Source organism: Orcinus orca, chromosome 9, assembly GCF_937001465.1.
Source record: "Orcinus orca chromosome 9, mOrcOrc1.1, whole genome shotgun sequence".
NCBI classification, from domain to species: Eukaryota; Metazoa; Chordata; class Mammalia; order Artiodactyla; family Delphinidae; genus Orcinus; species Orcinus orca.
The window spans coordinates 1763622-1835710 of NC_064567.1; positions in this window are offsets into that span (position 1 = coordinate 1763622).

Here is a 72089-nt window from a genome sequence, read left to right on the forward strand (position 1 = left end):
TGTTCCTTGAAAGTTTGATAAAAGTCACTTATAAAACCACTGGAGTATGGCATTCTTTTTGTGGGAAAAGCTGTTGATTTAATTTCATTAATTATTATAGAATGATTTAGGCTTTGCTTTATTTCTTGAGTCAGTTTGTTATATTTTTCAAGGAATTAAAAACTTTGTTCTAAGTTTTCAATTTTATAGGCATAAAGTTGTTCTTAACATTATCTTTATAATTCCTGAAGTGTCTCTCGTGATGTCCCTTTTTTCACTCCTGATATTGGCTATTTGTTCATCTTCTCTAAATCCTTGCTCAGGTCAGAAACTTATCAACTTCACTAATTACTTCAAAAAGCAAATTTTGGCCTTTGATCTTTTTTTTTTTTTTGCGGTACGCAGGCCTCTCACTGTTGTGGCCTCTCCCGTTGCGGAGCACAGGCTCTGGACGCGCAGGCTCAGAGGCCATGGCTCAGGGGCCCAGCCGCTCCGCGGCATGTGGGATCTTCCCAGACCGGGGCACGAACCCGTGTCCCCTGCATCGGCAGGCGGACTCTCAACCACTGCGCCACCAGGGAAGCCCTGATCTTCTTTATTGAATGTTTGTTTTTATGGCATTAATTTCAGCCCTTTATTATTTCTTTCTCTATGTTACCTCATTTATTTTCAGCTTTCTTCTTTTCTAACATATACATTTAAGGCTAAAGATTTTCCACTAATTACTGCTTTAGCTGAAGCCTACAAACTTGATACATAATATTTTCTTCATGAGTTTTTACTGCTACCTTTACCCCTAAGCTACTGAAACCTCTATACATGAATATTCTATATCTTATCTATTATCAGCCTGGGATACAAGGGAGAAGGTAGAATGTGTAATTTGTGTGCACGTGAGTCCTTTGATGGAGCATATGGCACTGAGGCAGAGATGTTTTGTGGTTAGAAAGGAAGCTGGTAACTGTCCCGATTTTGCCTGAATGAAGGAGTAAGGTGAGGTATTGAACCCCACGTATCCGGTCGGTGTGTATAATCTTTTTGAAACTGCTGCAGAATTATCTATAAGAAGTATAATGCTAGATACAATCAATTTAACACATATTTATGAAATGTTGTCTATGTCAGGCACCACTTCCTTGAGCATTTTAAATTTTAGGGTACGAGGAAGAAAATATGTAGGCAGATAATGTTAGTAAAGCGTAGTAATGATTATGATAAAGGGATATAACGTGATTTGTGAGAACCCTGCTCAGTCCGAGGACATGTGCATTTGAGGAGGTCTGACACAGGAAAGATTTCCTGGGGCGATGCCTGAGCTGAACTTCGAACCTTATTTGGGCCACTGATTCAGAGCATACAGCACAGTTGGGAGGATGTCACCCCAGCCCTACAAGGCTACCATTCCACTAGGCAGCTGCTTCAGAAGAACGGAGAAGGGGGTAGGAGCAGTGAATTTCATGGACAGGAGCCGACTGCCACACGGTATTTGCCATCAGATGAGTTCCCTGGTCAGAAGCAGTGTTACATGGAATATCTGTTGATGAAAACAGTATTGCCTAATTCCATGGATGGCAATTTTGGCAAAAGCATTGTGGGGAGGGAAAGCAAATCTCTGTCTAGAGTACCTGTCTATTCCAGAGAGAAGACAGACCTACCTCTCCCATGATGGAAATGCTATCAGCCCGCTGTCAGGGGTCATCTGGTTTCCCTGGGGTCTGGTACCTCCCAAGGACTCAGCAATGGCCTCTGCTGCTGGCAATGTGGGACTCAGGGTGGCCACAGCCACAGCAGCCTCTGTGAGTGGACGTCCACGCTGCTGAGCCCAAGAATAACCTTCATTCTTGGTGCTGTAGCCCCTCTGTTCAAAAGTCCATGTGACACGGCCGTGGCGACTGGGAGAGAGGCTGTCAGACATTCACGAAGCCCATCCAGTCCTTCTCTGATGAAGCTGCCGTTTGCTAAGCCTTCCCACGAGACACAGATACACTCACACTCTGTGTCCATTGGAGAGGTCTCTCCACGTGTTTCCTCACACCTTGTTGTCACCTTTCCAAGTGTATTCCTTCCAAATCTTTGACCATCCAGCCAAATGGATAGCCACTGCTCGGGAAAGCTCTGGCCATATTTCCTTCCGGGCAGAATGAACAACGAGATGCTTTACCTGAAGTTCTGCCTGCTAGGAGGATTTCCCTTGACCACTTCAGAGCAGCCTGTATGGGGCTGTAGGGCTCCAGCTGCCCAGTTTTGGGTGGTACCAGCCTATCGTACACGACCGTTCACACAAGAGGCCTGAGCTTTTCATTCCTAACTCAGCTGGTCACTGCATACTCTTCCCGAGGCCTCGGGTGTGGGATGAGATCCTGTAGCGCAGGTGCCGGGGGAGCTCAGCCACTTGCTCATGCAGCATACTTGTGCCCTCAGAATCTGCGTGGGTCTGATCTAACGCTTGTCTCTTCATCTTGATGATGGAGAGCTGCTATACAGGCCCGATTTTATGACAACATCCAGTTCGTGACGAAGAGGAAGAAAAAGAAAGGAGAAATGGAGAAAGGTAGAATTAAGAAGCTTGAAGGTTTTTCTTTACTATATCTTAATCAGACATTTGAGGATCCTATCGATAAGTTAAAACCAACAGATGATCTTGAAAGCAAGCAATACACTATGTTTCCTGTCATTGAGTCCTGAAGATTTTACCTCAGATTTAAAAATCTCATCTATCCCTTGCCTTCCAACTTTCTCTCTGTCTTTACCAGGACCACTGCTGTGCAAAAAAGGTCAGTTCCTCTTTAAAGCAGTCGGACGATCTATCTAAAACGCAGACTTGGCCATGACACTCCCCACGTGAAGGATTTAATGTGGCAAAAATATTGAACATTTGCAATAAACCGGATAAAATACTCTGATCACGCCAGCGGCGACACCGCTGAATAAGCAACAGGCTCCCCTTTTCTGTGAACCTGAATCCCCGGCTCCTTCACCACCCGGCAGCCTTGGACGTGGTCGGCTGCGGCCCTGTCTCTGGACCCACCTCCGCTGCTCTGCTCCCCACCTCGCTGGGCTCCTGGGCAGCGCTGCTAACTCCGAAAAGGCTGGGCCGCTCAGGTTCTGCCTTCCCGCCTCACGCCCTCTGACCCCTGCAGGGCAGGACCCCAGGTTGGGCCTCCACTCGGTCCCACCGGGGCCTCCACGCCCACCTACCAACGTGCATCCACCTTTGCCTCCGCACCCGCTGCCGGCGCCGTGCTGTCCTGCGGGGGACGCGGGGCGAGCGCTGACCTCATGCAAGCTGAGGTCGACCCGCCCCACCCCCGCTCCTGCCCCCAGCCTTCCTGTTCGAACTTTTGGAGGAACCTTTTGAAAATGCAAGTGTCATCTTGTCATGTTTGTGATTACACTCGTTGCCCTGAGGATGAAGGGCCAGGCCTGCTCTCAAGCCACCTGCCCAGGGCCCCTCCTGCTTTCTTGCGCTCTCGGATGTGGTCGTCCCGGCCCTCAGCACCTTGAACGCAGCAAAGTCCCGTCCAGGGCAGGTCCCTGCACGCACTGTTCTCTTTCCTCCGCCAGCCTGGCCGAGCATCAGTCACATGTCGCTTCCCCGGGACAGTCCTTCATCCCTCCAGGGTGGCCGCACCCCGGTAGTGGTCGTCAGCGGCACCCGGGGGACGCCGAGTTGAAGACTCGGGTGTCGTGCACCCACTGGTGCCCCAGCCCCGCGCTGGTGTGCGGGTGCGCCATGCACACCTGCACACACCTGCGCCCCACATCTGCCTGTGCTCGGCGCACGAGGAGCTCCCAGCGTTTGCTCAGAGTGGGTTAATCCTGGGTTGCTCTAGGGCTCTAAAGACAAGGTGCAAGTGTGAGGCAGACGTTCGCTCCGAGTTCAAATGATTACCTGTGACTGCTAACGGGTAGGTTAAACGAGGGGAGATTACACCCGTGTGCGGGCCTCCTCCTGGGCCACCAGCCACAAGCCACCCGGAACCGCGGAAAAAAGCGGAACCGGCGACTTCACCGCCGCAGCCGCGGACGTGTGGGGACGTGTGGGACGTGACGTGACGTGGCGTGACGTGACGTGCGTGGCGTGACGTGGCGTGGCGTGACTGCGTGACGTGGCGTGGCGTGACTGCGTGACGTGGCGTGGCGTGACGTGCGTGACGTCCGCGGGCAGCGGCGGAGGCGGGGGCGTGGGCTTGGGGCCGGTCCCTGCAGTGCAAGGCGCTGTTCGTCTGTCGCCTGCCGGGTTCACGAGGCTGATTTCAGCCCCCCTCCTCGGTCTCCTCTTTGCTAAACGTCTCCGTCGTTCTCCGTGGCTGGTCCAAGTCCTCCTTCGAGTGACTTTCTCCTCCGAACGTTTTCGGAAGTCACCGCATATGACCGTTCATTTAAGATGTATTGTACTTTGAAAAATAACCTTAGTTTCAGAGGTCAGTATTTCGAATTGATTCTGACAGCCTTCTGCTTCCTTAAGTCCATCCGGCGGAGAAGAAGACTGTCCCTCAGGTGAGATGAATGACATCAGTGACAAACACGACAGGTGTTATTTAGCGTTTCCCAAGAGCGGCCCTCGGGGGCGGGGGCGGCGGTGGCGGGGGGCGGCTGTGGCGGGGGGGCGGCCGAGGGGCCTCTGGGAAGCCCTCCCCTCTCCCCTCCCCCGCCGCCCACACCGGGGGCTGGTTTGGGCTCAGGCTCTGCTTCTCCACTCGTGAGGGTGGCAGGGGCGGGGTGGCGTGGGGGACACTCTTGGGATGACATGTCATTGCAGATAATGGAGCTCAGATTATAGTCACGTACACGCACGAGTAGTTGGCCAACAGGCAGCTCTGGTGGCTCTACAAAGTAGTCTGACCTCAGTATCCTTCTGTGTTTGCACTTTGCCGGAGGGATTTACATTCTCAAGGTCACGATCATTGGCTAGAACAGCGTCTGAAGCTCCAGACGTCGTAGTAAAACCTATAGAGGAAGGAAAGGAAGAAGGAAAAAGGAGACCCCTTTCCAGCTGCGTGAGGCCCCTCAGAGCTCGTCCCATCATGCACCTTCGGCCAGAATGTAGTCCCTGGTTTCCAGGGAGGGTGGAAGATGCAGTCCTTCGTTCCTGGGAGCAGAGTGCCCAGCAGAAATCAGGCTCTGTTAGCAGAGGAGATGATGGGCCGTGGGAGGGCGACCTGCTCTCCTAGCCACAGGCACCGTGATTGGACCTGCCTTTTTTGTGTTGCGGTGATCAGATCAAGGCTGCGGTTCCACAGTTGAAGGTGGCGGTGGGGAGGACGAGGGTAGAAGCAGCTGTGGCGTTTCACTGCCTTCAAGTCATCTGTTCCCAAGCAGCTTAGGAAACAAGGCATCTTCACGTCCAACCCAATTTACACGGTTGTACACTGAGGGTGGGGGCCAACGGCCAAGGATACGTGAAGTTCCACGTGGCCCAGTCACTCTTTCCCATATTCACCACCTCAGGTCCTCGTGGGGACTGATGGTGGTGGTGAGGGCCAGACTTGGTGTCCCTGGGTACCCTGCCCAAGGGTCATCACATCATTCCCCATTGTCCCTTTATTTTCAGTAATTGAGAAAAACCTCCTCTTGCTGTGTGGACCAGGTAGTTCAGAGACCAGCCTTCTGCTATTGATTTCAATTGGAGACACTAGCTCCTCCTGGTTTTTGCAAGTACTTTTGCTCAATAATTGGGTGCATAAAAAGACTGGAAACCTTGGAAAGGGTGAATTAACTTTTTGATAGACAGGCTCCTTTTTTTGCCCATTTTGAATTGGGGTTTTTGTTTGTTGTTGAGTTTTAGGGATTCTTTGTGTATTCTGGATATCAGTCCTTCATGAGACATATGATTTGCAAGTATTTTCTCCCGTCCCGTGGGCTGCTTTTCAACCCTGCTAGTAGTCTCCTCTGAGACACAGGAGTAACATGTGTTACCTTGAAGATTTAAACAAGTAGGAGCCTTTCTTGGAAATAAAGTTCGTTTGTAAAGTAGGATTTCCTCATTGGCTGGCTTCATGATGCATTCACAAATGAAGCTCAGACTTATAAACCCCGTAATCCACAAATTAGCAATAATGATGGGTAACACTGGGGAAATATTACTCACTACGCAGTGAAAAACACCAACAAAATTTACTTCCATCTTCAGTAATAAGGATAATGTTGGCATAGATTTGTTTTTCTTAATGTTTCCTGGTTTAATGGTGCCATTGTACTCTGGAATCTAGTTAAAATGAGTCACCCCTTCAGAGACCAAGGGAACTCGTCTTTGCTCTGCAATGTCCCTTTCACCACTTCCTGGTGGGGTCAGTTGGGGATTCACTCCAAACAGGAGTTCTGCAGAGTCATGGGACAATTTGAGTCTATAACAGAGCTTCATCTTTTAATTACAGAAATGTTAAAGAAATAGTTGCTCAGGTAACAAAGATTGGCATTTCAGCTGCTATTTTCTGGAGCTATTAACTCAGAGACACCATTACTTAAATGTAATTTTTATTATTACAATTAAAGACTGATTTGATTTTATGAGATCATGCCTTTTTATTTTATGGAAGCTTTATAGTTAAATTCAATTCAAAAGATTACTCTGTATTTAAAGCAAAAGATTAGCAAGTACAGTATTAAAATTATACTATACTTCTTTTGCAAATCTGATACTAAAACTTCCACGCAGCTGATTACTTTGGTAGAATCAAATGTTTCCTGATATAACTACATAATAGCTAAAGAAAAACAACTTGGTATATTGTGATGTGAAATTCCAACAACTGCTGGCTTATTCAGTATGTCAAGTCTAATTAAGTTTATTGTCAGTTTTCTACAGAACATAAAAGGTGCTTTCCTTTCAGCTGATTCTCAGAGGAAGGAATTTCTTTGGATCAAAGTGAGCTTTCGTTGGTATTTTATTGTTTGCGCCGTGCAAAGTTGTAAAAATGGCGACCAGCACTCAAAATGCCAGCTTCTGGTCGTAACGTTTCACAAAGGGAAGAAGTTTAGGGGCTGAGGGAGGCGTGTGTGTACAGCTGAGATGCACACAGACATCACGTGGCTGCGAAGCCTAGCTTAAGACTTTGGAAGTTTCCCTGTGATTTTTGAAGGCTTTGTTTCTGATGGAGGAAAAGAATGCAAGAGTATTTGCACTAAATAGATGAAGCTGCTAGTAAACATGTCCCCTTTACATTAACTGATGTGGGGACACAGAAAGTGCTTTGTTGCTGTCAGCGGGATTTGTCTTAAGTCACAGGGACAGACAGTGAAGGAAAGCCCAAAGGACTTAATTCTAAAGAAGGAGAGGCATCACAGGGACCCTGTCCCAGAGGCTGGGACAAACAAGTGAAGTGCGGACCCTCTTCAAATCCCTAAATTGGAAAATCTGTGAAACGAGTCGAGACAGAATTAGAGTCTTCCTCCCATTTACTTTGGCTAAAAGCCTGCTCTTCTTTCTCTTACTTGCGTTTCTTGGGAGGGAAACCTGGTTTTTCCAAGATCGAATTAGCATAGGAGCAAATATTACTCGGGAACGGGAGTCCTTTTCAAGGTCTGAGCACTTGTGATAAATAAGTTCTGCTTGGTGAGTGGCTAACGGCACATCCCTGCGGCCCTAGCGCCCCCAGCGCCCCGTGGCAATGGTTATAATCTCATTGTCAGCACCGTCGGACAGAGAGAGCTTGTCCAGCTCATGGACTGGGTCCAATGGGGGCCTGATGGGGGGTCTGATGGGGGCTGACGGGGGTCTGATGGGGGTCCAATGGGGGGGCTGATGGCACCTCTGAAAGAGGCCGTCCCTTTTTTTAAAAAAATTCTATTTAATTTTTGCATTAACTTTTAACTATACATCTTTGCATTATTATTATTATTTTTTTTTTTTTTTTGCTGTACGCGGGCCTCTCACTGTTGTGGCCTCTCCCGCTGCGGAGCACAGGCTCCGGACGCGCAGGCTCTGCAGCCATGGCTCATGGGCCCAGCCGCTCCGCGGCATGTGGGATCTTCCCGGACCGGGGCACGAACCCGTGTCCCCTGCATCGGCAGGTGGACTCTCATCCACTGTGCCACCAGGGGAGCCCTCTCCTTCGTATTTCTGGTTTCTGGACACTTAGCTCATTAATTTTTAATTTTATTTTCATCCATGCCCATAAGGCTAAATATTTTTCTTCAGGTACCACGGGAACCGTTTCCCTAAGATATCGATATGTATTACATTGATCTTCATTTGGTTCTAAATCTGTCATTTCTTTTCAAGTGACACCTGTTGGCCCAGATGTATTTCCGTCCTATCTCATTCAGCCGTGTGAGTGCAGCACTGCAGAGATTAAATGTTGGATTTAACTGTCGGGTCTTAAAAACTCTATAGCTGTACTGCCTGGGTTCAGATACCAGCTGTTTTATTTATTAGCTCTTTGACAGTGGGAAAATTACATAATTCCTCCGTGACGGAGTTTCCTAAACTGGTCTATGTGTTTGGTGTGTGTGAATGTATGTGTATGTGTGTGTGATTTCCGTCTGCCCTGGTTAGGAACTGTCCATCCAGACTGTTTGCGTCTGGAGGCACAACGCAGGCGCAGAGGCTCCGGCCTGAGTGTGAAGGGGATCGCTCTGCTTGGATTTCCGGCTTCCTGCAGGCATTAACCCTGTACCTTCTTGTGCTGTTTCCACCAGTCCTGGCCCCCAAATCCCTGCAAGTAGGCCACAGTATTCAACCTCATCAGGGCACGATTTTTCTTTTTTTAAGTAAATGACATCCCTTCAACCAGCCTGGAGCAAATGAGTCTCGATTTAAAAAAGAATACTTCCTATGGTTCATTTAATCTGTACTTTCCGCAGGGAAGCATCCTCCTCCTCTTCTGCACCCAGGTGTGACTTGCCACCTCCTTTGTGTCATTGCCAACAGGCACGTCATCTTTTTTTTTTAAGTAAATTAATTTATTTACTTATTTATTTTTGGCTGCATTGGGTCTTCGTTGCTGCGCTTGGGCTTTCTCTAGCTGCAGCGAGCAGGGGCTACTCTTTGTTGCGGTGCGCAAGCTTCTTATTGAGTGGCTTCTCTTTTCGCAGAGCACGGGCTCTAGGCGCAGGGCTCAGTAGTTGTGGCACACTGGCTCAGTAGTTGTGGCTCGCGGGCTCTAGAGCGCAGGCTCAGTAGTTGTGGTGCATGGGCTTAGTTGCTCCGCGGCATGTGGGATCTTCCCGGACCAGGGTTCGAACACGTGTCCCCTGCACTGGTGGGCAGATTCTTTTTTAATTAATTAATTAATTAATTTAACACCTTTATTGGAGTATCATTGCTTTACAATGGTGTGTTAGTTTCTGCTTTATAACAAAGTGAATCAGTTGTATATATACATATGTTCCCATATCTCTTCCCTCTTGCATCTCCCTCCCTCCCACCCTCCCTATCCCACCCCTCTAGGTGGTCACAAAGCACAGAGCTGATCTCCCTGTGCTATGTGGCTGCTTCCCACTAGCTACCTATTTTACATTTGGTAGTGTATATATGTCCATGGCAGGTGGATTCTTAACCACTGCGCCACCAAGGAAGTCCCAGCACGTTGTCTTATTCGAGGAGGTTGACAGCTGGAAGTTGAAGCTGGTGGCCATTTCCCCCCTTGCTGGGCAGTGCAGGGTTATCCTGTTTATGGGCTTTGTCTACTGTAACTTTTCACATGTGTAATTTGTCTAATAGTCTAATAATTCCAGTGCCCACATCCAGGGACCCTTTTCATGCCATCCCTCTGCTTTCTTTCATATGTTGATTAAAAAAAAATCCATCAAGGACCAGCCAATTTTTGTGGCATAATTAAGTTCTTAAGGTATCTCAGGGATTCTTTGGGAAGAAATGGATAACTATGTAGAATATATCTGCGAAGGTATTGAACAGTCTCAAGAAAAGTGTTATTGGGGCACCTGAAGTTATTGAAATTCTCTTCTGTTTTGTTGAATTTCATAAAATGCTTAAATTATAAAAACGAAGCAAGTATCTTGCACTTTTGGCCGACTGCCTGGAATTGTTTTAAATTGGATCTTATAAATATTCCATAAAGTCCTATGTAATGGGACTGCTTTTTCCTGGCAGTCAGCCTTTGTGGATGGCATCTTAAACATTTATGCCATTTTTGCAAAACTTGACAAAAACATCTTAGGCATTAGTAGTTTTATTAATAAATTACTCAGCACTAAAACTATGTATTGTTTAAGAAAATTATTGGAACCAGTTACTCTGCTGTTTCACTTTTGTCACTTGGCAAGCCGATAGCCTACAAAATATCAATTTAGCTCTGCACCTCAAAGGGGGGGTTGAAAAAATACCCAGTGCAACAGTGCAGTGTTATCTTCCCATTAAGGAGAGGCAACCAATAAAACAAGGTCATTGGTTTCATTTGAAGAGCTCATTACATCCTGACAGTCCTATTTGAGCATTTGGAATTAGATAGCCCTCCGAGGCAGGTTCCAATCGGGACTAACCTCACAACACCAAAGTAGGGTGCATTAGTGCTGTGAATTGGTTGATTTACAATGTTGTGTTAGTTTCAGGAGTGCAGCGCAGTGATTCAGTTAATATGTGTATATATTCTTTCTATATGTATGTATTCTTTTTCAGATTCTTTTCCCTTATAAGTTATTACAAAATATTCCCTGTGCTATACAGTAGGTCCTTGTTGGTTATCTGTTTTATATGTAGCAGTGTGTGTGTTAATCCCAAACTCCTAATTTATCCCTCCCCCTCCCCTTTCCCCTTTGGTAAAACCATAAGTTTGTTTTCTGTGTCTGTGAGTTTCTTTCTTAAGCTCTTTTTAAAAGTAGTGGCAGCCGCATAGCACAGGGAGATCAGCTCGGTGCTTTGTGACCGCCTGGAGGGTGGGAGGGAGGGAGACGCAAGAGGGAAGAGATATGGGGATATATGTATATGTATAGCTGATTCACTTTGTTATAAAGCAGAAACTAACACACCATTGTAAAGCAATTATACTCCAATAAAGGTGTAAAAAAATAAATAAATAAAAATAGTGGTAGAAATCACATCCTCAAATTGCAGAATATTCTATATTTTAATACATTGGAAGATGTCAAACCATTAGGACATCGATTTATGCTTCCAGATTAACTTCTTCTGGGAAGGCTTTAAACTGAAGACTGTCCTCCACTGGGAGGCATCTCTTATAACTCTGTAACTCTATCATTAATTCTAAAAGTTCATCTCTTAAGTGATCTCTTTTTCTTCTTTTTTAAAAAAATTCAGGCTTGTGATACCTATTCACATCAAATTCTGTAGAAGATTGTGCTACCCAAGCCTGTGTAAATACGTTTGTACTGTGTACTGGCTCCATGAAATGTGGGGCAAACTTTGGGGTGTTGATTTGGACATGACCTAGGGAGAGTCTGTCCACCCGTGGTGTAATACCAAGTGGGTCGGCGTCTTGGAGTCATGCTCTTGCATTTTAGGTTAGTGTAGTATGTGTTGTAAGTCTGGGCCTTCTTCTCTTATTTTTATAGTTTCCTGCTCATCTTCCTTCAAACTTCTGGATCAGTTTGATTGAAGAGTAGCCTGCAACTGCAACGTACAAAATGTTAAAAACCTGCTGCTTTTTCAGATGTGTTGGGTGCTGTGCAAGCAAAACAAAATACAGGAGTAAACTGAGGCAGAGCCTGCAAAACTGGCTAATGTAACAGTAACACCGATGTCACATCTCATCAGAATTCATTATTATGTTCATTGATTTACTGTATGATAGGACATGAATATGTTTGTGTGTTATAAAAGTCCAATATACTATCGCAGTTATTCGTTTTGTTTATTGAGGTTCCGTGTACATTTTTTTTTTTCCAGAAGGGGGGTGGCAAGAGCATGATGTGAGCTGAGAGAGATTTGAATTGAATTTTGGCCCTGAAAAGTACTAGACTTAGGACAAGGGCCAAATTCCCTAACCTCTCTGAGACCCAGTTTCTCTGTGGATCAAATATGGATGGTACCTACTTCACAGGTCTGTCATGAGGAGTCCGTGAAGTAACGCATGTACCATCGAGTATAGTGCAGAGTTCAGTGACAGATGCTACACAGGACTCTTGGTCCTGTGGTGATGTGATAATAGGAGTCTTGGCTTTAAACCAGTAAGACCAAGAGTCAAGAATTCAGGATAAATGAGTGGAGAACTTTGAAAGTTGTCTCCTTGTCAAGAAACATGGTGCTTATGAAAACCTAAGTAAGTTTAAATGTGGTGTGGAATGGGCTGTTTTTATGTTCATTGTGTTTACAGTTGATAAACAAGAATTAGCATTTGGCTTTCAAATTATAAAACAGTGTTAACGAAGGCAGTGGGAACTTATCGTACTGTATTTTGTGGTGTCTGTGTGCAGACGCACATACAGTCTGGAGCTGCACAGTAGAGTTGTGTACATTTAGTAATTATTGTTTTATTTTCATCAATTTAGAATTCAAGAATTGTGAATTTGGAAAGAATATTAGAGATTATTTAGAGTATGTGAGCTCACTTTAATGATGATTCAAATGAGGCTAGAGGTGTGAAGAAACTGGTGTAGACTAATTATCAGCTAATCATCAGGAGATTAGCCTGGGAGCCTGCATTTCCTGATGCTTGGGCCGGTGCCTGTGCCACCATCTTTGCCTGGTGACCGCTCCAGGCTGGGCTGTTGGGATGGTCTGGTTCCAAACATCCAGCTCCATCTTCAGACTGGGTGTTAAATAGCACGCCAGGTTGTGAATGTCATTAACTTTGGAAAGGTTAGGCTCCCCAACGTAGGATTACTTTGAAGACTTTCGTTCACAGGGCGTACAGTTCTCTGTTAGACAGTGATTAGATCGTGATTTTCTGGCTTTAATTGATGGCCTATGATCCAAATGTTATACAATCCCATTTTCTATCCTCTCTTAGCACATCAATTATACTTACCTCTAAACTTTTCTCTAGTGGTTGCCGGACAGTTTGCCACATACATTTGCCACTAATCTAAGTTCACTTTCAGGTAACACTACACTGCTTAAGGAGGGGGGGCAGGTAGCTTTTAAATTAACTAAGTGTCCTGATACCCTGATGCCTCCTGCCCAGCCCTTATAACACTGCATTCCTCCATATACTGCCGTCACCTGATACATTGTTACTGTGATGACTTTGAACAAAACTTATCTGTGACATCAATTAAGAATAAGAAAAAAATGATTTTACTTTCCTTCATTTATCCCTTCTCTGATGCTCTGCCTTTCTGTAAGTAGACCCTGACTTCTGCAGTGTTCCTCAGGTGAGAACGGAAGGCCAGAGAGGGCTGGGTGGGGCTCACCCTCCCCCAGGTGGGATACGGTTTTCCCCTGCAGAGTAGGCCTTTGTATCGGCCAGCGCTCTGGGTGTCGTTACGTGATGATTCATTCCTTTCCCCTTCTCTCTGCCAGAAACAGAGGAGGATTTTTCTTGGATCGTCACCTGAGAATCTGGGGCTGTCCCTGGAGGTACAACCCATGACAGTGTGGGGTCCCCCCGGGACTGTGGCCCCAGGAATCTCTCCAGTGAGTCCACCTGTAGCCCCGGCATCGACACCACCATTTCCATGTCTGCACCAGTTAACAGCTGCAGCGCTTGTGCTCCAGGTAGGTTGATCTTGCTGTGATTTCCTTGACTCTTCTGTCTCCAGTTTTCTGGGCAGTGGTTTTGCCCTGTGACTCAATTTTCTGATAGATCCAAGAAAGGTAACTGATTTTCCGTTTGCTCAACTTTTTTCTTGCTGTCAGGACAGGAGGGGCAGCTTCTAAGCTCTTTACTCATTGGAGTAATAACTGACTGAGTGGTGAGGAATTGTTTTAAAGTCCTTTATCTTTGTCTCTTGTCTCATCCATTTAAATACTTTTTCTGTTAAAATATCTTACAGACATTTAAAACCAGGAAGTTTGTGTAGGATATTCCAAATATTACCATTTTTAAATGAATTTTTTTTTGCAAAAAGGGGGTTAATGTTATTTTTCTATAGAACACCACCAAATCATTCCTATTCTGGGGATATCACTTAAGAATGTAATTCTGCACAGTAAGGCTTTATGCACAAAGATGCATATATTGCAGCAATATGTGTGCAGTGTCTATGAAGTTACTATCTAAAGCATTTGTCATTTATCTTCGCTAAATCTGCCCTATATTATTTGTCTTGTCTACCCAGCTAGATGTGTACACTCCTTGGGGACAGGGGTGCTGTGTTATATTCCTCCAAATGCGCCTTCCCCACCCTTGAACCTTGGCACACTTGTGTTTTTCAGTCAACAGAGGTTAGCGTGCTGGGCACTGGGCAGTGATATGATGAGCAAAAGGAAGTGGCTCTTACCCCGTGGGGTCTGGGTTACGGTGCAGGAGACGGAGCTCACCGGGAACTGTGCAGGTGCTTTTAGTTGAGCTGAGATAAGCCCTTGAAGGAAAACACTGTTTGTGACTTCGTACGGCACAGAGTGACTTACGTGGCGTAGGTGCGCAGGGTCTGTTGGTTTATGCCGAGTAAGCTGTGTCTGAGGACGTGTTTACTTGTGGAGGAAGCACGAAGTTCACATTTGTCTATGAAGCAGGTGACAGTTTTCAGAAACAAAGCTCCCATCTCCTTCCCAGAGGGCATTGTGGTCAGTGCACGAGACCCTGATGTCCCCGACACACCGCTGCAGAATTTGACTTCCACTTTGTAAACTCCATCAGAAGCACGCCGTGGGCTCAGTGTGGTTTCTGTTAGCGTTTTAGGGGCTGTGTGCTTGGGTTCCATTTATGCTTCCAAAAAACCACCCTCACGGTAAGTCATCCCTGGGCAGCAGAAGCAGGCGCTCGGCCGGGGCGGTATCGAGCGTGGTCATGACTCCATGGTTTGCGCCTGTGACTCTTGTCATTTGTGTTTCACTGCAACTGTTCCAGATTGAAGAAACAGGGATCTGCAGGTTTCGAAAAGTCAAAAGAAAAATCACGACGTTTTACTTCGTTGTATTTCTGATTTTCGGAATTGTGCATAAAAATTAATGTAACCATTGCACATTTTGACTGTTAACCTTTTCAGTTTCTTACATCAGTGACCAGACTTGCTAAAAGAGAAGTTTATGAAAGCTGGGGGGCCTGAGTTAGGCAGGTGGCTTCTTGATGCAGAGGCGGTGGTGGGGAAGACTGCTTGGATGCCGAATGTGTCTGTGTTGCAGAATCTCTCCAGGCCGGGGTCCCCGCTCTGGCCCCCATGGTGCGTGGGCTTCCCTGTCACAGTGCTCACACGGGGAGTAGCTGTGACCACTTACCCTGTAACTTACTCGTTGGATTGAAACCTCTTAAAGGGGGAATCACATCTTCCTTGTGTACTGTTGTATCTCAGCACAATACCGGTGGCTTAGCAGGTCTCTAGAAATATTTGTTGAACAAATCAAATAGTGTTTAACAGCTATTACATGCCTACTATATGTTCAATAGTGAGAATAATGAAAAATAAACTCTAGGTTAACCATTTCATTGGTGGAGATAAAATAAAATACATAAAATAGTGATGTACCAATACGGGTCTATACTTAGTTAAATACCAACTATGTGAAGTGACAGTAAGTTCAACAAGATTTCGGAGAAGAAGGTGTTTAATGTGCGTCCTTGTGGTCAAAGTCAGTTTCGTGGAAAAGGAACTTGGAGACCGTCGACGGTGAAGAGGTGAAATCAAGATGACATGGCCGGCGTGTATGTAGCGGGGGTGTTTGAGCTGTAACCTTAGATGAGGGGGTCTTTCGGGATATTTCTTGGAGTGATGGAGCTACAGAATCAAAGTAGTACCTTTAGGAAGGTTGCTCCGTTATCCGTACCTACGTGGAGGGACCTGTTGGGAAGCAGTGAGAGGCTGGGGGTGACCGGAACAGAGGGACGCAGGGATGGAAGAGGCTCGTTGAGGTGGAGCAGGAATCTCAGACTGACGTGACGGGGGCTTCTCGGGCGCCAGCAGGTCCCGGGGCTCCTGAGGAAACAGGGAGGCTGGGAAGGAGTGGTGGCCGGAGACCCACATCGGGGCTGGAACGCGCCGACGCCGACGTGGAGTCACGAAGGGGCAAAAGCGGACTAGTTCAGTGTGACGTGTGGGAAGCGGGGAGGATTTCCTGACAGGAGGGTGGGAGGGCGATCAGGTTAAATCCTGCGGAGACCTGTCAGGAGGGAAGAGTGCAACGTGGGGTGGAATTCTGCAGGAGGAAACATCGCTCACCTCAAAGAGCCGGGGGTGTCCGGTGAGAGGCGGGGGCGGAGTGCAGCCTCCGAAGGGGTGAGGCCAGACGCCCTTCCTTGTCACGCCCACGGGAGAGCCCTGTGGACTACGCAGACCTTGAATTTCAGGAAACACAGACCGAAAAGGGAAAAAAAGCGTGAGTAGGCGCCATCAGTGTCTACATGGCCCCTCGATGTTTCTTACCTGAAGGAGCGGCGTGGGGGCGGCCCTCCCTGCCTCGACTTGTGCCTGGACTTCCTGAGCGGTGGGAAGAAAGAAGTCAGAAGCGAATCGGGCCTGAGCTGCTGGGCGGGACCAGGAGTGGCGCCTCCCCGTGGTCCTCCCAGGAGGGAGCCTCCTTCGTCCTCCGTGTCCTCCGTCCTCCCCCCGCCTCTCCCACCCTCCTTTTCCTGCTCACCTTCACTGTTTCCTCACTGTTGGTTGACTTGACACTTGAACCTAATTTTTATGTGACAGCCATGTCTTCGGAGGATAGAAGAGACGGCGAGAAAGGCTTTTAAACGTATGGCAAATGTACGAAACTTCTGGAATCCAAAGTTAAAGAAAGCCAGTATATGTGATATTTGTAGGGGTAGGAAAATGAGCATATAAAGTAATTGGGAAGAAGTGACGAGGAACAGAAAGAAAAAAGTGACAACAAAGTGAGGCGTATGGAAGCCGTCAGTCTGAACAAATGCGTGAATCTTTTTCTCTGCCAAACGGGCACGAGCACCGGCAGCTGGTCACGTTCTGCTGGTGGAACTCGTTCTGCGCTCGCTTCATGTGCGAGGACAGATCCATGGTGAAAACTTACGTTTGGCTCCTCGTGGAGGACAGGTATAGTCAGCCCCAGGCTTCCTGTGTAACCAATTTCAATAGAGAGAGGCTTGTGAGGGCGGGCTGCTGTTCTCCGCGGAGCGCACACGGAAGAATGTTTTCAGCATCCTGAAATTCTGAGAAACCTAGCGGCAGTGCAGTAAGTGGGGCCCTCGCCTCTTCAGCCATTTGCGAGATTGCCGCCTCGATCACAGACGGGTTTTCTTCTTCGCTTTTTTTAAATCTGAGGTTTTGTTTGTTTCTGTTTTTCTTCATGTTCCTCTGGTTGTGTTGGCTTTTTGTGTATGTGTGTGTGTGTTCCAAATTGCCATGAACTGAACCCTAGTGAAAAGACTTACGGCCCTATTTGGTAAAAGAGAAACAAACAAACCCCCAAAATAAAAAACAAAAACAAACAATTGAACAACTCCTGTTTTTTAATGCTCTGCAATTTTAGCGCCATTTCCTTTTACAAGACGTAAGTAGTCACGTGAAACTTTTGGCAACGACAAGGCTGATCATTACAGCCACGTTGAGTAGCGATTTTATTAATTATTTTTTTTGAAAAGAATTAACAGTATTTATTATTATTATTTTTTCTTTTTTAAAAACATCTTTATTGGAATACAATTGCTTTAAAGTGTTGTGTTAGTTTCTGCTGTATAACAAAGTGAATCAGCTATATGTGTTCATATATCCCCGTATCCCCTCCCTCTTGCGTCTCCCTCCCACCCTCCCTATCCCACCCCTCTAGGTGGTCACAAAGCACCGAGCTGATCTCCCTGTGCTATGCGGCTGCTTCCCACTAGCTATCTACCTTACGTTTGGTAGTGTATATATGTCCATGCCTCTCTCACTTCGTCCCAGCTTACCCTTCCCCCTCCCTGTGTCCTCAAGTCCATTCTCTATGTCTGCGTCTTTATTCCAGTCCTGCCCCTGGGTTCGTGAGAACCATTTTTTTTTTTTTTAGATTCCATGTATATGTGTTAGCACACGGTACTTGTTTTTCTCTTTCTGACTTCACTCTGTATGACAGACTCTAGGTCCATCCACCTCACTACAAATAAATCAATTTCGTTTTCTTTTTATGGCTGAGTAATATTCCATTGTATATATGTGCCACATCTTTATCCATTCATCTGTCATGGACACTTAGGTTGCTTCCATGTCCTGGATATTGTAAATAGTGCTGCAATGAATATTGTGGTACATGAGTCTTTTTGAATTACAGTTTTCTCAGGGTATATGCCCAGTAGTGGGATTGCTGGGTCATATGGTAGTTCTGTTTTTAGTTTTTTAAGGAACCTCCATACTGTTCTCCATAGTGGCTGTATCAATTTACATTCCCACCAGCAGTGCAAGAGGGTTCCCTTTTCTCTACACCCTCTCCAGCATTTATTGTTTGTAGATTTTTTGACAATGGCCATTCTGATCGGTGTGAGGTGATACCTCATGGTAGTTTTGATTTGCATTTCTCTAATGATTAGTAATGTTGAGCATCCTTTCATGTGTTTGTTGGCAATCTGTGTATCTCTTTGGAGAAATGTCTATTTAGGTCTTCTGCCGATTTTTGGATTGGGTTGTTTGTTTTTTGATATTGAGCTGCATGAACTGCTTATATATTTTGGAGATTAATCCTTTGTCAGTTGCTTTGTTTGCAAATATTTTCTCCCATTCTGAAGGTTGTCTTTTCGTCTTGTTTATGATTTCCTTTGCTCTGCAAAAGCTTTGAAGTTTCATTAGGTCCCATTTGTTTATTTTTGTTTTTATTTGCATTTCTCTAGGAGGTGGGTCAAAAAGGATGTTGCTGTGATTTATGTCATAGAGTGCTCTGCCTATGTTTTCCACTGAGAGTTTGATAGTGTCTGCCTTACATTTAGGTCTTTAATCCATTTTGAGCTTATTTTTGTGTATGGTGTTAGGGAATGTTCTAATTTCATTCTTTTACACATAGCTGTTCATTTTTCCCAGCACCACTTATTGAAGAGGCTGTCTTTTCTCCATTGTATATTTGTGCCTCCTTTATCAAAGATAAGGTGACCATATGTGCATGGGTTTATCTCTGGGCTTTCTATCCTGTTCCATTGGTCTATATTTCTGTTTTTGTGCCAGTACCATACTGTCTTGGTTACTGTATCTTTGCAGTGTAATCTGAAGTCAGGGAGCCTGATTCCTCCAGCTCCATTTTTTGTTCTCAAGATTGCTTTGGCTATTTGGGGTCTTTTGTGTTTCCATACAACTTGTGAAATTTTTTGTTCTAGTTCTGTGAAAAATGCCAGTGGTAGTTTGATAGGGATTGCATTGAATCTGTAGATTGCTTTGGGTAGTATAGTCATTTTCAAAATATTGATTCTTCCAATACAAGAACTTGATATATCTCTCCCATCTGTTTGTATCATCTTTAATGTCTTTCATCAGTGTCTTATAGTTTTCTGCATTCAGGTCTTTTGTCTCCTTAGGTTGGTTTATTCCTAGGTATTTTATTCTTTTTGTTGCAGTGGTAAATGGGAGTCTTTCCTTAATTTCTCTTTCAGATTTTTCATCATTAGTGTATAGGAATGTCAGAGATTTCTGTGCATTAATTTTGTATCCTGCTACTTTACCAAATTCATTGATTAGCTCTAGTAGTTTTCTGGTGGCATCTTTAGGATTCTCTATGTATAGCATCATGTCATCTGCAAACAGTGACAGTTTTACTTTTTCTTTCTGATTTGGATTCCTTTTATTTCTTTTTCTTCTCTGATTGCTGTGTCTAAAACTTCCAAAACTATGTTGAATAACAGTGGTGAGAGTGGACAACCTTGTCTTGTTCCTGATCTTAGTGGAAATGGTTTCAGTTTTTCACCATTGAGAATGATATTGGCTGTGGGTTTGTCGTATATGGCCTTTATTATGTTGAGGAAAGTTCCCTCTATGCCTACTTTCTGGAGGGCTTTTATCATAAATGGATGTTGAATTTTGTTGAAAGCTTTTTCTGCATCTGTTGAGATGATCATATGGTTTTTCTCCTTCAGGGTGTTAATATGGTGTATCACGTTGATTGATTTGTGTATATTGAAGAATCCTTGCATTCCTGGGATACACCCCACTTGATCATAGTGTATGATCCGTTTAGTGTGCTGTTGGATTCTGTTTGCTAGTATTTTGTTGAGGATTTTTGCATCTATGTTCATCAGTGATATTGGCCTGTAGTTTTCTTTCTTTGTGACATCGTTGTCTGGTTTTGGTATCAGGGTGATGGTGGCCTCGTAGAATGAGTTTGGGAGTGTTCCTCCTTCTGCTATATTTTGGAAGAGTTTGAGAAGGATAGGTGTTAGCTCTTCTCTAAATGTTTGATAGAATTCTCCTGTGAAGCCATCTGGTCCTGGGCTTTTGTTTGTTGGAAGATTTTTAATCACAGTTTCAATATCAGTGCTTGTGATTGGTCTGTTTATATTTTCTATTTCTTCCTGGTTCAGTCTTGGAAGGTTGTGCTTTTCTAAGAATTTGTCCGTTTCTTCCAGGTTGTCCATTTTATTGGCATAGAGTTGCTTGTAGTAATCACTCATGATCCTTTGTATTTCTGCAGTGTCAGTAGTTTTTTCTCCTTTTTCATTTCTAATTCTGTTGATTTGAGTCTTCTCCCTTTTTTTTTTGATGAGTCTGGCTAATGGTTTATCAATTTTGTTTCATAATTATCCTATGAGTGTGAGGCTGTGACTCTGAACTGTGCCTTAATAGTTAGTTATAGTTTCTGATGTAGTTGAATCATTGAGCCAGATCTTGCTTGGCCAGCAGACAGCTAACAGCACGCACAGAAGGGCTGAAATGCAAAGCCATGGTGGTGAAGCCCCGTGGGCTCGCACTCAGGCCACGTCCGCGGGGCGGGGCTGCTGCCGTGACCCTCTCCTGACCAGCGCCCGTTCTGCTGTGTGCGCTGAGCGTTGTGCATCTGCCCACATCTGTGTGGAGCTTGTAGCAGGTCAGCTGCTCACGAGGGACTGACCTCAGTCAGCGGACCTGACTGATGCAGGCGTGGTTCCGTGAGTCTTCCCACGGATTGCTGTAGGACTGGGAATGGGACCCAGTTTGGGCCCATGACACTTAGAAGTTTGCTGGGGGCTGCAAGGCAAGCTCTTCCTCACTCCTAAGAGTCACAGAAAGTCTTCCCTCCTTCGGTAGCATCTTCTGAAGGGGGGAGCATGGAGCCAACGTCGCTACTGGGACCCACCTTATAACCACAAGAAAACCAGCGTGGAGTGGAGACCATGGGTGCCAGCCTCGAGGGCGGGAGGCCGTTTGGGGCCCTGATGTCGTCAGGGTCGTCTGGGCCCTCCGCTGAAGCTCTGGGGCCCAGGTGACTGTGGCACGTGGCGTCTTCTGTTACTTGGAGACGCAGGCACACTTGCTGAGGTTGGTGACGTGCAGCCCCATCCTCTGGCAGCTCCTTGCGCATAGAGACGCACCTTCTGTTCTCAAGCCTGCTTGTTTCCTCCACTTGCTGCTGAGTGATTTCTAGCCGGTCCCACGTTCACCTGAATGTGAAAAGGATCCACACTATTGAAACTATCAAATCAAACCACCTCTGAAGGACACCTCAAGAGAGGCGTTTCCAGTAAATTCCAGCAAGTGCCCACGGTAGAGCGAGCCCGTAGGGGTGTGTGTCGGTGTGAACGTGGAATTGGTTACTCATGGTAGTAGCCATTGTTAATGAGGCTTTTCTGTCGCATTGTGCCCCCAGATTTTCTGATTTAAAAAAATTCACACTGGAACTGGACCAGAAAGCATTATAAATATGAGAATCTTCTCCAGGAAATTCCTTCCTCATCTTCAGGGATCTGTCACATTGCCTGTTTTAAAAGTATTATCTCCCAGTGTGGTTTGGGGCAAACTTGATCTTTTATTAAGGAAATTCGGCCCTTTTCACATCTTCATGTATCTTCATTTAAACCTCGGTTCAGCTGGCGACTTCATAGGTATCTGGTGTGTATTTTCTGTTTTTTTCTAATCAATGACGCTGAAGGAGACTTGACCCCCCCACACACTTGTTTGTAATTACTTACAGTTAGTTTATGTTTCTGAATTTAAGAAAACACTTCTGGTGGCCCATCTATTTGATCAGGTATATTCTTGTGATTATAATATTGCTTCAGAGATTGATTTACAAAACACACAATTGACGCCTTTAATTAATAGCCTGCCGCAGAGCAGAGTTCAGTGATGTAACCTAGTGGTCCAGACCTACAATTTATGGACTATTAGTTAGCTGTTAGCTTATCTGCTCACATGACCTGTGGATCCATCAGCTTGATGGAGAGTAGAGACCTGAGTGATCCTAGAAGATATTTTACAGAACTTTCAGAAGATTTCCAGGAAAAGTTGATCCTTGGATAAAAAAGTGAAAAGAAAAAAAGTTCATTAATTTCCAAGGCATTTCCTGCTTTCCACCCCAAAACAGGCACATAATCATTTGAATAGTGTTATACCTTAAAAATTATTCCTAACAACACTGGTGAAGTGACATAATGAACTTTTTTGTTGTTGTTGTTCTTAAAAAAAGGAGGGGGAATCAAAAATGATTTTTTGCAGGTCTTTGGAATGATATCAAGCATAAATTTTAATTGGGCCTCATTTACTAAGTGCTGCATTACCTCATCCTTTGGTTTTAACTCTGGATTTTCCATAAATCTTCGTATGGCTAAACATGATAAACTGCTCAGCATACCGTGGAACAAGGCGGTGCTTATTAGCACTTGGGAAGTTATTGATTGCTCGTCTTGATTAATCTTTTATGGGTCTCTGCAGTATTAATTCCAGAGAGAAGACTGTGGCTTCTACCGCCGTAGACCTCATTCATACCTTCTACTTCAATTACAAGATTTTTGTTACCTACAACGATTAGTCTAGTTATGACTTTTCTAGCACAAATTCTTTTGGTCTCTGTTTGTCAACAGTGAGCATTTAAAAATTAAATTGATTTTCAAGATATGTCAATAAGATGAAAAGTGTGGCCCCAAAGTGTTTCATACACTTAAAAGTAAAAAGGAATTTTAATTTATGTTTTAAAATAAATAAAGGTTCATTTTCTCGGTTATGTAGGTTTAAAATATGTATATGCGCCCGCGCGTGTGTGTTGTTTTTAAGCTGAGAAATCAGGAGTTTTTAAGCGAACAGCTGGTGGTACTTTCATGCTGACTCTCACTACGGATCGGGCTTGGATGCTTTCTAAACCGGAAATATCTTACATTGTGGAATTGTATCGGGGGTGAGGAAGTTGTAATATTGTCACAAGCGGCCTTGGACGGAGCGTGGAGGCCCAGAGCCCCGAGTGCAGAGCGGGTGGTGGTGTGGGAGCCTCGTCCCTGGTTTGGGTCAGGGGCAGGGGCAGCTTGGGAACATGGGCTTGAGGCTGCGTCTGCAGCGCTCTTGCTCTAAGACTGGGGGCGGGGGGGGGGGGGCTGCTGTGCCCCACTCCTGTGTCACCATCGCCTTAGGGATGGACAGCTGGCCTCCCAGGAGGCAGGCAGGGTTCCGACCCAGGGATGCTAGCGTCCCACGCGGTTCCAGAGTTTCATTCCTCAGAGCAAAGTATTCTTCAAGTTTCCCAGTAAAGTGCAGACCTCTCCTGGGCGGGGCCATCTTCTAAGTTCCTCTCAATTGACTAAGATTGCGTCTGCATGGCCCGGCACAGCACGCACATTTATTTAATTCAGCTTCAGAGCTGGCTGGTTAATTAGCTAACACTGTTGGCAGCGATGCCTCGGCCGGAGGTTGACACAGAGGAGAAGGACCAAAAGGACCTGATGGGGAGAAGGCAGAGCACCTCTGACGGACCTTGAGAATGTGTCAGAATCACCTCGGGCTGGTGAAAAGTACAGTCTGGGGGGAAGATGTAAAAAGGGATGTGATTTCATATCGACAAACTCATAAGTAGCAGACACTCAATGTCAGTGTCAGATTCTGTCTGTGACTCTTGTTTCCAATTTCCATGAAGCCACAGATGCTTAAGAAGGGTCATTTTAAGGAATTTTTAGGTAACCGTGTTTGCTGACTAACGTGTCATGTCATGGGTCTGAGACGCCTTCTGTCTCTGTGCTGTCATTGATCCATCAGGGCAGAATGGGGAATGGGTGCTGCCTCATTCCGAGGAACAAACGAGGAGGCTTAGCAAATGGACCTCAGGTGGAGATGCAAGTCATTGTGTGTGTGTTCCCAGTTCAGCCTTCAGCTCAGTTCAGTTTTGTTGGTCTCTTTGAGATTATGTGTTGTGGGACTGGGGTGTCATGTTTCAGTGGATGTGCTGATTAATTGAGGGTTAACTAGTAAAGACCATTCATTTTTAACTTTTATCTGAAATCAGAAAGACCTGATTTGAAAATGGTTCCATCCTTTACCAGCTTTTTGAACTCGGGCAAACTGCTTAATCTCTTTTATTCATCATTCTAATCTGTGCCTCCCAGTGTCCTTGCAAGGATTACATTAGGTGAAACGTGCCCTAACACACAGGAGATGCTCAAAAAGTGGGAGCTATTATTTAGTGACCTGAAGTTTTAGTGAAAGCTTTGGTGGGACGCAATGAAAATAACTGAATCCTTCAATAATGACTGATGTTGAATTAACTAATATCTCTGTGCCAGGAATTGGGACAATACAGATGAAAAAGTCCCCACACTCTGGGAGCCCACAGTCTACAGGTAGATCTTTTCTGGAGTGCGGATTTCCAGACGAATCCCTTTTCTTCAGGGTTAAACTGTGGACCCTGAAGCTGAGGGCTGACTCGAGGATGGCCGAGTAGAAGACTATGATTTTGAACCTTCTGTTCTCAATTAAATGTTGCATCTCTTTCTGAAATGGTGATGCAGGTGAAGGCTGGGGAGTTGGCCGGGGTTTAGATACGTGTGATGTTGAGATGGGGGAAAATAGGGCGGAGGCGTTTCCAGTAGACGAAGCTGCAGCAGGAAAAACGCGAGGGTATGAAATTTCAGGATGTGTTTCTGGAATAATGACTAGCTTTGAAAATTAGGAAGTAAATTCAAGCCAGTGAAGTATAGGCTAAGCTGACTGATGGGGAAGATAAGAGAAGAGCGTCGTGTCTTGGGTTATGTCACCAGTGCATTCAGTGCCACCCAGAGCTGTCAAGCGATGCTGCTGGACTCACCTGGAACGTAGCAAATGTCCTGCCGTCTGTGCTCGTAGATCGGGGGGCTTGGTCTGGAGGATTCAGGTAGAAGAGGCTCCTCCCCTCCCTTCCTCCCTCCCTCCCTCCCTTCTTCCTTCTAAAGAGAAGTAAAATCTTTTCCTTGACCCTCTCAGGGTCCCTGGCTGGGTCTGAAAATTAAACCGACAGACTAACAGGGAAAAGCACACGTGTTTATTTAATATGTTTTACGTGACACCTTCCTGAGACCCAAAGGAAGGCACCTGAGTGTTCGATTTGCTGAGATTTGCTGCAGGGTGGGCAGGCGAGGAGAAGCGGGCTGGGACAGGGGGTGGCGTCCATGCACGAGCCAGGGTGGCTGAGCCAGGCCTGTTGCTAGGTTCTTTTCAGTCCAGGAGATAAACATGCTTCTTTCCTCTGGGTGGAGAGAGGGCCTTGTGACTGGCTTCAGGGGAGAAGGGGGAGGTTGGAGAGACCTTCCTGCTTCTGGCACTTTTTCCAACTCCTACAGCTTGAAAGAGTCAGTATGCCACGGTGCCATGTAGCACGTCCTGAACCCCATTACTTCCCTCCTTCCCTAAGCACAGACCGAGTGCCTGCTGCATACCAGGGGGCACCCCCAGAGCTTCCTACTGCTCATGCTGCAGCGGAAGACAGACAAATAGATACTTACATGTATTTGTAGTGACAAGTGCAGTCATGAAAACGTGCAATAGAGAGCGACCAGGATCTGCTTTGCTGCCCACTCAGGGAAGAGCTTTCTAAAGAGGTGACTTTTTTTTTTTAAAGAAAAATTTGAATTCAAAAAAGTCAGAAGAAACAATTTTAACAGAAATGACAACGATCATGTCCTTGATGTATAAAGTGTCTGAAAATCGGAAAGGTAAGCAGGTTTTCCAAATAAGAAAAACACAAAAATCCCAGTGTTTGCACGGGCAGGAGATAAGTGAGAATGCAGGGGTGACTCCTGCCGCTGGGTGAGGACTGAAGTTGACCTAAATAGAACGCACGGCCCGCAAGTCAAGTATTGGTCCCACAAATCTTCCAGAAGAGGCGGCCTCTGAGCTGGCACCTGCAGCCGTAAGGGAAATCGCCGTCTCCGCTGCGTAACCGGGTCTTTCCTGCCCCCAAGCACAGCACCTCATCCCTGGCCGCACGGTCGCGTGCCGTCTGTGTCCACTGCCTGAAGACTTTCTCTCTTTCTCTGTACTTCCAAGTCTGCCTGTAGGAACGTGGCTTTAGGACTAACCCTGAAATCATCATCTTTAAAGCTGAGGTATTCCTAGCTTCTGTAAGTAGCCGTTTGTGGCTTGGACGTTGTCATCTTGTCCCAGTCATTCTTCAGTCCACCTATGTTTCCTGCTTCCATTGCTCTCTGAGGTCATAAGTTTAATCAGTGTGTCACCTGTTAGGCCCATGGAACTCACCGTGGCAGGGGGGTGCTCCCGAAAGTGGGCCTGTCGGGTTAAGATAAGGGGGGGAAGGGAGGAGAGGACAGAGCCAGGTATGAAAAATGCCGCATAATTTGGGGGGATGTAGATCCCATTTTCTAGGACAAGCAAGTACGTTTGGACCAACCTGGCCATTTCCTTCTTTCCGGTTCCGATCAATCGTTTGAAAGCCTCTTGGAATGTGACTGAATTCACGATGAGCCGCCCATGATTATTTTGAATGTGAAGGACAGAATCACCGCCCTTTAACTACTCGCTGTTGTCGAGTGCGAGGGGTGATAGGGGCTCCACAGAAGACAGGGCTGGGCGGAGTCGCTGCCCCGTGACCCTCACTGTACAGAAAGGATGGCTGTGATACATACAAACTAATAATCACCATCTTATAATAGATGTTAGCGTAAATCCTTCTTTCAAAATGTGTTTCTTCCTAAATGCTTTGGGGGAGTTTATGGGGAAACCACTGAAATAGACACGTTTGGGGGTATTTACTTGACCTTTGAGCCAGCCTCCTTTCTCTGTGACCTGGACAGCCAGGTGCTTTGGATAAAGATGCGTTTGATGTGCTGTGGCCACACGGCCCTGGTGGGTTAGATGAGGGTGGGCACTGGCCTGGGCTTAGCCATCAGGTTCTGTGAGAGATTTGAAGTGGGAGCCCCTCCCACCCCTCAGAAAGTTAGCTCTCTGCTTCTGTCTGGACGTGTGGGGAGATCTCATGAGCTGCAGGGTAGCTGAGAAGAGAAGGTCAGAGAAAGGGAGGAGAGGGGACTGGAGGACGGGACAGGGGATCAGGACAGGTGTGTGACTCCCATTTCCTTTCTGCCCTGGGGTCTGACTGTGTGTCAGGAAAATGGAAAACCATGGTTTCTCCATCTACAAGCACCGTAGAAAAGCATGTCGTTTGAATGGAATGTGCTCTTTTCCTGAGAAAGAACTCATGCTGGTTATAGAGTGGTGTTACCTGTGGACACATTAAATTAATTTTCCCCTGCAAGGACAACCCATAATTCCCACCAGCTTTGGTTGGGTTTAATGTTTTCCTGTCTTCTAATGGACAGTAATTGAAATGGATTTATTATCTAAATTATTCCTTCGTTCAGGATATCACTTAGAAAAATGGGACCATAAAATGAGCTGTTCCCGGTCAGAAAGTGGCCCATGTGGAGCAGGTGAGGATTACGGTGAGACTCGCCCAGGCTGAGTGTCTCCCTGTGGAATATAAAGTAGGTCTTCAAGTTTGGGAAGTTCATGATATTATAAATGGGATTTCATGTATCTCTTTACCCAGTTTAGAAAAATTGTCAGGAGAAAACATGTCTGAGTTTAGAGGCAATTTCAGATGCAGGTACTTTTACAAATGAATAAGTCCTGGGAACTGTGGCCTGGAGAGCCGGCCCTGGAACTTCCCTTCATTCTGGCCTCGGTCACTGTTGTAATCTCTCTTCCACCCTGGCCCTTCGTCTCTGCAGAGCCCACTGAGGCCTGAAGTCAGGCTCCTCCCAGCTCTCACGTCCATGTCTCCCCTCACACAGCTGCCCCCCGACCGCCCTGAGGATGGTGGGGTTAGGACCCCGTGTCCCTCCCCCCTGCAGCTGCAGCTTCTCCCCCCACCTCATCCTAGCGCTGCGAACAAAGACCCAGGAGACTCGCTCCACGGAGTTTTCCTCTGAAATAGAGGTAAATCTTACTCTAGTTACTCATGCAGTGCTTGATGAACGTGTACGGAGCGTGTACTTAGTAATTCGTAAATCACAGGGCTCTAACAGGCAAATGATGGAGCCCCTCGTTTCTAGGAGCCTGCCGTCTGGGGGACATAAACCACGTGTCCCGAGCACATGGCTGTTGTGGAGGAGCTGGGAGCCATAAGCAGTGGCCTTGGGGGTGAGCGTCGGCTGCGACAAAGAGGAAGCAGGGCCTCCAAAACTCAAAGCTGAGTGAGCTTATGAGGTGGGATTCAGGACGGGACTGGCCTTCATCCCCTGCCCCCTGAAGGACCACCTTTCCGGGATGTCCAGGTGTGAGGCTGGTCCAGCTCGCGCTTGTCGCCGGCTCTTCATTTCCAGCTGGTTATAGTTCTTGGTGGCAGTCAGGTTGGGCCCAAAGCGAGGCGGGGTGTGTCGGAGCTGGGCCCGGCCTGGCCAGGTCTCTGCACACCCCGCCCACTCGGACCCTCCACCCCACCCACTAAAGCGGCCTCGCCTGTACCCGCTCATCCGCCTGAGGCTCCTACCCCAGAGGTGGGGCTTGCCTTTCAAGGCTCCTCTGCTCCAGTCAGAGAGATGAGGACCTAGGGTTTGTTTTTTTTTTTTTTTGCGGTACGCGGGCCTCTCACTGTTGTGGCCTCTCCCGTTGCGGAGCACAGGCTCCGGACGCGCAGGCTCAGCGGCCATGGCTCACGGGCCCAGCCGCCCCGCGGCATGTGGGACCTTCCCGGACCGGGGCACGAACCCGCGTCCCCTGCATCGGCAGGCGGACCCTCGACCACTGCAGCACCAGGGAAGCCCCAGGACCTAGGTATTTTGATGACTACTTTAGGCACCCAAGGTTAAAAGTGATAAAATTGCCACACTGAATGCACTCCTGTGACCAGGTCACGCTGGCTCTGCAGCCGCCTGTTTACCTTGTACCCTCAGTTCCTGGATGGATCCTAAACATAAATGCTGTCACTTTTGACTCTCTCTTCTTCAGGGAGGAAAAATCACATTATACAGGAGACACCCTCGTGCCCCGGTTGGCACCTGCTTAACTATATTCCCGAGCTTAGATGGTCGTAAGCAGAACTTTGATGATCACGGAAATAGTTACTCTAACAGACTCTGAAGAATTTCCGAGTGCTTTTATGAAAACACCATCATGCTGAATTTTGTTTCCTTCTTCTGTGCTCTTTAGAATTCTTTCCTCCGTCCCCCACCACCCCGCGTTGACTTCAGCGTTGCCTAAATGCCTCTGCCCACTTGGATGTGCATCCTCACCAGCTATATCACAGCTCACGAATCAGGCAGCAGGCCAGCCCGAGTGAGATCAGCGTGGAGGGGATGCCAGCGTTCTCGGCGCCTGAGTCACCGGGTGTTTTATCAGTGTGGTCACGAAAGGATGCGTAGGAACTGGTGGCGGTACTTCTGCTCAATTTAACGTGTTTTCCAGCACTCATTTTATAAGGGGTTGATGGTGGAAAGGCAAGGACTCAAGCATACTCATGTGTATCTTTAAATCTATAACTGAAACTGTGAATTAAAACTTAATATATGATCATGATAAAAAAACTCAGCAGAGACAGCTTTAGAGGAAAGAGGAAAAATCACTAATAATCATAATTAGCATCTTGGTAAAAACCCTTCCAGACTTTTTTTCTTTTGGCCATGAAAATATACAAAGGCGCTCTCAGAACAAAACTTATTTTTACCAAGTATATTATTTTATAACCTTTTTAAATATCATGTTATCTTTTGAACATATTTCGAATTCAATAAATACAGATCTGTATCATCATCATAGATGCCCTCCAGTCGTTCCATTGTGAGAGTGTAATGCATTTACACTAATTTATTTAACTACATTGTTTTCATATTAGTTAATTTAATTATATTGTTTGTCATTCAGTTTGTTTCCAGTTACTGTTTTTGCAAATACAAGCAACCTTGTGATGGATATTTTCAAATGCTCATGCTCATGCTTCTGGGGTCAGTAGTGCTGGGCACCTTGCAGAACATCCGTGCTCTTCGTCCTAGTGAGATACGTAGTCAAAGGTCGTACAAATTAAAAAAATTGACGTATATTGTTGAATTTCCCTCCAGAAAACTTGTGTCAATTTTCACTTCTTCTAACAGCATACAGGAACGCGCATATCTTCAAATTCTTTCCCACTTTAGGCATTATTTTATAAAACAAAGTTTTATAGGAAGGTTTTAAATTACAAACTCAATTTCTTTTTTTTGCATCTCTACCTTTTTTATTTCTTCTTACATTGGTTATTTGTGTTTCCTGAAGTTCATCATTTCTGCTTACATTGTTAAATCGTTGTCATATAGTAGTCCATAATATTTACCTCTTATCTTTTTGATATCTGTAATATTGTGGTGTCTCTTCTCTTATTCCTGATATGGGAAATTTGTGTTTTTTTTCTTGTTGGACCTAAAATTTGTTACTTTTATTCGTTATTCAAAAAACCATTGGTTTTTCTCTATTATTAGTCAGATTTTAATTTTATTTCAGCTCTGACCTTTATTATTTTTCTCCTTCTACTTACTCTGGACTCAATCTGATTCATACCTGTTGCGCCCCAAAGTAATTTACTTTCTGATTGTATCATAATGTAACATTGTAAGACATCTTCATTGCACAATGCTCAAAGGAAACACAAGTTCACCTGAACACGCACGGCTCAGTGACAGCAGACGTCAGCATTTGATAGAGAGTCAAGCTCATGCAGTTTTATGCAGATGGAACTGTTTCACGCATACTTTAATTTTTTGATGTCGCTTCCCCTGCCGTTTCTCACTTCCGTATCCTTCTGAAGTCCTCTCTTGCTCCCACAACAGAATTACTAAACACACGGTGTGTGTAATTTCGTATCGTTCTCCATGCAACTTCATAATAATTAGCACATGTTCTGGCATATATGTTTTTTTGCTCATTGTTTGTTTTATATCAATACACTTATATTTCCCTGTATTTTGCTCTTTTAATGCGTATATGTATTTCTTATAATAAATACATAAATAATAAACACAGTAATCCCTCCAGTTCCATTGGTAAAGTTCTGTCTCATCATTTTTAATGGATTCCATGGTGGTGTACCACTATTTGTATACCTAGACCCATTTTTATTTTGTTTTCAATTTTTTTTTTTTGGCCACTGAAAACTAGGCTTTGATAAAACCCTTGTTTATCTGCCTTACATACTGGCTATTTTAGCTCTTTGGGATAAGAATAGGTAGAAAGATAGATACGGCTATACATATACATTTTTTCTATCTATTGCTAGATTTATTTATTTTTTAATTTGCAACAGCTCCTATTTCTGCCAGTAGTGAATGAGAGTATGCTTTTCTCTCCAGTCTCTTTGTAGCGCTCCCTTTCCCCAAGTCTTCGCTGTTGTGTTGATAGTTTACTGCAGTTCCTTGATTTACAGTTTGGACATTGTCTTTTTTGATCTCTTTATGTGACTGAAGACAATTTAATTATTTTATATCACCTATGCCTTCCCTTTCAATACAGTTATAGTACTATTTTATTTAAATCAGTAGATAGTACTTTCTTTTGACATGCAGGTACTTTACGTTTTCATGTCAACCAGTGTTTATGGTTTCTGCTTTGACCAGTCGCAGGAAGCCTTTCTCTGCTTGTAGATTATAGAAATAGTCATCTAATTATTTCTATTATCATCATGGTCTTATTTCCCCTTTCATCTTTAGTCTACCTACAATTTATTTTAATGTAAGGTGTAAGATATAGGTCATACATGTTTATTTTGCAAATAGCAATATAATTTTTGTGAAGACTGTTTCTTTTTTTAATGAATAAGGTAATTGCTTATAGTATTTATTTTTTCACTGTAATAATATATATAAAAATTTTTATTCTATATTGGAGTAGAGTTGATAAACAATGTTGGGTTAGTTTCAAGTGTACAGCAAAGTGATTCAGTTGCGCATATAGAAGTATCTATTCTTTTACAAATTCTTTTCCCATTTAGGTATTACAGAATATTGGGCAGAGTTCCCTGTGCTATACAGTAGGTCCTTGTTGGTTATAAGAACCATTTCTTTCTATTTTTAAAAATATTTATTTATTTATTTGGTTGCGCTGGGTCTTAGTTGCAGCGGGTGGGCTCCTTAGTTGCGGCTCACCAGCTCCTTAGTTGTGGCTCACCGGCTCCTTAGTTGTGGTTTGCCGGTTCCTTAGTTGCGGCAGGTGGGCTCCTTAGTTGTGGCAGGCGGGCTACTTAGTTGTGGCATGCAAACTCTTAGTTGTGGCATGCATGTGGGATCTAGTTCCCTGACCAGGGATTGAACCCAGGCCCCTTGCATTGGGAGTGTGGAGTCTTATCCACTGCGCCACCAGGGAAGTCCCTAAGAACTGTTTCTTGAATAGGTCATCTTTACTACAGTGATTCAAAGTGCCTTCTTCATTACATATTTAACTCCCATGTGTACTAGGGTCTATTTTTGGACTCTGTTTTGTTCCATTGATGCATGTAACTATTTCATTTCTTCGATATGTTCTAGACTGTTACAATTACTATTTACACTTTTTACTATCAGGTAGTACGAGTTTCCCTAAATCTGTGTGTGTGTGTGTGTGTGTGTGTGTGTGTGTGTGTGTGTATGAGATTCCTGATGAACTGTTAGATGAAGTTTTCAAATTTCTTAAATAATCTTGTTAAGATTCAGATGGAAATTATATTATTAATTTAGGAGGAACTGACATTTCACAATGCTGGATTTTCCCATTCAGGAACAAAAATGTACATTCTCTTATTTGAGTCTTCTTTCCTATCCCCGAGTGGCATTTATTATTTATTGTGTAATGGGATGCCTCAGTTGGTGGGTGGTGGTGTCACCAGAGCTTAAGTGTGTGTATGTGTGGCTGCATGTGTGTATATGTGTGTGTGACTGCGTGTGTATGTGTGTGGCTGCATGTGTGTGTATGTGTGTGTGGCTGCATGTATGTATATGTGTCTGCATGTGTGTGTATGTGTCTGCATGTGTGGCTACATGTATGTATATGTGTGGCTACATGTGTGTGTATGTGTGTGTGGCTGCATGTGTGTATATGTGTGTGTGTAGGTGGCTGCATGTGTGTGTGTCTGCATGTGTATGTGTGTGGCTGCATGTGTGTATGTGGCTGCATGTATGTATATGTGTGTATGTGTGTGGCTGCATGTGTGTGTGGCTGCATGTATGTATATGTGTGTGTGTATGTGTGTGTGGCTGCATGTGTGTATGTGTGTGTGTGGCTGCATGTGTGTATATGTGTGTGTAGGTGGCTGCATGTGTGTGTGTGGCTGCATGTATGTGTGTGTGTGTAGGTGGCTGCATGCGTGTGTGCATCTGTATGTGTGTATATGTGTGTGTGGCTGCATGTGTGTGTATGTGTGTAGGTGGCTGCATGTGTGTGTATGCATCTGTATGTATAGGCTAAACATGTGGCCAGTTGCTTTTCCTTATGGGTAGATGCAGTTTACCTTAGACAAAATTCTTTTCCTTCTGTAAATTGATATCTCTTAATTATACCCCTACCTTAGCAAGGTAAGATATCAGGACCTTAGTTTAACATATTAATTCAGCTTCCTCCATTGGAATGTGGAGTTTGGGGAGGGGGTGTGCTCTTTGCAGAAGGAGTCTGTGTCTTCTGGGAGGGACCCAGCATCTACATGTTTTCTTTCCTGAATTTGGAGTTAGGGGGTCATGTCAGGGCTTAACAGGCTGGCACTGAAGTAGATCATGGGCCAGTAAAGTCCCTGAAATCGATTTGTCCTGGTGGCAGGAAAAGGTAAGAACAGCAGACAAGCCTGGTGGTGGTCCTGAGGAAGAGGCGAGGAAGGTGGTTGTGAGTCTGCCAGCCTGGCTGGCCCAACGTGGCTCTCCCCGGGCACACCTGCGTCCTTGGGAGGGGGTGTGCTTTGTGGGATCGAAGAATCGGCCCTGTGGTGCTCTGGGTTGCCTGTCAGCCTCCACCCATCCTTGTTTTGGAGAGGTCGGAAAGCTCAGGAAAGCTGCATTTCTATGACACTCGGGCCGCTAGGTGTGGCCACATGACTAAGTCTGGGTGACGGAAAGTTGCAGAAGTGAGAGCGTCCCCTGCCCGGACTCTTGCTGCTTTCCTGCTTGCTGGGAAGTGAGACAACTACTGTCTTGGACACGGAGACTGACCCACATTGAGCCCTGCAGAGCTGGCTGGCCAGCCAGGGTCCTTGGGTGACGTCATGCCGTAGTCCTCCACCCACTGACCGTGTCTGGATTGTGACGTGGGAGAAAAATAAACTCCTCTTATTTATCCCACTGTATTTTGGGTCTCCTTGGCCAGTTACCTCCTCAGAAATCTGAGCCTGCAGGTGGGCTTCTGCTGTAACAAAACCCCGAAATATGTGCATTGGCTTAGTGGTCAGGTGGCAGATGTGAAGAAACAGACATTGCAGGCTGTAAATACAGTGCCTGTGGTAGGCTGTGGGAAGACACGTTATTGCCTGTGATGGCCTGGAACCCAGAAGGCAGGCTGTGGGCCATGGAGCCTGTAACGCTAGGGGAAGCAGTTTGGAAAAAAATAAAACCTTGGGTGAGTGTTGGTCCTTTCTTTCTACTCCCAGCGCTCAGGAAAGAACCAGCAGATGTGCAAGTACATAGGGAAGGAACGAGGGCCTGCGGGGGCTTGGAAAGCGAGTGGTTTGCTTGTTTTAAAAACTGCTTTGTCAACTTTTAACAAAGGTAACATGTTTTTTTAAAAAATAAATTTATTTATTTATATTTGGCTGCATTGGGTCTTCATCACTGTGTGCGGGCTTTCTCTGGTTGCGGTGAGCAGGGGCTACTCTTCCGTGCGGTGTGCAGTCTTCTCATTGCGGTGGCATCTCTTGTTGCGGAGCACGGGCTCTATGAGCATGGTCTTCGGTAGCTGTGGCACACGGGCTCAGTAGTTGTGGCTCGCGGGCTCTAGAGCACAGGCTCAGTAGTTGTGGCACACGGGCTTAGTTGCTCCGCGGCGTGTGGGACCTTCCCGGACCAGGGCTCGAACCTGTGTCCCCTGCGTTGGCCGGCGGATTCTTAACCACTGTGCCACCAGGGAAGCCCCGGTAACGTGTTTTTAATCTGTGTTGGTTTCATGGATCGCAGAAGTCTTCTTTCAGGCTGTGACTTACTTACGCTCTCCTGTTGTGCTTCAGACTCTCACCAGTAAGCACAGTGCTTACTGAGGAACCCCCCCCCCGCTGCCATTCATTCATCCTGCTTGGAATTTGCAGAACTTCTCAACTCTGTGGCCGAATGAAGTCTTTCATTAGTTTTAGGAACTTATTTTTTCTCTCTTCAGACAGTGTTTTCCCTGTATTGCGTCTCCCTTTACTTCTGGGAACTCCAGTTACACGTGTGTTAAATCTTCCCCCCTGAGTCCCCCAGGTTGCCCCTGCTCTTTTCTGGATTCTCTCTCTCTCTTTTCTTTCTGTACTCTGGTTTGGAGACTTTCTTTTGACCTGGCTTCTGGTTCATGAATCTTTCCTTCTATTGAGTATCATCTCCTGTTGAGCCCATCTTTGGAGTTCTTAATTTCGGTTACTGTATTTTTCAGTTCTAAAATTCCCATTCAGTCCTTTTAAATAGATTTCAGTTCTCTGATGAGATTATTCTTGTTTTTCATCACTTCCTCCATCATTTCCTTGAGCATATTCGTAACTGTTTTAAGTTCCTTGTCTGATCATGTCAGTATTTCCATCAAATGTGGGTCTGTTTCTGTTGGCTTGTTTTCTCCTTGACTTTTGGTCAGATGGCTGTCTTTGTGTGTGAGTCATTATTTCCCTGAACACCGTGCATCGTATATGAACCGTGTAAAGTCTCTGATGTTACCTTGTCTCAGGCGGTTCACACGTTCTTTGCTGGGAAGCTGAGGGGCTGCGATGGCCTTTATCTGGCCGTTGGCTGAGCCGGCTTGAGGCTGGGCTGTGGGGCTCTCGTCTGCTTCTCCCCGTGTTTCAGCCGGAAGCCTGCAGTGATCTGCTGGGCCGCCTCCCCTGCCCGGCCTCGCCTCTAGTCCCTGAGCTCTTGACAGTTGGCTGAACATACACTGTCGTGTCCTGGGATTTCTTTTTGGCTTAGTGCTCGCTGCCCTTGCAGCTTCAAAATCCAGCGAATATCTGGAGGAAGAAGCTGGCAGACTGCAGGGGTCAGTTTTTATCCCTTCCCTTCTCACTGGGATCCTGGCCCCTCACGTGTCTACTTTCTGTTCCTCCATCCTTGTGAGACGCCAGGCACCTTGGTGGGGGTCTCTGCCTCTTAGTTGTAGCCTTTGGATGGGCCCTTCGTTTAGGTCGAAAAGCTGCAGATGTTGGCTCACCTCTGCCTGTGGTTTCCCTTCTGCACCATCTTGTCCCCTAAGTCCTGGCTGCCTCAGTGGCTCTCCAGTGCCTTCAAACTGAACTTTTGGGGGGTATTTTCCTCAGATTTTCTATTTATTCTTGGTGGAAATATTGGTTTGCCACAAGCTCCTTCATCATAGCTGGGAGGGAAGCCTGCTGTAGGTTTCTGTCTTTTTTGGGGGAGGAGGGCGTCAAGTTAAGGAAGCTCCTTTCTGTTTTCTATACTGTTTAAACACATGAATGATTGTTAACTTCGTAGAATGATTTTTCTGACTCCACTGAGCTGACTCCATGGCTTTTCTTCTTTAATCTGTTAGGTTGATTGGTAGATTACCTGATTAGATATTCTAATTCTGATGTTCTAATGAACATTTTACATTCTTAAGCTAACTCCTACTCTCCCATGATAACTTATCTTTATACACTGCTGATTTGCTAATATTTTATTTGGAATTTTTGCATTTATGATCAAAAGAAGGAATGGGGTATGTCGGTCTTGGCTTCATTATTAATGTTCTGTGGGCCGTGTTGCATGAATCAGATGCTCTACCCGAGCCTTCCCTGTGGGAGCCCTTTCTGCTCTGTTACCTCACAGATGCTGACTCAGTGCCGGCAGGGCCGTTCCCAAAACCGACTCCCAGGGAGCCTGTGGCTTCAGTGCTCTTCTCAGCTCTGCGTTTGTGTGTCGCCGTCGGTTCACAGAGCCGTGTAGCCGGTTTTGAGCTGAGCATGTCTTTTTTTTTTTTTTTTGGCTTGATAGATGACATTTGTGGTTGTTAGCGTTGGGGCCGAGAGGGCTCCTCGAAAACTGACTGTATTATGATGCCTTGACCAGAAGCCTGCAGAGGATACTTATGGTTTTCAACTTTTTATTTGGAAGCATTTGAAACACAGAGGGAGGGGATTTTTTGTGTATTAATTTTTATTGGAGTATATTTGCTTTACAATGTTGTGTCAGTTTCTGCTGTACAGCAAAGTGAATCTGCTATACGTACACATATATCCCCTCTTCTTTGGATTTCCTTCCCGTTTAGGTCACCACAGAGCACTGAGTAGAGTTCCCTGTGCTATACAGTAGGTTCTCATTAGTTATCTGTTTTATACCTAGTATCAATAGTGCATATATGTCATTCCCAATCTCCCAATCCATCCCACCCCACCTTCCCCCTGGTATCCATACGTTTGTTCTCTGTATCTGTGTCTCTGTTTCTGCTTTGCAAATAAGTTCATCTGTACCATTTTTCTGGATTCCCAGAGGGAGGTTTAAAGACTGATACAAGGGACACTCAGATACCGTCTTGAGACGTTTGAATGTAAATTTCAGGCTTTCTGTCACTTCACTCCTCAATACTTCAGTGTGTATCTCCAAGAGGGCTTTAGAGCTTTGAAGTAAACCAACTTTGATGGATAACAGATACTGCTCTGCAGTTTCCCCCGCCCGCCGCTTGTCGTGATCACGTATGCCCGCTCTCTGCCTGCCCACAGGATGACAGTTATAGAAAGGGCACCTTCCCAGGATTACAGTGGAGCCAACACTCCCATGGCTCCTGCCACCCTCCGTTTGGTTAACAACACATCAGCGCTGCATCTCTCAGCTCCCTTCCCCCGGGACAGTGTGTGTTTTCTTTGTTCCTCTTCAGCTAACACGTAGACATTTTAAATTGTTAAAATCCTTTAATAATGTATTTTCTCAGGCCCATACTCCGGCATTAGTAGACCCTTCAAGTCCACTTGTGAAATGTGCTGGGTACAGAATAACTGTGCCTATGATTCACAGAAACATGCGTGGATACAATGCCATGGTGCTGGGGAGGAGAAGGTTACTTCAGTCCCAGCAAATCAAACATAATCTTAACACATTCAGATTATAGACTAAGGTATTTCCAGATTTCTCACATTTAGGTTCTTATTCTAAAGTTCTTTAAAAAAAAGGAAATTCTTAATCTTTTGATTCAGATTACAAATCTGCTTTACTGTTCATTTTCATTTTGAGTATGTGTTTTAGAAGCATAGTTGCATGAAACTCGCATTCCTACCGTGTGTCTTTTCCAGGATTCTGTGTCGTGAGAGGTGGCATCTGCTCACCACATATGTGCGCGCATCACCTGGGCAGTGAGTGTACGTGGACCTGAGGTCATGGTGCTGGGAGGCTGTTGAACCAGATCTGTGATTCTGACCCCACACCTAGTCTTGTTCGGAGGTAGCCACAGCAGATACTTATTAAATTAAATCAAGTAAGTGGGTTCCAGTAGCTGGGTCAGAGCCTTGCCTTTGAAAGGAAGAATGGAAACGTGGACTGAAGTCGCTCCCTTTGATTCACGTTTCCTTGTGTGTGTTGGCGTCGCGGTAGTGGTCCTGCCCTTGTCTTCACCCCCTTCTCCAGCACGTGGCTTGTCGTGTGGCTCTGCAGACTCCTCCCCCCTCCACTGGAAGGATGCTGTGTCTCCTCACCCCTTGACTCAGGGTTCAGATGTGTGGCAGGCGCGGTGTTTCAGGTTCCAGCCTGCACTTGGAGGCCCGTGTGTCTCAGCCCGTCCCCCGCGGCATCCTTGCCTGGGAACTTGCCCAGGATGCCCGCCGCTCCCAGGAAGAGCTGAGCTGCTCAGCTGGACGCAACCTGTGTCAGCTAACCCCTAGCTGACCTTCAGACATAAGAGACAAGTACACGCTTGTTTTGTGCTTCTGAAGTTTGTGGTTATTCGTTATGCAGTGTCATGGTGCCTGTAGGTAACCGTTACAGTCATCAGTGGTCAAGGAAGGCTTGAGTCTCTGTCTGAACTCAGTGTGATACACAGTGTTGTATTTCACAACGATGTATGCTTTCCGTTTTCTTTTGACAGTGTTTGTAATAAAAATAATCCAAGAACCGTCAGTATGAAACTGTTCCTATGGTTGACTTCAGACTTAAGGCCTTTATTTCACAGGCGAGGAAATAGCACGATGAGTTGGTAACAGCCAGAGCTGGGGCAGGAGCCTTGGCCTCCCGGCTTTTGGTCCAATGCTCTTTCGTTTGCATCCGGACATTCTTAGATAATGAAAAAAGCTGTAAGAGGCCTCATTTGTTCGCCGCATATGCTAAGTGAAAAGTTAGAAACACCCTCCCCTGCTGCAGGTGATTCACAGACCAAGGCACTTGCAGGACTTTAAAACAGTTTCAGGACTTAAATTGTATGAAATGGGCTCTGTGCTGATTCATCAGGCCCAGGTTTTAACTGAGAAATGGCAGGGCTGCTGGTAACTCACGCGCTCGTAGGCACAAGATGTCACTATTGTGCTTACGGCGCAGATCACATTCTTGTTGAAATTTTAATGCCTTTAATGGTCTGCCGTTCTAGCCCAGAGTGAACTAATCAGACAGCCTGCGCTGGGACATAAATCATAGCATACTCCTGGGGAACCTCAGGGGAAATAAATCACGGAATTTTTTTTTTCAATCAGCTCTTCAATCATTCTTTTTAGTCACATAGAAAATACGGTCCATGCTGTATTTACAGTTTGATGGTAAGGAGATGTTTAACATCAGTGTAGGAGATTAAAAATGACAAGTTATATGGTGAAGAGTGTGAAAAGGTGTTTACACTGACATGTAATATCTAGGTTGATCTACACCTCAATAAGAGATGTCATAAATCTAGGAGCAGGCCCACGAGTCTCTGCACTGGGAGAGTTAATGTGGCGGTCAGCACGTCGGAATGGTCCGGGCCCCACGTGTAGGAAGATGCTGTTGCTGGACCCAGCGCTGGTCACGAGTGTAAGGGGGCTTCTCCTGCTCTGCTTTTCTGGGTGCGGGCTGCCAGCAAATGCACCTCTCTCCCTTCCCTCCAAATTTGGTTTTCCCGATCTTTGTATCTGTGTGACTGATGCCCATTCACCCATTTGGTTTCTACTTTCTAAACGATAAAACATGCTTTTCTGATTTAACCCAAGAAAATAATGTTTGTATTCCACCTCTGGCCCCAAACACATTCCAGTTCTTGCAAGAGATGACAGATGTTTTTGGATTTTATTAAAAAAATGACACTTTTATATATTACGTAAAATATTCAGTGTAAAAACTTGACAGACGCTAAGACTATTAAAATTATATGTCAAGTAAGAAATGAGTTTACTTTGAGTGAAAGCCCGAAGAGTTATCTTACAGACTTTATGCTTTTGGCCTTGTAGGGGGTTATCCTTTCCCCATTTCTCTTCCAAACAAAAAACCTGTGAAACAGAATCAACATTTACCTGTACTTGAGTGCATGAGCGCGCACACACACCCCCCGACCATGTTCTGTGGTCCTCAGCTGTGTTACGGGTTGATGGTTTTCAAGTTGGGATGGATAATCGGTTTGTACCAGTCTGTTCACACTCTTCTGCACTCAGCTGAACTTAACACCAATAGCAAGTATTTATGAGATAATGGCCAGGTTAGAAACGGAATCCCTGGCTATTAATAGCTTTCTGTATATTCAGTATTTATTGAATACCTATCATAGTTGCAGCAAAATGATAGCTGTTGTGTAGGATGTAAAAGAAGCGTAAGCCTTGGCTACTGGTCTAAGATTTTAATCTATTCGGAAAGGCAATAGAGAAGTATAATGCGAATCAAATCGTGGTATAATCAACCAAACTAAATTAACCCCATGTACAAAATAAAAGTATTTGACCACAGTAAATTAACGACTATAAAAAGGAAAGGATTTGGGCTAAGAGTATGTTGTAATTTTTTAAACAACTCCATTTCAAAATAGTATATAATCTGAGGATTTCTGGGGCAGGGTAATTATTTTCACAACATATCATTTTTATCCTTTCCAAACTCTCCTTCACCTGTGCCCCCGCCCCCCAATTTATCTAAGATGACTGTCATCCTAGGGGCTGGTTTCTGCATCCGTCTCTCTGGCCTGCCTTCACTGTCAGGGGGAGAGTAGGGCTCTGCCCCACACCCTTCTCAGTTGGCCACCACCACCTCATGGCTACTGTGTGAATCCGGCAGTGGCAGGATGGCCACTCTCACACACTCAGTGAACAGGGGTGTTTCCAAATTAGTCTCATGATCTGCTCCCACCTCTTTTCCTCATCTCACTTCTCAGGATTTTTCTCAGGTCTGGGAGCTGCAAACTGGTCCTCAGTGTCTTGTGTTGTCACATCTGTGCTACATTAGCGTTATTCATCTACATTTCTGAAACATTTGTGATACCGTTTCCTAATTCCTTACATATTACTTAATAGTGAAACATTAGAGGAAATCTGTTAAAAATAAGAAAAACCGTGAATGCTTGATAACTTCATTATTATTTAATGCTATTCTGAAAATGTTTTCCTAGAACTTGCAAAAATGACTCGATAATAAGAAAATTTAAAAGTAGAGTACAAAACTCAATCATTATTTTAAACGTTAGAACCGAAAACTCTAAAAGGGACAAGTTAAAAACACCTGGATTTGATATGTCAAGTTGCTGGAGACATAATAAACACACAAATGTCATTATTTGTATGTATAGGGATAGTTTGTGGATCATATAATGAAAAGCAAATCCTGCTTACGATAACAACTTTATGGATGACGTATAGCAGTCCTACTGGACAGGTCTGTCGTTTCCTGATCTACTGCAGCACTTCTGGAGATCCTACCTGCCTTGTCCCCGTTGTGCGTGCAGCCACCCTGCATGTCGCTTGCTCTGCTCACTGCACCACCCTTGGACCCCAGACGTGACTGATTGGTCCAGGCGTGAAATTGCTAACCCGAACCAGACACTGGCTAGCCAACAACATAGCAGATTTTCTCTCTTATGAACTTGAACTAAGAGACAAAGAGACCATTTACTTCATTGGTGGAGGTAAGCAGGCGTGAAAATTCAAGAAGAGCTAGGGGTGGAAGTGGGCCCTGAAAAACCCAATGTGCCAACTAAAATTATGGAGAAACAGAGACTGTGAATAAGCAGAGAAGTTGGTCTGAAGAGAGAAGCACATGAATGAAGCTGGTTGACAGAGAACAGCGTAGAGGAGGAGCCACTGGCTCCAGAGACGGAGGTGGAAAGAAGAGCCTTGGCTCCTGGCTGTCCTGTTTTAGTCCCCGTCATGTGTGTCTGTGTTGTTTCCTGTCTTTGAATTCTATGAGATGTAGTCTAACAGTAAAATCTCTCTTTTTTTTCTTGTTAGTTTCAGTGGTAATTCTTTTTATTGAAGCCAATGATTCCTGCCCAAAGTAATGATACTAAGACGGAAAGTGTAGAACCTATTAGAGGGAAATTATCATTTATTTTATTGAGAGATAGAAAAAAATAAAGAAACATTCCATATTGATGCATAGGGAGACTGAATACCATGGAGATATCAGTTTTTCCAAAACTATTTGTTAGTCAATAAAAATTAGATTGCAATCCCTCTTCTTTATTTTTTAAGTTGACAAAATTATTTTAAAGTTCACCTGACAAAATAAACCTAATAAGCAATAGTGCTGATAAAAACAACTAACATTTATTTAGTGATTACTATTCGCCAGATTCTTTTTAACTACTCTCCATGGATTCAGAAGAGAATAACTATGAATAATTATGAAAGTTTTAGAAAGAGTGGTGAAGCGCTACAGAATTGTTGAAACATGCTCTAAAGGTACTTAATCAGTTGTGATAGTTGTTCAAGAAAATACGTTGAAAACCAAAGAGCTTCCAATATATTCATTTTGAATTTATTTGTATTTGCATATTGTATATACATAAGTATGCCATATATTCTCTGTGTGACAGTTGGCTACTAATTTTAATATTGTTATAAATAAAAAAGTCAACTTAGACGCTCATTTTATACCCCCAAATAAATTACATTTGGATGAAGTAAACAGGCACAGAAAAAGGATCAGAGCTGCAGCAAACTGACGGTGAGCATCAAGCCTGCCCCCAGTTTCCTCTGAGCCACACACTACGTTTCAGTGCCTTCATCTGTTTTTCACTAGTTTTGATTTTTGGACTCTTCACAAGTCTGGTCACGTAAAAGGGCCTTTTCACCCATGTTAATGATTTTAGACCTTATCTCTTGAGCTGTTGTAAATGGACGAGTGTCTTTTGAATGATCGCCCTGTTTGCAGAATGGAAAACGTCGTAGAGGTGGACGGTGCTGAGATGGCACAGGTTAAGGTGCAGACGTGCATTTGAGCACTTGCGATGGACAGGACAGGGGGTCTGGAAGCGGGAGGAGTCGGATGCCTGGGGACTAAGGTGGAAAGGCCGGCCGCGTGGAGGCATCTGTGGGCTCCTTCTTAGGCTGAGCTTGAAGAGCGGTGGTACATGAAGTGCAGACGGGTGGCAGACATGCAGACGGGTGGTCCGAGTCTCAGGACGCCAGTCCTGAATGGACATACAGATTTCACGGTTACTGGTACACAGATACTGACAGAAGCTTGGGAGGCTGAGTGGCCCTGATTGATTTGAACAGAAGATGAACCCATGGGTTTGGATCCCCCTGCAGTTGGGTCCTGAGCCTTGGGAGGTCAGAACTCTCATGGGGGGCAGAGATGGAGGGACTTATGTCCCAACAGCAGAGGCTCCCGTTTACCAAGGCTGATCTGAATGTTCAACCAGCCTGTGACTAAAGTCCTTGCTGAGGCCCTGATGTGGCGCGAGTCCTTAAGGAGACCAACTGGCCACTGGGGCGAGTTGACTCCACTGGGCCCTTCTGCTCAGAAGGGATGACAGTTTGTCCTCTTGGTAATAATGACCAATTCTGGGTGGTGTTGCTCTCCTTGCTGTACAGCTTCGGCCAACGCCGCTATCTGAGTGCTGGGGTTGCAGGCAGGGAACCTCACATCATCTCAGAGAACTGCAGTGAAGGAGGGGCAGGGGTGGGCCAGGCCATGGCCATCGTTGGACACATTATACACCTCACGGTCTATATGCTTCAGGGCTGAAGGAGCACTGGAGTGGTCGGCGGGAGTGCGTCCAGCGCCCCAGCTGGGAGGCACTACCCTGCAAAGATGCTATCTGTGTGCTGAATCAGAGATCTTTGGGGCTCTCGGTGCCCATGTGGGCCTAGGAGTCAGGGGGAGAGTAGCTCCACATTTGGTCCCAGTGGCCCTGGGAGAGTGGTGCTTCTTATCCTTCACCACTCTGGGCTCTGCAGGCCTGGGGGTCCTAGGCCCCCAAGAGTGAGGATAATAGGCCCAACTGCTGCCAGGTGTTCTGAACTCCTAGTGTCCGGGGATGGCAGATGGCAGTCATGGTGCTTGCAGTTGACCATGACCAGCGAGGGGGCAAGGCTCTTGGTGCACAAAGAGGAGGGGTGTGTGTGTGTTTGCCCGTCAGGTGGTTTGCTTGGGACCATCTTGGACATCCTCACCTAACTGTGACCTGAGAAGGGACAGGGGTTTGGGTTCTACCACCAATAAGCTCCCAAGACCTGCTGTAGTGATGGGTGAGGGTGGGAATTTAGAATGGACACGGGAGGAGGCATGGGATGCCTTCTGGTCACGTCCTGGGGCCAAAGCGGCTACGGGGATGTGACTGTTCCCTGAGTCTTTGTCTCAGGAAGCCAGGCCCACGAGGAGAGGAGCCGTGAGGAAGCTCTTCTTTGCTCAGTTTTTAATTGGGTTGTTTATTTTGTTTGATGTTGAGTTGTAGGAATTCTTTTTTTTTTGCAGTACGCGGGCCTCTCACCGTTGTGGCCTCTCCCATTGCGGAGCACAGGCTCTGGACGCGCAGGCTCAGCGGCCATGGCTCACGGGCCCAGCCACTCCGTGGCATGTGGGATCTTCCTGGACTGGGGCACGAACCCGTGTCCCCTGCATCGGCAGGTGGACTCTCAACCACTGCGCCACCAGGGAAGCCCCAATGTATGAATTCTTTTTGTATTTTGGGTATTAACCCCTTATCAAATACATCATTTGCAAATATCTTCTCCCATTCAGTAGACTGCCTTTTCATTTTGTTGACAGTTTCATTTGCCGTACAAAGCTTTTTAGTTTGATGTAGTCCCATTTGTTTATTTTTGCTTTTGTATCCCTTGCCTGAGGAGACATATCCAAAAAAATATTGCTAAGACAGATGTCAGAGAGCATACTGCCTATGTTTTTTTGTAGGAGTTTTATGGATTCAGGTCTTACATTTAAGTCTTTAATCCATTTTGAGTTTATTTTTAAATACGGTGAGAAAAAGTAGTCCAGTTTGATTCTTTTGCACGTAGCTGTCCAGTTTTCCCAACACCATTTATTGAAGAGACTGTCGTTTACCCATTGTATGTTCTTGCCTCCTTTGTCATAGATTAATTGACCATATAAGTTTGGGTTTGTTTCAGGGCTCTCTATTTTGTTCCATTGGTCTGTGTGTTTGTTTTTGTGCCAGTACCATACTGCTTTTTTTTTTTTTTTGCGGTACGTGGGCCTCTCACTGTTGTGGCCTCTCCTGTTGCGGAGCACAGGCTCTGGATGTACGGTCTTAGCGGCCATGGGTCACGGGCCCAGCTGCTCTGCGGCATGTGGGATCTTCCCGGACCGGGGCACGAACCTGTGTCCCCTGCACTGGCAGGCGGACTCTCAACCACTGTGCCACCAGGGAAGCCCATACTGTTTTGATTACTGTAGCTTAGTAGTATAGTTTGAAATCAGGGCATGTGATACCTTCAGCTTTGCTGTTTCTGAATATTGTTTTGGCTATTCAGGGCCTTTTGTGTTCCCATATAAATTATAGAATTACTTGTTCTAGTTCTGTGAAAAATGTAATTGGCATTTTGGTAGGGATTGCACTGAATCTGTAAATTGCCTTGGGGAATATGGTCATGGTAATAATATTAATTCTTCCAGTCCACGAACACAGTATTTATTTCTGTCTGTTTGTGTTGTCTTCAGTTTCTCTCATCAGTGTCTTATAGAGACGCTTATAGTTTTTTACCTCTTTGGTTAGATTTATTCCTAGGTATTTTATTCTTTTTGATACAGTTGTAAATGGGATTGTTTTCTTAATTTTTCTTTCTGATAGTTTGTTGTTAGTGTATAGGAACACAACAGATTTCTGTATGTTAATTTTGTATCCTGCAACTTCACTGAATTCATTTATCAGTTCTAATAGTTTTTTTTTTTTGGTGGCATCTTTAGGATTTTTTATATAGAGTATCATGTCATCCATAAACAGTGACAGTTTTACTTCCTCCTTTTCAATTTGGATTTCCTTTATTTATTTTTCTTGTCTCATTGCTGTGGCAAGGACTTCTAAAACCATGTTGAGTAAAAGTGGCAAGAGTGGGCATCCTTATCTTGTTCTTGATCTTAGAGGAAATGCTTTCAGCTTTTCACCATTGAGTATGATGTTGGCTGTAGGTTTGTCATATATAGCCTTTATTATGTTGAGGTATGTTCCCTCTATACCCACTTTCATTGAGAGTTTTTATCATAAATGGATGTTGAATTTTGTCAAAAGATGTTTCTGTATCTGGATGATCATATGATTTTTATTCTTCAATTTGTTTATGTTGTGTATCACATTGACTGATTTGCAGATATTGAACCATCCTTGCATCCCTGAGATAAATCTTGCTTTACCATGGTGTATGATCTTTTTAATGTATTGTTGAATTCAGTTTGCTAATATTTTGTCAAGAATTTTTGTGTCTATGTTCATCAGTCATATTGGCCTTTGATTTTCTTTTTTTGTGGTGTCTTTGTCTGGTTTTGGTATCAGAGTGATGCTGGCCTTGTAGAATGAGTTTGGAGGCATTTGTTCCTCTTCAATTTTTTGGAATAGTTTGAGAAGGATAGGTGTTAACTCTTCCTTGAATGCTTGGTAGAATTTACCTGTGCAGCTCTCTGTTCCTGACCTTTTGTTTGTTGGGAGTTTTAAAAATTACTGATTCCATTTCATTTCTGGTAATTGGTCTGTTCATATTTTCTGTTTTTTCCTTATTCAGCCTTAGGGGATTGTATATTTCTAGAAATATTATTAATTTCTTCTGATTGTTCATTTTATTGGTATATATTGTTTGTAATAATCTCTTATGATCATTTGTATTTCTGTAGTGATGGTTGTAACTTCTCTTTCATTTCTGATTTTATCGATTTGGACCCTCTGTCTTTTTTTCTTGATAAGTCTGGCTTATCAGTTTTGTTCATCTTTGCAAAGAACCAGCTCTTAGTTTCATTGCTCTTTTCTATTTTTTTTTTTTTAGTTTCTATTTCATTTATTTCTGCTCTGATCTTTATGATTTCTTTGGGTTTTGTCTGTTTATCTTTTTCTAGTTCCTTTAGGTGTAAGGTTAGCTTGAGATATTTCTTATCTCCTGACATGGGCTTGTATCGCTATAAACTTCCCTCTTAGAACTGCTTTTGCTGCATCCCATAGATTTTGGATTGTTGTGTTTTCATTTGTCTCCAGGTATTTAAAAAAATTTCTTCTTTGATTTCTTCAGTGCCTTATTTGTTGTTTAGAAACATTTTGTTTAGCCTCCATGTGTTTGTGGTTTTTGCAGTGTTTTTCTTTTAGTTGATTTCTAGTCTCATAGCATTGTGGTTGGAAAAGATGCTTGATAAGATTTCAGTTTTCTTAAGTTTATTGAGACTTGTTTTGTGGCCTAGCATGTGATCTATCCTGGAGGACGTTCCTGTGCTGATGAGTGTCTTAAAGAGATAGAAGTGGTGCAGACATAGGCTCCATGCTGAGTTGACTGGAAGTGCACTGATGGGGGCTGGTTTAAGTCATGAAGCATGGCCATAAATCTTCTCCAGACCGAAGTGAATTTATAGCCAGGCAGAACTCTGGGCATCCTCCTGTGGAAAATATTTCCATCAAAATGTTGCCTCTTGTTATGATCGGAATGTTTGTGTCCCCCACAGATTTACATGTTGAATCCTAACCCCCAAGGTGATGGTATTTGGAGGTGGAGCCTTTGGGAGGCAATTAGGACATGAGGGTGGAGCTTCATGAATGGGATTAGCACCGCTATAAAAAAAGCGCCACAGAGCTCACTTCCTCCTTCTTCCATGTGAACACACAGGGAAAAGGCACCAGCTATGAACCAGGAAGCGGGTCCTCACCAGACACTGAGTGTGCTGACGCCTTGGTGTTAGATTCCCAGCCTCTAAAACCACGAGCAATACATTTCTGTTCTTTATAAGCTGCCCAATCTGTGGTATTTCATTACAGCAACCTGCTATATTAGACTTTGTCTGATGTTCAAGTTTTAATTTTGTGGGTAGGGCCAGAACATTCTCTTCAGAAAGGGCTTGACTCCAGGGAGGCAGGACAGAGGTGTCTGCACTGGAGGTAGACTGAGGTATGTCTTGGAAGACTCCCAAAGACCTGCCGAACTTCCTGTGAGAGACTTTGAAATTCCAGCATTAGATACATTGGAAGTTTTCCATAATTTGCTATTGAAATGTAAAAAAAAAAAGAAAAACCTCAGAGAAATAGCACTGACATCTGCTAGGACCTCCAGAGGGACTAGAGCGGACAGAGGGGTGGGGATATCAGCTACTGGAGGGGAAGGACAGAGAGCCCACATAGACCTATTTCACACCTCCCTCTCCATCTGAAGGGCAGAGAGAGTCTTAAGCCACTTCTAAACTGAGAATATCACACATGGGAGCTGTAAAATCAGAGACTTGGCTAGCTCTGTCTTTTTTTGGAGAAGTTAGAAGTCTTTCCTGGGTTAATTTCAGTTGTCTCTGTAATGTATGTAGGAAGTAGACTGTCATGGTATGTTCACCCCATTCTATAGTTGAGAAAATCAAGACAAAAAAATGAAATGACCCTGACGTATCTTGACTTCTCCGACATTCTCTCCACTAGGTGACGCTGTCTCGTCACATGTTCAAAATCTAGTGCCTCAAAAGAAAACAACAGTAGAAAAAAGAATAAAGCACCCAGGGAAAGGAGAAATACTAAGGTGTTTTGGAGTACAGCGTAATGCATTTTTGGCAGATTAGGAGAATTACCTGCTAATGAGGGGAATTCCAGTCCTGCCCAGGAAACATCTTTCACAACCTACGTTTATGTTTGGTCTCAGATGAAGTTTTGTTTTGTTGTCAGAGCGTCTTATAATGCCATTGCCAACTGTAACGAGGTTAGCTCGTGATCTGCAAACTTTGATGGTGGATGAGTCTTTCTGATGGGAAGACAAAGAAAAAGAAATTCAGAAAATCGTCAGCACACATGATGAAGGTCAATGGCGTATCATTCCCTAAATGGCTCAAGAGGATTTGGAGCAGAAATATCTTGGTAGGTCTTAAATGATTCATAAAGAGTTCATAGGAAAATCAGAAATTTGAGACTCGTTGCTTTAAATGAAAATCTCTTTTCCTACTAAATCAACTGCTGGAGAGTTTTTTCTCTAGGAGACTATTTTTAGCTCCTAGAAGTAGTGAATTCTTTATTTCATCCTGTTATTAGGTTGTTTGATTGAAAAAAAAATGCATTTTCCAGTTTTTTAAAATCAAATCACAACTGACTTCTTACTGTCTCTAGCCTTATGTAGAAAAGGCTGTTCGGGTGGCCCTGGTTTTGTGAATGCTGGGCTATTAGGAACTCCTTAAATTGAGTTGAAGGCAGGGAGGTCCAGTTGGAGGCCGGGCTGCCGTTATTTTTATCTGCTCTTCCTAAGAGGATGTGGTGTCATTCCACGTAATGGAAACCACGTGGTGACGTGGCAGTGGAGGAAGCAGGCTCCCAGGGGCTGTTAGCCCTTGCTGACCCCCTTTCCCAGGGTGTGGCTGCAGGGCCGGCGTGTCTCTGAGTCCTGTGTGACAGACGCGTCGCTGTGCTGAGGACGTCATGATGGAAGGGGTGACCATGCCGGGGACCCTGGGTGCCTGAGATGAGCCATTGGAAGACGTTAGACTGTGGCAGTGACGGCTTCATTTCCTTGGGTTCAGGTTAGTAAGGCCTATGGTGCTACGTCTTTAAATATTGAAACCGTCTTATCTGCAGTGAAGTGATGAGAACACGGTCGATTGTTTGAGGAAACCTCTTCCTTATTACCCTCATCAGCCTCTTGCGGGCTGGGGTCCTGGCAGAAGCAGGATGCAAATGCAGAGACGTCAGTGAATGGGTTAGTAAAGTGGGGCTGAGTTCGGGGGACAAACCCGGGACGTTGCAGCACCCAGAGACCTGTCCCAGCAGGGAACCGGTAGCCAGGGCCAGGAGGGGCGCTGGCTGTCTGGGGGAGGCGCCTTCCCGCGGCTACTTAGGCATCTGTCTCCCGAGTCTCCCAGGACTCAGCCAGAAGCCAGAAGCCACGGGGGCGGGGGATGCATTTCTGTGATGTCGTGGATGGCACAGAGTGGAGCAGAGGAGGTTGGAGGGCTGCTGGGCAGTGTGGGAGAGAGTGTCCAAGGTTATGGAGCCGATGGGTGCCGACAGTGTCATCGATGGCATGCTGCACAGTGTGGACGGCTGTCTGGGCCCCTGTGTGGTCGCATCCTTTGTATATTTCCCTCCACCATCTAACCACTTCTGTTCTGCCTGCAGAAGCAGTTCTCAACTTCAAAAGACTTTACCTGAGCTTTGAGACCTCTTCCTGCTCTGAAATCTATGACATTCTGAAACTCCAGTCCCAAAGCACTTAAAAATAAGGTCTCTCTAGGGGATTAAGAGGTACAAACTATTAGGTATAAAATAAGCTACAAGGATACATTGTGGAACGTGAGGGAGATAGCTAATATTGTCTAATAACTATAAATGGAGCCCTTCAAAAATTTTTTTCTTTTCTTTTTTTCTTTTCTTTCAGACCTTTATTGGAGTAGACATGCTTTTACAATGTTATGTTAGTTTCTACTGTACAACGAAGTGAATCAGCTATATGTATACATAGATCCCCATATCTCCTCCCTCTTGAGTCTCCCTCCCACCCTCCCTATCCCACCCCTCCAGGTGGTCACAAAGCACCAAGCTGATCTCCTTGTGCTATGTGGCTGCTTCCCACTAGCCATCTATTTTACACTTGGTAGTGTATATATGTCCATGCCACTCTCTCAATTCATTCCAGCTTCCCCTTCCCCCACTGCGCCTTCAAGTCCATTCTCTATGTCTGCGTCTTTGTTCCTGCCCTGCCACTAGGTTCATCAGTACCGCTTTTTAAAATTCTGTACGTATGTGTTAGCATACGGTATTTGTTTTTCTCTTTCTGACTGACTTCACTCTGTATGACAGATTCTAGGTCCATCCACCTCACTACAAATAACTCAATTTCATTTCTTTTTATGGCTGAGTAATATTCCATTGTATATATGTGCCACATCTTCTTTATCCATTAATCTGTCGAGGGACACTTAGGTTGCTTCCATGTCCTGGCTACTGTAAATAGTGCTGCAATGGACATTGTGGTACATGACCCTTTTTGAGTTATGGTTTTCTCAGGGTATATGCCCAGTAGTGGGATTGCTGGGTTGTATGGTAGTTCTATTTGTAGTTTTTTAAGGAACCTCCATACTGTTCTCCATAGTGGCTGTATCAATTTACATTCCCACCAACAGTGCAAGAGGGTTCCCTTTTCTTCACACCCTATCCAACATTTATTCTTTGTAGATTTTTTGATGGTGGCCATTCTGACTGGTGTGAGGTGATACCTCATTGTTGTTTTGATTTGCATTTCTCTAATGATTAGAGATGTTGAGCATCCTTTCATGTGTTTGTTGGCCATCTGTATGTCTTCTTTGGAGAAATGTCTATTTAGGTCTTCTGCCCATTTTTGGATTGGGTTTTTTTTTTGATATTGAGCTGCATGAGCTGCTTGTATATTTTGTTTAAAGGATTAAACAAAAGATTAATCCTTTGTCAGTTGCTTCATTTGCAAATATTTTCTCCCATTCTGAGGGTTGTCTTTTCATCTTGTTTATGGTTTCCTTTGCTGTGCAAAAGCTTTTAAGTTTCGTTAGGTCCCATTTGTTTATTTTTGTTTTTATTTCCCTTACTCTAGGAGGTGGGTCAAAAAGGATCTTGCTGTGATTTATGTCATAGAGTGTTCTGCCTATGTTTTCCTCTAAGAGTTTTATAGTGTCTGGCCTTACATTTAGGTATTTAATCCATTTTGAGTTTATTTTTTATGTATTGTGTTAGGGTGTGTTCTAATTTCATTCTTTTACATGTTGCTGTCCATTTTTTCCCAGCACCACTTATTGAAGAGCCTGTCTTTTCTCCATTGTATATTCTTGCCTCCTTTGTCAAAGATAAGGTGACCATATGTGACTGGGTTTATCTCTGGGCTTTCTATCCTGTTCCATTGATCTATATTTCTGTTTCTGTGCCAGTACCATACTGTCTTGATTACTGTAACTTTGTAGTATAATCTGAAGTCAGGGAACCTGATTCCTCCAGCTCTGTTTTTCTTTCTCAAGATTACTTTGGCTATTCGGGGTCTTTTGTGTTTCCATACAAATTGTAAAATTTCTTGTTCTAGTTCTGTGAAAAATGCCATTGGTAATTTGATAGGGGTTGCATTGAAGCTGTAGATTGCTTTGGGTAATATAGTCATTTTCACAATATTGATTCTTCCAATCCAGGAGCATGGTATATCTCTCCATCTGTTTATGTTATCTTTGATTTCTTTCATCAGTGTTTTATAGTTTTCTGAGTTCAGGTCTTTTTGCCTCCTTAGGTAGGTTTATTCCTAGGTATTTTATTCTTTTTGCTGCAATGGTAAATGGGATTGTTTCCTTAATTTCTTTCTGATCTTTCATTGTTAGTGTATAGGAATGGAAGCCCTTAAAAATTATGAATCACTCACTATACTGTACACCTGTAACTTACATAATAAAAAAATAAGGTCTATCATGTCATTGGTCTGAAAGGCACACGTGCTCAGTGTTGACTCTTTGCATGGCAATCAGATGAATAGAGTATTCATGTGGCTTGTGGCCACTCTCAACACTGCCTTCTGAAACCAAGATGGCAGCAAAGATCATTAAAGAGGAAATTATTCCCATCTAGAAAACTGTCAGGATTTTTTTTTCTTAAGGGCTGAATTATTGAGACATGAAAATTAAAATTATAGTTTATTTTGGAAGTATTGAAAAATTTTTTGTTCTCTCATGAACTTACGAGTATTAATCAGAAGAGAATCTCTTACAAGTACTTCTAATGAGAGGAGAGAGTGAATTCAACCTGATAATTTAAAAATCTAGAAAGTCCTTGGAGAGAACCTCATTGGTGAAGGTGGGAATGGGGACCCTCGGTCAGCAAAGCCCAGGCCCTGGCTCACAGGGTCCGCTTTGGGTAAGTTTGTCCAGTGCAGCACGTGGTACGGGATGGCCCCCTCTTCCCAGTCCCCTCCTTCCGTCTCCAGTGTCTGAGGCCCCACGCTATTTGCTGACTTGGGCTGTGGCTGTTTGCTTTCAGACATGGACAGTGTCATTTGGTCATTTGGTTGGGATAGGAGAACTTGTTTTCCGGCACATTTTGGAGGAGAGCAGACAGAGATTTCTGCCCCTTGGGGGTGGCGGGGAGTGTGCTGAGGACTTAGTGGAGATGCCCGCCCACATGTTCCTGACTACAGCTTTACGTAGAAACACTCATTTTCCCAGTGTGACCTCCTCTGTAAACAGCAGGGTCTTCCTCGACCACTCCTTTTCCCTCATCAGCTCCTGTTCCAGAATCCCAGGAGCAGAAGCCCAGCTTCCGAGTCTCACCATGAAGTCCTGTCCTATCCAGCACTTGGGCACACATCCCAATCCACCCACTATAGTGCAGTGTTTACTGACCATTTTTTCTGCTTTTCCACCTTTATCACTAACCCAGTGAGCTGTGAATGATTCCTGGACCTGTGGTTCAAACCCTACTCTCAAGAATCCAGAGCTTTCTGTGTCCCAGTTTCCCTCTAGGGAAGAGAAGTTCAGCTGGCCCACATCAGCCTGTTACGGCTGAACGGTGCCCCCAGATCCAGACGTTGGGTCCTGGCCCCAGTACTTCCTGATGTGACTCCACTTGGAGACAGGCCTTCACAGAGATGCTTAAGTGCCATGAGGCGAATCCCCTGTGACTGGTGTCCTCGAAGAAGAGGCCATGACAGCTGGGCTGGACGTGTGAAGAGGCGGCCGTGTGGAGAGGCAGCAGGAAGGTAGCCATCTGCAAGCCACCGAGAGAGGCCTCTGAGGAGCCCTCTCCTGCCCTGGCCTCCAGAACAGTGAGAAACGAGGTTCAGGTACATACACGGCCCAGCCCAGTCTGTGGTGATTGGGGAGGGCGGGGGGCCCAAGCAGACTGACCGCCAGCATGAGTGATATGACGTGTGGACCCTGGCAACTGGCCATTCTTGGGACGTACCCAAGCCCATTCATTTACTCATTCTTTCCACAAGTGTCTGCTGTACCCAGCACAGGGTACACGCAGTGACCATCACAGCATGTAGACCTTCCTGGGACTGAAACAAAGGAAACACATTTTTAAACTCAGTATTTTTAGTGATTCAGTCACCTCAGGTAGCATATAATATGGACTCCTAATTAACCATATTTCATGAAAAAGAAATTGATCTTAAGTCATCCATTATTACTGTTTAAAATTACTATTTTATATGGAGGTTCCTTAAGAAAGTAAAAACGGAGCTATCATATGACCCAGCAATCCCACTCCTGGCCATAAATCCAGAGAAAAACATGGTCTGAAAGGACACATGCACCCCATGTTCACAGCAGCACTGTTTACAATAGCCAGGACATGGAAGCAACCTGGATGCCCATCGACAGGTGAATGGGTCAAGGAGATGCACTGCACATGTACAGTGGAATATCACTCAGCCATAAAAAGGAATGAAATAATGCCATTTTCAGCAACATGGATGGACCTAGAGGCTATCATACTAAGTGAAGTAAGTCAGACAGAGAAAGACAAATATTATATGTGGACTCTAAAAAAAATGATACAAATGAACTTATTTACAAAACAGAAACAGACTCACAGACTTAGAGAACGAACTTACGGTTACCAAGGGGGAAGGGTGGGAGGAGGGATAGTTAGGGAGTTTGGGATTGACATGTACTCACTGCTACATTTAAAATGGGTAACCACCGGGGACCTACTGTATAGCACAGGGAAAAACAGTAAAATAAAATTACTATTTAAAAAATAAAATGGTATACAGCTGTATACATATATTCTTCACTTTAAACCAGTAAAGACAAAGGTAATGGGTCTCTTTTTTTTTGGTCACCGTTAGTGAGCATAAATAGTAACAAGTAAGTATAAGAAGGCAGCATAATACTTCTAACGCTATTAAAGCTTCCAGTTATTCTCCCTGACACATCAATCTGGTCCAGGCGGGGAGAGGTGACAAGCCTGCTTCTTGTGCCAGAGCAACGTGAGCCTTCACGCACACTTGCTCACGCATAACCTGTGCACACACATCACACAACACCCGTCGCAGAGCACACGCACACACAGCCACATCCTTTGTAAACACACTCGTACGCACGTGCACCGTGGCCTTTTGTTCCGATTAGGCAGTAACTTCAGGCGGAGATAGACCTGGGGAGTGCGTCTGCAACCAGCGGCAGGGAGCTCTGCGTGTGACCTTGGGATCACGAACTGCTAAGCGGGCAGGACACCAGTCTCCCGGAGCGGATGTGGCTCCTGCCGCCCGTGTTGCGTGGAGTTCTCTGGTTAGTCCCTTCGGTGGAGCAGGCAGCGAGGCCGAGACGATGCGAACCCTGGTTTTCGGCGGCTTGGTCGGGCAGCGGCAGCGTCTGCGCATGAGCTTGTGCAGCCGGGGGTCCAGAGCGGAGCGGGAAACGAGGGGAGGCCGTGGCGAGTCTGAGGTTAAGAGTAAAAGTATTGAACAAGCAGGGAAGGCAGAGGCTGTGACCGGAGGGCAAGGCTGGCCCTGTTTGCCTTGGCAGCCCTCCTGAGAGCTGCTGGCATGTCGGTCTCAAGGGCAGGCCTTTGTCTGGTTGGACGGGCTGCTTCCTCAAGGCAGGGGTGGCCAGCGGAGACGCTGTTCTGTCTGGACCCCAGCGGCATTGTTCTTCGTTTCTCCTGCAACGCATTGAGTACTGATAACGTAGGGAACTTAGACGCGTGCGTTTTCCTTCCTGCCGCCCAGCAAACACTGTGAAGTTCACTAGGTCTTGGGATCCACTTCCATGGTTTATCCGTAATGATACCTGGAGGATGTGTGCGAATTAAACATTATGAATGGCTTACTTTATTTTTTGTTATATTTATCATAAAAAATTCCAAGTATAAAAAAGAATAATAGGGTAATGGAAATGCCTGGACGGCCACCACCTACTTTCAGCAGTTGTTAACATGTTGATGTAACATTTTTGCTGAAGCATCGTAAGGTAAATTATAGATGCTCTGGACATCAGGGCACTTAATCCTCCAGAGCTTCAGCATATATCCTTCCAAAACAAGGCTATTTTCCTGTGTAAACACAGTGCCATTATCACGCCAAACAAGATTAACCATCACCATCAGATATTCAGGCTGTGTTCGCACTTGCCAACTGCCCCCTCAGTCTGACGGATCACTTCGCTCTGTCTCTAGCAGTCTGGGCCTCATTTTTCCCCTTTTACTTGCTAAATAATTATAACGATACCCGTATTTCCTATCTTAGTGGGAACGTTGTGAGAATATGAGAAAACAGTTATGAGTCCCCTTGAAAACTGAATGCACTTTACTGACTTCAGGCGTTATTTTTATGTGGAAATGGGGTTCCTCAGAGGTAAAGAAGGTAGGGCTGTCCACATGAATCCTCACTCCATCAGATTTCATATAATTTGAGAGAAGCCTTTGTGTTTGGGGGTCGAACAGGCACCCCCGTGGTCTCACAGAAAGCGGTCCCCAGTGTAGGAAGGGCATAAAAATGGAAGCCGGGGAGAAAAGTCACACCTTATGGACCCTGACTGGAGGTGTGGTCTGGTAACCGTTACCCTCAGTGAGCCCCTGGTTCTGGGGGCGTCAGAGCCCCCCACGGCCCTCCCGGTCCCCCCAGTTTTGCCTCCATCACTTCTCGAGCCCACAGTGACCCCTTCAGCTTAGCTCCAGTTTCTGTGGCTTAACTCAGAAATGCGACATTTGCTGGAACCATTTTTCTTGTGAAATCTGGCACACCTTGAATGCTGTATTTTGACATGTTCTGGGTTTCTGATCTCTGCAACTAAATTTTAGCCCCCAAAGGCGAGAGGTAGTGTCGTACGCCCTTTTTATGGCACAGAAAGCTGACGTAATGCTTGGAATATCTGGTAGTCGCAGATCATAATTGTTGCTCAATAACTGAGAAAACCTTCTTCTTCCCTTTTGAATAGTAAGTAAAGCATCAGGAGGAATGCCAGTTGATAATTTTGATGAATTTACTGCTTAAAAGGAAGTCTGGGGCTTTTTCAGGGTAAAATTTATGACATAAGGCACCTGGCTTCTCTTGCTGCTGTTTTTCTGGGAAATATCTTGCATCCTTTACTTCCTTGAAGAATTTGACGTTAGATCAAAAATCAGAGACATTAAGGCCAGGGGACAGCAGTCTTCGGGGAACACCTCCCACTGGCATAATTTCAGAGGAAGAGGAGCCCAGCCGGGTAGAAAGGCAATATTCAGGACAAAACCAAGGTCTTTTAATGATTAGCTCAGCCTTGCCGTGCACTTAAGACAAAATGAACACACCTCCACACCTTGGTAACACCTTTTCCTTGTTTCTAACACCCTTTCCTGATGCTTTAATCTTGTGTCACTCATCACCTGCTATCATTAACGTTTATTGAGTGCTAAACCCGAGAGGCAGTCTCTCGTGTGTGTGTGTGTGTGTGTGTGTGTGTGTGTGTGTGCGCCACGTAGTAAGCGCTCAGTAAGCCACAGCAGTTTTTGATGTGAATAGATGGGTGATTGACACGGTGCCTCCAGGATTTCAGTAAGTGTGGCAGTAAAGAGGCTATGTACGGAGACTACTTACACACAGTTAATTCTGTGTCCAGAAATAATGATAAAATACACGTGGCTCAGTGGAGGCTGCAAGGCACACTGTTTAAGGAGGACCAGATGGGGAAGCAGGAGACCTGCCCTCCAGCCCTGGGACTGCCACAGATACCCCGTTCCTTGCTCCATCTCAGTGGAGACAGATTCCACTTGATGAGGGGTTCCCAACTGTCTCCTTTAAAGCATCAAGCCTTTAAGATGCTCCACGGAAAAGGAATCTCAAATAAATTTGGGAAACAGTGAACATTTTATCTCCCACTTGGAGAAGCACAGTGTCTTTAATGCTCTGAATTACCGTTAATTTGGTTAAACTCAGAATTTCCTGTAATGATTCATCTATTGATCCCCCCCCACCTTTTTAGTTTTTATGATGTCCTTTAACATTCTGTGAACCTAATGTTTCAGAAAAATGCTTAGAAAATGTTGTATTAGATGATCCTCCAGGTGCCTTTGAAAAGTCTATTTTTAGGTGTAATACAAGGTTGACATTTACCCTTCATCTCTGTAATAGTTCCTTTTCTGACTTTCTCATGCTTGAATACCCTTCTCACTGCTACTCCTCCTCTGTAACCTCAGACTAAGCTGTTTCTAGAAACATGGAGTTGTACCATCCTTCAATCTACCATTCAGATTTTGCAAAAGTATTGTACTGTCAGGCCCTCTAAGTCAAACTGTGTATAATAAAGTAGAATTTTGAAGCTATTATGATAAATACATGGAACTATTAATATTCCATGAAGGAGGTGAAATTGGGACACAAAACTAGCACTAGTAAACCAAGCCTGTCAATTGAAAACCCACTTGTAAAGCCTGGTACATGGCCATTTAGAGCAACAGTGGGTGATGATGACAGTAATACTTATTTTGTTTTTAAGAGTCAGAATTTCAAGGGGGAAAAAGGCAACAAATCTAGTTATTAATAACTTCCTTTAGTTGGAGACACAGTTTTTAATGTTAAGATTTAACCTTATTTAGTCATCTTGAGAGATTCAGGGGCCACCAGAGCCTATTTGGGATCAAAATGATTCAAATTTTTACAAAATGTAAAGAGAGGGGAGCTGACGTAAGGAAGCTTAACCATGGAGTCCAGTGTTGCCATAAAACCTTGTTTATCCAGAACTTGGGGGTGTGCCCCTCCCCACCTGCTGGTGGTGCAAGCACTGACCAGGCCCTGTATTCTTTTTCTTCCTTAGTTTTGAAAGTCCTTGTCGGACATATGAGCTCTGCTGTTATTTTTGTTAAAGGAATCAATAGCTGGTGGGGGAGATTCAATCTTTCTTGTGTGACTAAAAATCTTGCCGTTTGTCCGGGTCATGATTCTGAAAGCAGATTTCGTTTTGTGCGTGAGGTTGCCATAGAGGCTGGACAGTCGGGCCATGGGGACAGAGTCCTCATTCGGCCACTAAGTGGGTGAGTGACCCAAAGCTCCATTTGCCTGAATGGAAGATGGAGAGCATAAAAGGGGCCATTTAATAGTGTCGCTGAGAGTCTCCATGGGGCAGGCAGGTAAAGCTCTTACCTCAACGTTTAGCACATGGTACTTGGGAAAGGTTAGTTCTACTTCTTATTATGAACTCAGATATTATGATGTCCGTACATTCCAAAGCACTTGACAGATTCAGTGCAGTCTCTATCAAAATTCCAGTGGCATTCTTCACAGAAATAGAACAGAGAACCCTAAACTTTGTATGAAACCACAAAGGATTCTGAATAGCCAAAGCAATCTTGAGAAAGAAAAACAAAGCTGGAGGCATCACATTCCCTGATTTCAGACAATATTACAAAGCCACAGTAATTAAAACAGTATGGTATTGGCATAAAAACAGACATGTAGATCACTGGAACAGAACAGAGCCCAGAAACGAACCCATGCGTATACGGTCAGTTAATTTACGACAAAGGAGTCAATAACATACAATGGGGGTAAAGATGGTCTCTTCAATAAATAGTATTGGGAAAACTTTAAGCCACATGTAGAAGAATGAAACTGGACCACTGTCTTACACCATACATAAAAATTAACTCAAAATGGGTTAAAGACTTGAATGTAAGACCTGAAACTGTTTAAAACTCTTAGAAGAAAGCATAGGTGGTAAACTCCTTGACATTGGTGTCATTAGGGTGACCCTGATCCAACATGATTGTTGTCCTTATAAAAAGGACACAGAGGCAGCCCTGCAGAGAGGACACCACATGGTGATGAGGATGTTCCCCTACAAGCCAGGGAGAGAGCTGGGAGCAGATGGTCCCCTTGGTGTCAGGGGACCAAGCCCCTGGCACCTGGCCTCCAGGACCAGGAGACAATCGGTTTCTGTTGTTTGAGCTACGAAGTTCGTGGCATTTTGTGATGGTGGCCTTACAGTCACCTAACATCCTCTGCATTTCTATGTGGAGTTTTGGTTTCCGTGGCTCCTGATGTGACTTGCTTTCCTTGCTTTCCCGGCCGCTTGCCGAGTCCTCTTCATCCCCCTGTGGTTTTGCCTTTGGTGTTTCTGCTGCAGGGTTGCCCTGCCTTTGCTTCTTCACCAATCCAAGCGCTGTTCAACCTGGGTCTCAGTGCAAGAGCCACTTTCTCTGTGCAGCTGCTCTTTACACTGCTACCTCATCCATCCATCCATCCGTCCGTCCATCCATCCATCCAGTGTTTCCCTTGGTTGCCACCTGGCCGCAGCCCTGCAGAGTTCGGGCTCAGCCCTTCCTTCCCTCTTTTTGTTGGGGGTCTGCTCTGTGTGGTGCAGGGAGCCCCACTCCTTGTGTTCACTGGTTGCCCCCAGACCCGACGTATAGTCAGTGAAACACGTAACAAATGGCTCGAATGGAATAGAGGAGTTCGCTAATGACAAGAAACGAGGGGCATTATTTTAGAAGAAAATACATACTGCCTAATTTACGTGTTGTTGGGTTACGTGCTTTCTGCTTCACGTGTCGGGTTTACCTTAAAGCAAGCTCTTTAGGCATGGTGCCTAGAAAAGGCAGGCTACTGACTGTGTGTTCCTAACTTCTGATTCTGTACCTGCAGGTGGTGGGATGGTGTCTCCATCATTTCCATGCAGGTTTACCTGGAGAGGTGAAGTGTAGTTAGTCAGCAGTGAGGGGCCCCGGCTTTATCTTTCTAAGGTGCGACATAAGCTGTTGTGATCATTGTTGACGTCACAGTAACTGGGTCTGGTCTCTTCCCTTTTCTGTGGCACTGCTGTGACCACATGTCCCCCACCTCTGACGTTTTTATTACAGAAAATAGGTCACTGGCTCTTTCTACTTACAGGGAATTTGCTACTAATACTGCTAGGAGACGGGCAGTAGGATCACACAGTTGATGTGTTTGTGGCTGTCTCACAATGACAGTGACGCCTCACAGTGTCTGATGTTATGCTTCTCTGTGTGTCCTTAGCAGATGTGTTTTCTTTGGGGGCCTTTGCTTCTCCATTTTTGAGGAGGAAGCACATGTCTCCTGTCTTTTCTTCCACCGTATTTGCATCTTTCTCATTTTCTCTGCTCTTCCTTCTAATTTACTCAAGTTGAGGAAGTCCTGAGTAGTTGCTGGGTGTGAGCCAGGCGCTCTCTGAGGCTTTTATAAGATTCTTATGACTATTTATGATTAAGCTGAGCCAGACACATATAGATGAACTAATTAATGGAAAGTGCGTGAAATGCTATAATCCAGCCCTAAAACTGCACGGTGCCACCTCCACTGAAACCAGGAAGGTAGGAAGTGGTGAGAACTTCCTGGTAATAGAAGAAATAAACAAGAATGCTTAAATTCAGCTTCTCTCATTTTGGCCCTGGAGTTTGGATGTGGGGAGAAGATTGTTATCGTTGTAATTTACATTCCCCCATCCTGGTGGGGAGAAGACAAATCCAGGTGGGGTTCGTCCAGGTCTCGTGAGGCTGTTTGCTCTGTACCACGGAGGGGGCGTGGCTTCCAAGGCTCCACGTGGACCTGCCTCTGCTGGAGCCACGTTGACAGGAGGTGCTAGCAGTGCACGGGCTGTGCCTGGTGCTCTCAGCCTCTGCCTCGTGGTGATGGTCTCCTCGGCCATCAGGCACTTGCCCAGGCGGGGCTCAGGCACAGCTTAAATCGAGCAGGATTTAAGCTGGATTTGCACGATTTTACTTCATGCGTTCACAGCCCGCCTTGGCTGTGTGTGTAGAGATGGCCTTGTCCTCGGAAGAGCCCTCACAAATCACCCTGTCTCTCGGGGCCTCTTTTCCTCACCTGGGAAAAGCCCTTCTTTGCATTTTCCGTGTTATTTTGTAATATTTTTTTTACACGTCCATCTTTTCCACTGGGGTGTGAGCACCTTGAAGGCATAGTGCGTGTGCCTGGCACAGCACCTTGCGCAGAAGAGATGCTGAGAAACGTTTCTTAGAAGGATGCATTGAGGCATTTGACCAACCGCAAAGCGTCATCTGAAGGTCAAATGAGATAACGTGTTTGAAGGCATTTGAAATTTTAAAGACGTTTACGACTCACTGGTGCTTATTGAGCACTTACTGTGTGCCACATCCTGTCCCAAACACTGTACATTATTCATTCACTAAGATTTATTAATACAGTGACCACCTATTTCACTTTGAAAAGAAATAGCAAAAACGCAAGGAGTAATTTTTTTCTTGGAAATTCTAACTTTCTACAAATGCGATTGTCATAAGTAATGATAGTTACCTAAACCCTGTCAGGGTTGAATGAGGTCCTGAGAGATTTGGTGAAGCTTTCTTTATTATAATGCATATTTTGCATATTTGTTAACTTTTCTCAATTTATACTTTCTTGCCCTTTGCAGTATTTATTCCTCCTGGAAATAATTTTTATTTGACAGTCTTTGCTAAAGTAATGGATTTGTTAGTGGACTTCTTTCCATCTTTATTTCTTGAGATTAAAAAAAAAATACTTAAAGAACCTTCATGGTTGTTGATTTCTTGGCAAGTCAGTGCTGTCAAAAGGTTAAGGCATATTATTGGATATTGGGCGGGGGAAGCACAAGTTGAACAATAGGTACAAGGTAAAGAGATGCTCCTGCGAGGATCCAACAGGCTTTATTCGAATAGTCTCTGTCCCTGTTCCCCGACAAGCTGTCTTAAAGGGATGGGACAATTAATAGCACAGGGAATGAAATTCTACTTCCCAACAGAATGATTTACTGGTGTCAAGATACTTTACAAGGGCACAGAACTGCTTTTATTTATAACCCTATCACTTGGCAGATAATAAACACTGCTGATATATTTCTGCTCTTAGATTGACATTTTTGTTTTTAACTAGGATGGAGAAGAATGAGTTTGTCTAAAGATAGGACTGTATAGTATTAGCGGTCATATCTTTGCATTTTCCTCCAGTATAAACTATTTGGTACTTGTAGTTTTGTGTCTGACTTCTGGCTTTTCTTTAGTGACACCATTTGGCCAGTTATCAAAGAAAACTCTGCTATGATTTCTTTTTTAAAGGTGAATGTAATGAGGACTTTGATTTTGAATATAAGGTCAAAAAATGTCAAGTACAGATCATCAGATTTAAAGTAACTAAATCAATAGCATTAGGAGGCTAAAAATACTCGTACCCAATACTGGAAAACTAATAGGCCTGTGAAGGCATAAGATTAAAAAACGGTAACATAATGGAATAAATTTCAAGTAATTCAAGGCACAGATAGAAGGGGAAGGAGCGAAGAGGAGGCAAATCTTGCATTTAAGATAGAAGCTAAATAAGGGCAATGTGTCAGCACACCCTAACTTTTCTTTGTGACAAGGCTGGGACATGTATCAGAGGAAGTTATCAGTGTAAGTAGCGAACACTGAAACTTTTTTCTGTATCGTTAATAGTAGGCAACTTAACCACCTCATTCCCCAAACTGAGTGTGATTTCCATCAGAGCTCCTCTGTAGAGGTCAGCTATTGTCTGACCCATAATGCTTTCTAGGTCCAGATGGAATTCTCTCTCTCTCTCTCTCTCTCTCTCACACACACACAGACACACACACACACACACACACACACACGTGCACACACACACACACACACATTTTGTCGTGGGAAAGCCAGCCCCTCCCTTCTCTCACCCTAGCCTCTTCGGGCCAAGGGCTTGAGAGCCTGTAGTGAATGTTTAGGAGGGGCCTCTGGGCCTACACATGAGTGTAGCCCAGCTCTTAGTCTTCCTTTCCTCATCTGTAAAATGGGAATGTTACTTCCCCGGGTTGTGTTTTCTTTCCTTTTATTCTTTCTCTCTCCCTTCCTCCCTCCCTTTCCTCCTTCCTTGCTTCTGCTCTAGGCCTTTATTTAATTAAATTAATTGATTAATTAATTGAGATATAGTTGATTTACAATATTATTTTAGTTTCAGGTATACAACATGGTGATTCAAAATTTTTATTGATTATATTCCATTTAAAGTTATTATAAAATATTGGCTAGATAGCCTTGTGCTATACAATAGATCCTTGTAGCTTATTTCTACTACTTAATCCCTTACCCCTCTCATGTCCTTCCCCGCTTCCCTCTCCCATCTGGTAACCACTAGGTTGTTGTCTGTACCCGTGAATGTGTTTCTGTTTTGTTACACTCATTCATTGGTTGTGTTTCTAAGATTCCACAGGTAGGTGGCGTCGTACAGTGCTGGTCGTTCTCTGTCTGGCTTATTTCACTTAGCACAGTACCCTTCGAGTCCACCCATGTTGCTGCAAATGGCAGAACCTTCTTTTTTATGGCTGAGTCGTATTCCACTGTGCTTGCGTGCATGTGTGCATCACATCTTGGTTGTCTGTTGACGAACATGTATTTTCTTCATTGAGGTGAAATTCACGTGACATAAAAGTGCCCATTTTAAAGTGCACAGTTCAGTGACATTTACTATATTCATGTGGTTTTACAACCATCACCTCTATCTAGTTCCAGAATATTTTCATCACTGCGAAAGGAAACTCTGTATCCACTAAGGAGTCACTCCCTGTTCCCGCAACTCTCAGCCCCTGGCAACCACCACCATTTCTGCTTTGGAATCATACAATATGTGACCTTTTGTGCCTGGCTTCTTTCAGTCAGCATACTGTTTTCATCCATGTTGTAACGTGTCAGTACTTCATTCTTTTCTGTGGCCGAGTAATACTCCATTGTATGGGTGTAGCACATTTTGTTTGTGCCTTCATCAGTTGGGGGACATTTGGGTCATTTCCACCTTTTGGCTGTTGTGAATGGTGTGGCTGTGAACACTGGTGTACAAGGATTTTATTTGAGTCCCTGTTTTCAGTTCTTTTGGGTACATACCTAGGAAGAGAACTGCTGAGGCACATGGTAATTCTATATTTAGCTTTGGGAAATTGCTAACTGACTTTCTACAGCAGCTGAACCATTTTACATTTTCTCCAGCAATGTGTGAGGGTGCTTTCAAAGATTTTTGAATGGAAGTTTGAGATAATTACATCTGTTTTGGGGACAGATTCAGAGGAAAAAAGGCTGGAGAGAGGGAATTTGAAGGTGATCTACTAGCTGGGGTGCTTCTGCTTGGGGTTCATTCCTTTTAAAGGCTCCCACCCATGTCTGTGGAACAAGAAGAAAAGAATTGCCCAGGAAGATGGTTAATTTTAACTAAATTACCTCCTACTGAGCAAGGGTGAGTGTCCTTCCCTCAAGCCGTTGTCCTGACTGTCGCTCCCCAGCCCGTCTCTTCTGAGGATTCACCTCCACTCGTTTTCTGTCTGGCTGCTGCAGCGAGCTCGCCAGTGGCCACCTTCCTGTGCTCTGCCCTTGTGGATCCCCAGGAGTCTGTTTGCATTTCTGCCTCTCCACCCTGGGACTCCTGGTGGTCGATAGCTCAGTGGCCACTGGCCTGTTGTCCTGACTCTGGGTTCTCCTCTGCGTATGCTCTGCTCCCCAGGGCAGTAACTGTTGGGGATGGACTGCAGTGGACTCAGCCTGGGTCCAGAAAACAAGAGGTGTGTGTGTGCTTGACTAAGGCAGTGGCGGCAGTGGAGGGGAAGAGGGGTTCGGGGGTGTGGAGAGCCACAGAAAATGTCTGCTTTAGTTTGTCTTTATCTCTAGGGCACAAAATGGACATGATACTGGGGTGATAGCCACAGCTGTGTGGGGTCATCCTGGCCCATCTTGTCACAGTCTCAGAGACAGTGCTTACCCCCCCCAGTGGAGATGGCCAACTAAGGGGTAGAGTTTGGTAACACACACGCCATGCATCCTACATATCACAGTGCCCTCGTGGGGAGGGACGGCGTGGCCTGGTGAGCGAGCAAACGTTGGATCGTTCATGGTAACGGGCACTCAGCCTCAAACCATTGTATGAGCCAAGGTTCTTAGTTGACAACGAAACTATGACTATTTAAGATTAAAAAGAAAGGAGGATTTATTGGAAGGATATGGAGGTTCCCAAGTTTGACTGAAGGTTGAAAAGCAGACTTGGAAGGGACAGAGGCCCAGGGGCCCAGGGGTCTGAGCAGAGGAGCCCCAGAGCAGCCCCAGGCAGGGCCCGCCTCAGTGGTAACGTGCAGGGCTGGCTGGGCTGGGACGCGGCCCCTGTCTTACCCACACGCAGAACTCCCAGAAAGAGCGCTCAGCTGGCCGGCCAGCAGGGGTGGTCACACACCCAGCCTCTGCCTGGACTGGAGTGGGAAGGGGGCGTCTAGCCCTCCTGTCTACATCGTCCTCCAGGTGCCAGAGGAGGTAGGGTGCGTAGAGCAGGGCAGGAAGCTAGACAGGGAAACATGACGACTGTCCACTGTGTGAGTTTTACAATTTCCTTACAACGTGCTGCACTTCGCAGATTAGTCCACCCGAGCGTCTGGCGGCTCCCCTTTGCGAGAGGTAACAGCCTTGATTTATGAAATGGGCACAGATCACTCCCCTTTCAATGACCTCTCACGAAGACTGACACTTTGGTCGGATAGAGAGGACAATTACAGGTCTTGGTTTTAAAGTTCTATCGGTGGATATAGATTTGTGAGAAAAAGCAAGTTAGGAAGTGGGGATGGTTTTTAAAAATAGGATCCTGTAATTGAGACTGCTTGGTAATGTCAGTGTCAGTTCCGGTAGTCTACCCTAAGGCAGTGTCGAATAGAATTATAAACAAAATGTGTTAATGATAAAAAGTGAAACGAACAACAGATGGACAAAAATAAGGATTCAGAGTTTGGTTGTTCAGACCCTAAATGGCTTAATGTTATGCTTAGTAGATTGATGCTAAGAGAAAAGTCTTGTTAAGTTGACATTCTCTGTGGGGCTCTGCTTATCTAGCTGTTCCTGGTGCAGGCACCAGAATCTTTACAGGAAAAGTCCTCAGGACATATCTGGTTCAGATAGCTGCCTGTGACAGTGCCAGGGTGTGGTGACAATGCCAGGGGGTGACGACACGGAACGTGGTGAAGGCGCCGAAGGGCTGGGTGGGAACGAGGAGCCTGCACAGGGGAAGGAGAGCAGCAGGTGTTAATGGAAGAGCACAAATAATAATAACCACGTTATTAGCAGGGCATTTACTGAGCACGTGCTGTGTGCCAGGCACTGCTCTAAACCTTTCCCGTGTATTATAACATATAAGTACTATTACTGTCCCCATTTCTTAGAGGGAGACTGAGGCAGGGACCGAGTAACTTCCTGAGGTTACACAACTAGGAGGTGTAAGAGCTGCAGGTTGTGGGCACCCAGGGCTTGCGACCCGAGCCGCTAGCCTGCCCCTCCACCAGACGTAGCACGTCGACTGTGGGTTCTAAGGGACCTCCTGCACGCGTGGTCTGGCGGGAGCGTCTCTCAGGGTAAGAGGATGCTCTTGGGTTGAGCCTGTCTGATTCTTTCTGGGTTACTGAGTTTCTCCTTGTCTGGTGTGGCTGCTGACCCCGCCGGCGTTTTTATTGGTGGGCTCGCCCTCGGGGACTCACGCCTGTTCTTCCCGTTGCTCATGGTGGCTTTTGTGAGGCACGAGCTCTAATAATCATCAGACTCCTTTGAGCACTTAGGTGTTTGCAGACTTGAACTCACTTTTCAGTTTCCTAAACCGGATGTGTCAAGCATTTGCACTAGCTTTTCTTCCTCTAAATTATTTCATAAACAAAAATAATACCCTGGCATCTATTTCTTGGGAAAACAAATGTGATGGAAACAAAATTGTTGTTAATTCTGGGAAAACATCTGAGGTCCCAACTTAATGAAAGTTCCGTGGAAGAGGCAGAGTGGGGAGATCTGAGGACTCTACTTCTGTGTGCTCAACCCCGTTCATCTACGTTCTCCTTGTCTTTGGAGACCACAACAATCTTTCAATTTGATGCAATAGGTCCTCCCTATTTTGTCTTGAAGACTGTGCTGGGAGCTGTAAGGGCTATACATTTAAGCACTGCCCTCCTCTTCAAGGACTTTATAATCTTCTTAGAAGTAGAAAATTCTCGTGCCTGAGATATTCACGTGTGTGAGAAGAGTAGTAGAGACAGTAAATGTCTGGACTTTGAGAGGACGGGAAAGCACCCTAATGGAGGGAGGTATTGATCTGGCCCTTGCAGGATGGGAACGGTTTGGAGAGTGAGCGAGCAGGCAGATGGACAGCACAGGAAAGGAACCGCACGGGGGGAGGGGTGCCGAGGATACCTGGAAAAACCCCAAGTGGGGACACATCCTGCCTTATAGGAAAAGGGCTTTCCAGGCTCAGAAGATTGATAGGACGTATGACTCTAGCGTTAATGGGTTGAATGGGAGGCCAGCTGCTAAACCAGGGAAGCAGCATGTGCACGATAGTCTGCCACTGTGATTCACAGATGAGACACACCAGAGAGGCGGTGGCAGGTGTGGGAGGAGAGGAAGCAGCCAACAGAAGAGACACAGCACAGGCTCACCGGCCACAGAGGTGAAGGTAAGGCACTTTCACTCAGAAACGGTGGTTGTTTGCTTTCGGTGTGTATAGAACTGTCTTCGTGATGCTGAGATGTGAAAAAGTGAGTAGGATGGACCTCATGTGTCTTTGCAGCCGTATCTTTGGGGTAAGGTAAATACACAGGAAGTGTGAGTTTCCAGCTGTGGGTGACCAGCTGGTAGAGGTGGCGAAGACGGTTGATGCAGCTGGCTTGGGAGGGAGGATGCTGTCGAGTGCTGGTCATTCTAAGCTCTGTGTGATCGGGGCTAGGAAATGAATGGAGATGTAAGGCTGAAGGGTGGGTGCTGTGAAACTGTGAGTGGGTCAGTTCTTTGATCAAAAATTTATAGGAAGCCAAGCTGAAAGGCTGAACATTGCGCAGGTCCCAGCTCTGGGCTGGAGGAGAAAGTGGGCCAGAAGCAGAGGGAAGGAAGTTTGGAGAGGCTGGAGGTGTCTCAGGAATGAACGTGGCCATCAGGGTCATGCGGGTCAAGGGGAAGGGGGCTGAGAAAAGACCTTGAACTTTGACAGCTAGGAGGTCAATCATAACCAGCTTATGGGAGCTTTAGGAGGGGAAGCAGATGACAAAATGAACATTTGTTTACCAGCTACCATGTTAGCTGAAGGTTTATAAATTTTATTGATATTTTCAAAGAATCATTTCTTGGTTTCATTGATTTTTATCCATCACTTGACTGTTTTCCATTACATTGATTTCTGTACAATCTTAGTATCTCTTTCTTTCGTAAGAAACCCAAAGTAATTTGCGTTTTATTTGTTCTTATTTTTCTAGCTTCTTAAAGTGGAATTTTATGTCACTAATTATAGACTTTATTACAGACTTTCTTATTTTCTAATATAAACTGTTAGTGATGAATTTCCCTGTAAGCACTACATTAGCTACATCTCACAAATTTTGATATGTTGTGTTTTCGTTTTCATTCTGTTTAAGCTACATTTTTCTTTATGATTCCTTCTTTGACCTGTTGGTTATTTATAAGTATCTTGTATACTTTCTACATGTTTGGGGATTTACCAGAATATTTCTTCTCTCTTATCAATTTAAGATATAATTCCACTGTGGTCAGAGAACAAATTCTTTATGATTTTGGTCTTTTAAAATTTGTTGAGACCTGCTTTATGGCTCAGCATATGGTCTGTCCTGGTGAATGTTCTGTGAGTGTTTGAAACAAATGCGTATTTTGCTGTTGCTGGGTGGGAGTGTTTTATAGTTGTCAGTTGTTTGACAGTGTTGTTTAAATCTTCTATATCCTTACTGTTTTTCTGCTACTTGACCTATGAATTATAGAGAGAAAACTAATAACATCTTTAGTTGTGACCTATCTCTTCTTTCATTCCTGTTAGTTTTTGTTTCGTGTATTTTGGAGCTCTATTGCTAGGTGCATATATACCTAAATTATTATGTATTTCTTTTGTATTGAGCATCTCATCATTATGAAATGTGCTTGTTTGTCTTGAGTAATACTCTTTTTTAAAAAAAGTTTTTTAATTTTTTTTTTTTTGTCTGCTTTGGGTCTTTGTTGTGGCATGCGGGATCTTTGTTGTGGTGTGTGGGCTTCTCTCTAGTTGTGGCACACGGGCTCCAGAGTGCGTGGGCTTTGTAGTTTGTGGCACACGGGCTCTCTAGTTGAGGCGTGAGGGCTCAGTAGTTGTGGCGCACGGGCTTAGTTGCCCCGTGGCATGTGGGATCTTAGTTCCCCAGTCAGAGATCGAACCCTCGTCCCCTGCATCACAAGGCGGATTCTTTACCACTGGACCACGAGGGAAGTCCCTTGAGGAATGTTCTTTAGTTTTAAAACTATTTGGTATGAACACAGTCACTCCAGCTCTCCCCTGTGTAAAGTTTGCATATTTTTTTCACTTTTACCGTCTTTGTATCTCTGAATCTAAGTGTGTCTCACGTAGACAGTGTATCACTAGATTTTGCTTTTAAATCCAATCTAGACATAGCTGCCTTTTTATTGGAGTGATCAGTAAATTTATATTTAATGTAATTATTGATATGGTTGGATCATGTCCGCCATTTTGTTCTCCTGTTCTTCCTTCTTTTGTGTTAAATATTTAAATAGAGCACTTTAATATACTTATTGATTTCTTACCTATATTTCTTTGTGTGCTTTTCCTTCTTTTTTATTATTTTGTGGTTGCTCTAGGGGTTACATGGTTATCTTAAACTTACTACAGTCTACTTCAAATTAACAATGACTTTCTTCTGGTAAAGTATAGGTACTTTGCATTGGTATAACATATAGAATTAAATATATATATACACATATATACACATACATATAAACCTACCCACACATTCTATATGTTAAAGGCTATCAACGCATATTATAATTTTTGCTTTAAACACTCTTAAAAAATAATGAATGAAAGAAAAAATGTTTTTGTATATTTATACACATATTTGCCATTTCTGATGTGCTTCATTCTTTCCTGTGGATCTGAGTTACCGTCTGGTGTCATTTTCTTTCATCCCAGAGGACTTCCTTTATCACTGTTTGTAGTGCTGTTTTTTTTTTTTGTTTGTTTTGTTTTGTTTTGTTTTTTGGCCGTGCTGTGCGGCATGCAGGATATTAGTTCCCCAACCATCCAGAGATCGAACCTGCGCCCCCTACATTGGGAGCATGGAATCTTAACCACTGGACCACCAGGGAAGTCCCTGTAGTGCAGTTTTGATAACAACAAATTCTTTTGGTTTTGTATACCTGGAAATATCTTTATTTCACTACCATTTGTGAAAGATAGT